The sequence below is a fragment of the Amblyomma maculatum genome, chromosome 11 (assembly GCF_055883805.1).
Source record: "Amblyomma maculatum isolate TAMU_Amacu chromosome 11, ASM5588380v1, whole genome shotgun sequence".
NCBI classification, from domain to species: Eukaryota; Metazoa; Arthropoda; class Arachnida; order Ixodida; family Ixodidae; genus Amblyomma; species Amblyomma maculatum.
Genome location: NC_139354.1, coordinates 147,457,562 through 147,529,650, shown reverse-complemented (window position 1 = coordinate 147,529,650; position 72,089 = coordinate 147,457,562). Strand labels below are relative to the sequence as shown.

At 47.4% G+C, this 72,089-nt stretch overlaps 1 protein-coding gene across 1 annotated transcript; it reads right to left on the bottom strand.

Moving 5' to 3' along the window:
* Positions 1-44,257: 44,257 nt before the first annotated feature.
* LOC146175140 (uncharacterized) lies at positions 44,258-59,704 on the bottom strand. The gene is made up of 4 exons (XM_084585532.1): positions 59,384-59,704; positions 57,720-57,935; positions 45,331-45,536; positions 44,258-44,282 (listed from the first exon to the last, which is right to left on the bottom strand). The coding sequence occupies exons 1-4, from the start codon at positions 59,702-59,704 to the stop codon at positions 44,258-44,260; spliced, it is 768 nt and encodes a 255-aa protein (XP_084441658.1).
* Positions 59,705-72,089: the final 12,385 nt, after the last annotated feature.

Genomic DNA, 72,089 nt, shown 5'->3' with positions numbered 1-72,089 from the left:
ACAGTACCACTTCGTTAGAGGCACTGCATGTCAAATGATCTCAAGCGCCGAAGTCCGCGATCGATGATGTCCTTATCCAAGCAGGACATGCTCGATACGGACAAGTATTTTTTTTAATGAAGCGTGGGGTTATAGACTGTTCATATTTATTTAGCAAGAGGCATATAGGTAAGCAAAAGCTCACAGAAACCGCGAAACAAACAAAAACACTCCTGTACACGCCGAATGCGCGCGCGAAAATCCCTGCGGGCTTGCACGCGACGCGAAAACGCTTCCACACTGAGTAGGTTTCGCCGCTGAGCCGCAAGGTGGCGACTCTGCTCGATCTCGAGGCCAATAGGGTAGGGAGCCTACATGTCCGACGGATATGCAGGCTCTCTAGCCTAGGACCCGTTTTTCACGCTGCCTTTGCGTTGCTTGCAGGTGGCGTAGTTTTGAGTGCACAAAGACAACGTAACAAATATACTCGTTTGAGGTGTTCCTTGATCATGCATGGGATCAAAACGTTATACGGTGATAACACAAATTTCTTGGGTTCTGTGTGTTAGGATTTAACTTCCAAAAGCGATTCCGTAGTGCAAGACTCAGGACATTTCCACCACCTGAGTGCTTTAACATGCACAGGAATCGCACAGTACAAGTGCACTTTGCTTTTCGCCTCAAGCGAATAGCGGCCGCCGAGGCCGGCACTCGATCACGCATCCTAAAGCACATTACTCGGTGGCTCTAATTACTGCGTCACGCCGGCGGGAGAAAACACAAATTTTGTTTCTGTATTCTTTCATGTACAGTTATAGCTCATAAGGTTTTTTTTAAGGCATCTTAGGTTTTTCATTGCTGTACACCCCGCTGCAAAAGGCGTAAGTTACAACATAAAATAGTTTTAAATGCAGTTTATGTTGCCTGCGCATATTCTGCTCTAATCTGATGAAATTTTTAAAAGACGTCGGCTCAGACATTTATTTCATTCGTATGGATAACTGATGAGAACATTGCTTATAGAAGCAGCGACACTATAAGGAGGAAAAAATACACCAGATATTGAAGTAGAGGAACACCAAAAATAAATTGACGCAGTTAGTGTATGTTGTCGTCGAGCTATCCAATTTCATTTTATACCACTACACACTGATCAAATTTTTGCGCTGTGAAGGTTGCAAATTAACAATAAAAGTAACATTCCACAAAAACAAAAGAACACGAGATCACCTATACACGTATAATTTTTTTTTCGGGTTGAGGAAGTATCAACCTCCTGGGGACAAAACAAAATGCGGGCTTGTTTATTTTTTCCCCTCTTACAAGCCTTTCATAAAAAAGTTTCTGAACGCAGCGGAAGATTTGTGAAATACGCTGGTCCTATACAATGCTGACTTACTTTCGGAAGCTTGCAGTTCCTGGTGCCTGGTGATAAAGTTGTCAAGATTGCAACGCAAAGAGTCAATAAACACTACAGGAACGACACCCAATAGGCTTGTACCTAATATCCGGACAAATTATGGTTACCAAATGCTGAGCTGCACTCTCCCGCATCAATTAAATAAACAGTCTGAACGAATGTATAGATGATGAAAACTCGGTTGTTTTATGTTTGTTCTTGTTTCTAAAAGTGATATTATGCTATGTACCACTGCAATGCCTTTGTAGAATGCGTCGGCCTCGTCAAGCCTTTCTACTGGCTTTTTGCCTGCGCACCCAAAAACGTCAAGATGTTAAATAAACATTATTCTTATTCTTATTCTATTCTTATTGCCTTTTTTCCGCATGTCTGAACAAAATGAAGGATTTCCCCTGTTTATGTTCCACACTTTGGAATATGTTGCATGTAGTTTGTTGTAGATATAAATTGAATAAATGCAGTCTTCGGATGAGTCATATCTAAAGTGAGGATACTGTCCTAATAAAAACCGACGGACAAACTTCACAAAAACCTGCAAAGTCTGTTCACTTAAAGGCACTTGCTTCAAAGCGCACGACTGGTTTGCGCGTGCGCGTTGACCTTCGTAAAGTTTGGAAGGTAGGTGCAGTTTCAGCATTTTTAGTGTCAGAGCTGCCTTCCTTTCGCTGAATCGGGCTGGAATCCCTTGAGATTTTTGCCGACTGTTTACGAAGGGATATCTTCTGCTTGTTCGCACTTGACCGAATTGGCGGCTGTTTCGAGGCTTTACCGGATCGTTCGTTATCAGGAGATTCAAAGCTCCTTCGCCGATTCATCGACCTGTAATTGAAAAAATGTGCAAAAAGTCAATTTACAGTTATCACAGCACATTTTCATCGCGTCATTCAAACATACTATATGTAGTGACAGTGAACACTTCATATTGTTATCAATTTCTTCTATCATTCAACCGCTATATACGGTGGGGCATATCGTGAAAGCGGCACAAAACAAATTTGCGGGCACTTTGGCAGCCTAAAGAGCACTAAGCGAAAGCCTTTGCAGCGCCACTTCGACTGCCAATGACTGCCAATTAGTCGCTGCTGACGCTTCCTTTCTGCCTCCACTGCTTTCGTCCCAAAGAAAGCATTGCGCCGTCGCAAGCGCTTTCGTTCTGCATCTCTCGCCTTAATCCGCGGAAAAACCTAGAGCCGCAGTTTACGCATTCGTTCGTTCATCTTCCATTGTTTGGCGTTGGGGGAGTCCGCCTTCCTGCACTTATCCGAACCGCTTGGTGCGGAACCACTGGGCCGCTTGGGAGCCTTCCGACTCGCTCGATTCCAACGACCCGTCTGGAGGAGGAGTGCCCTCGCAGCGCGTACTCGCTCGGCCTGCCGGTGCAAGTAACGTCACTGATACTATGCACAGTTGGCCATACTACTTCTGCGCCGCCACCTGCCAGCGAGGGGCGAGGATGGTGTGCACCGGTGCAGGGAAGCAACGTTACTAGAACAAACTACGTTTCACAGCTCCGCCCAGAAAGGTGTACCCCGGTGACGGTCGCGTGAACTAACGGCACTGCAGTTGACTCTTGCTCCTTGCCGGGCGCGTCGTCTGCTACACGCGGCGCGGAAGCTTGGAGCGTCCGGCATACACGTAGTTGTTACGTGCTGCCGTTGCACTCTACACGGCTTCACTGCAGTTATGACTACTTTACGACAGTTTTGGCTTCGAAGGCATGCATTAACTCAGGGAACTCGTTGGTGATACGAAATTTAATGCCGTGAAACAAGTGTAACATCTTTGCCGACTTGCTCGCCAAAACCTTCTAGTAACGTTGTCTGCTCATCGGTTTCATTTCCTTTTGTTATGCGATATCCTGACGCACAAGTCATTTCGTATTAAATTATGACGTAGCCGTTCATTGCACAACGTTCAGGGTGCTGTCATGCAATTTTTAGCTTCCTTTTTAGCATCCACCTTCTTTTCCAGTTTCAGTCCAATTTGTGACAGAGATTCAAGCCGCCGAAATGTGTGCCTCTAAAATAAAAATAAACGAAAAATATTTAGCTAGCGTTTATGGCCATTGATGAACTTGCGCGCACCCCTTGATTCAAAATAATTGTATGCCTCCAGGGCCTTGTATGCCTGGACAGTCTCTGCAAAGCTGCGAAGTGTGTGCGCGAATTCAGTCGCGTCACCGGTAGTGGAGTTAACTGGTCGAAATGCCTCGGACTTTGGCATGGAGAGGGCACGCTAAAGAGATAAAGGATAAAGCTGAAAAGTGGAGAGGGACCAACCTATCTATTTTTACAAGGGCCACAGTTTGCAATTTGTTCTTTATCAGTAAGCTCTGGTATGTTATTCAGGTGTTGCACTGTTATCGGCTAAATATTCAGAAACTGCACAGGAATTTCGCTGTATTTGTCTGGGCATCTCAATGGGATCGCTGCAGCCGGATTAACTTGTTCAGACGTGTAAAAGATGGTGGGCTAGGATTGGGCCACCTGTTTTTGCGACAGCTGGTCAGTCGTTTTTTGTTTTTTAGAGACACGACCGACCCTTTCTTACGCACCGTATGCCAAGTCAGGCTGAGGCAGCTGCTACCGGAGTACGTGGTTTCAACGGAAGATTTTTCCGCAGGGATTAAGGGCTTTTATAGAGAAGTCGTAGCAAGTGTTCGATTCCTTTTAGCGCGGTTCTCAAGGGATTATTTGTCTACTGTAAAATGAAAGAAATTATATCGTGCATTGTGTGACATTATGTTCCCTATGCCTTTGTACAGGGCCTTGTACGATGGATGCCCAGGGGCAGATGTTTTAAAAAGGGTAAAAAGAATGCAGGTGACGCCAGGAGCAAGAACCTCCTTTTATAAATTGCATACTGGAACCTTGCCGGTGAAAACATTTTTGGAGAAAAAGGGATTTTTTATCTCCTTGGGATCACACTGTTTAATATGCAGGAAGCCAGAAACCGTAAACCATGATTTTTTACACTGTTGGGAACGAGTATATTTTTGGGACGTATTGCAAAGAACGCTAATGAAACATTTTCCGCTAGACCCGCATGGCATTCTGTACTTATGCGTAGAAAGTGAGGATGGAGTACCATATGATTTAATTATGCTCATGGGCTTCCACTGTATATGGCGCTCAAGAATGGCGGGTTACCATTGCGACAAAGATGCACGGCCTGCCAGAATTTATTTTCGGGAAAGCGTGGACAGGTATTTGGCAATCCAGAAAGCTACAGCAGGACCTCCCGAGTGGCTCTCAAGGCTAGAGCCTTTGTTGTGTATGCGTGAAGTTTAGCGTGCCATATGTAAATAGCGTCTGTAAATAGCAGTTTAGTGATTTTTGCATATTTGGTTCTCGTGTCAAGACCAGGCAATAAAGAAAAATAAAGTGAAGCGACTCGGAGAAAAATTTACATAATCAATAATGTTTGCCATGCCCAATAGTGTAAGAGCACCCGCGTCAGCCTGGAGGACTTCCAAATGTGTTTCAGACGTAGCAAATGGGTCCGGGTGCACAACGTCATCAGTTTACAGCTTTTCATTGTAGCGCTGTTTATCCTATTCCGACGAGCTTTTCACGTAGTCCGACATAGCTGCATCATACACTACATTCCGTTGCAAGCACTGAAAGTCGGACGATTTACAGGCCTCTTCACAGAACGATAAACTGACAGCGGACACTTGCAGACGACCATGCACCACCGGCGCCGTCGCTAGCAGATGCTAGCAGACGGTCCGAACCTGGAGGCGGCCGCCGTCGTCTGCTAAAATAAATAAAGTTAAATTGGTTCACAGGAAGGGAAAGGCGCAGTAACTGTCACACTTGCTCTGTGGACACCCGAACCGCGCCGTAAGGAAAGGGAGGAAGGTGGGAATGAAAGTGGAAAGAGAGAAAGAGGAGCCGTAGTGGAGGGGTCGTCTGCTGCAGTGCGCGATTCTCGTTCGGTCTACGTTGTCGTATGGCGTTTGACAACTGCTTTTATTGCGAAAGCAATACTACTTTCACTTTTCAGCCCTTCGCGTAGCGAGGCGGTAGCTACCTTTGACCTTTAGCGCGATCTTTGGCGCGCTGCCAAACATAGCTGCGCAGAAACAGGGGCCCCAACTCGCGCCGTCTACTTGCGAGGAGGTAGCTACCAACCGCGGCCTAACTCCCGCTCCTTCCACGAGAGGCGCTACAGCCGGAGTGACGTCATCCCATCTGCCGCAAAAAACCAAAGCTAGATATATTATTAGCGACAGTAAAACTGCAATCCAAAATTTCAGTAGGGGGAGGGTAAACCCCCTCACCACCAAAATTTTAACACAAGGAGTGATTGATAGGACGATCAACATCATCTGGACCCCGGCGCACGAATCTGTCAGCGGTAACGAGGCGGCCCACAGTGCAGCTCGAGATCTCTACCTCCGAGCTGTACAGGATGGCTTGGCTCAGGCAGAACGTAATAGAGAAGGGCATTAATCTCGTATCAAGACATTACAGAACACTACAGGCAATGCCGGAGGCGTTTCCCCCCACCAAACACGGCGTTAAATAGAGGTCAGGCAATGGCGTGGAGACGCCTGCATACTGGAGTATACCCAAACCCAGTACTAAATAAACATATCCGATCGGACTGCGAGGACGATAAATGTAAAAAGTGTGGGGCGAGAGGAACCCTCGACCATATAATTTGGGAGTGCGCTTACTCCCCAGGCAGGGCGCAAAACGTTAGCAGCAGGGAAGCCTGGGAAACCTTATTGCGAAGCTCGGACCCTGAGCTCCAACTCACAGCCGTCCTACTGGCAGCAGAGGCCGCCGGCGAAACCAAACCGGCCAGCATCTAATGCGACCATCCCGTGCGGCTGGGCCGCTAAGTCCCCTCCCCCTCAAAGGGGGGTGAGACAGAGCGGCCCAGGCGGTGTGGTCCTTCTCTGTTGGACAATAAAAGTTTTCAACAACAAAAACAACAAAAACAGGGGCCCCAACTCGCGCCTTCGGCTCGCGAGGCGGTAGCTACCAACCGCGGCCTAACGCCCGCTCCCTCCGTGAGGGAGCACTACAGCCGGAGTGACGTCATCCCTGAGACGGTTGTGAGACCGTTTAGAACGAAGTTTGGGGTGCCGGTTCGGGTACGCCCTTATACACCGAGAGTTAAGCCCAACGTTGATATACGGCCGGCCGGAGATGCATTTGTGCCACATGCTCCTAAAGCTAAGAAGACTGGGGCTGCAGCCGCAGCTACCGCCGGGGGTGCAACGTTGGATACTATAGGAGGTGGCCTAGCGGCAGGTGGAACCAACGCAGTCTCCAGGGATACTTTCATTCCTGCTGGCATAAAGAATTCCGTTGCAGCCGGTGCCGGAGCGGAAGTTGTACGTCCTGCCTCAACCTTACCCACAAACAAGTATATTGTAGCAGCCACGGCACGCCTTGCCTCGCTACTAGTTATACATAGAATAACCAGGTAGCACCCCGCAATAAACAATAGTCGAACCATTTGCCGTGGCCAGAGTGAGTCACTGCATAACCATAAGCATAACCACAAGCACCACAACCAGCTACACCACCAGCTCCACCTAGGCGTAGCTATAGCTATTGTTTTCGCAATTACCAAGCTTATCCAAGCTAGGCCACTGCCAATTTTTTAAACGCAATCCTGACTAGGCTGTATCACTTGAGCGACAGTATTATTAAGCTAACTTAGCCATGCTGCAGCATATCAGACTATAAACAAAACTGTGCGATTCGCTACAGCCAGCTTTCTTTTTGGGGATTTCCGGATTCACAACCCAAATTATTGGGTGAGTTTTAAAGTATATTGCCTCCAAAATAACGCAGCACACTCTGCCATACATTTCTTCAAAGTGCTAGCCAACATTTAACGGCCGGCCACCACTTCTGGTGCTCTGCGAAACGAGAAAAACGTTGCGCTATGGTGTGTTTACAGCGTTTCTATGGGTCACCCTCCCAACTCGCACCGCAATACGTTTCGTGGTGTTTTAAAAATACTTCGCCGCGGTAATGAGATTTCATACTTTCGTGATCTGTTCTGCGATGTTCACAGTTGCTTTGTACCGAATAACCATATCATAGGTACCCAGTGAAATGATACAAATGCTTTGAAATCTTTCGGGTGCATGTATTCCTATCGGTGCTAACCCTACTGTTCACCTCCAGTCAGCTCTTTGGTTTTAAACACGGTGTTGGTCGATAGGCTTCGCCTTAATAAATGGTAATAATAATAAATATTAATAATTTGTTCACAGGAAGGGGATGGCGCAGTATCTGTCACACTTGTTTGTGTGGACATCTGTACCGCGTCATAAGAAAAGAGAGATTGATAGATTGATTTATAGGAAGGGAAAGGCGCGGTAACCGTCTCACTTGTTATCTGTGGACACCTCAACCACGCCGTAAGTAAAGGGAGGAAGGTGGGAGTGAAAGCAGAAAGAGAGAAAGAGAAGCCGTAGTGAAGGGCTACAGAGTAATTTCGACCATCTTTAACGTGTGTTGACATCGCACAGCACACGGACGCCTCTTCGTTTCGCCTACATCGAAACGCAGCCGCTGAGGTCGGGTTGGAACCTGGGTACTCAGGCACAGTAGTAGGGCGCCTTACCACTGAACCACCGCGGTGGGGCGTAATAAAAGGGAGAAAGGTGGGTGTGAAAGCCGAAATAGAGAAAGAGGAGCCGTAGTGGAGGGCTACGGAGTAATTTCGACCCCCTGGGGATCTTTAACGTGCGTTGACATCGCACAGCACACGGGTACGCTGACATCGCACAGCACACGGACGCCTCTTCATGTCGCCTCCATCGAAACGCAGCCTATATTGACCTGGTTGACACTGGCCTCGAATCGGTTCAATGAGTGCTTGCCAAGTCTTACACGACAGGCGGGCATCAGAATGCTCGCCAAGCAGGCGAGGCCCCAGATTGCCCTCATGGTATGTGTCCGTGATTTATTTCAATGGGAAGCTATGTTCCACAAGCTTGTAGACTCGCGCAGGGCATGTTATGTCTGCCAGCGACGAGTACAGGCAAGGGAACAATGCCCAGAATTGACTCGTGTGCATATTTCGACCATTTTTTTATTTTTGTAATACTACAGGCCAATACATTGGCCCAAGTAGGAGGGGCTATTCACAAATAAAACGAAGGCACGAAAAAGCGTATAAAATGTAACATGAAATGAGCGTAACGCAAAAAATAACTACAAATGAAACGTCAACATCGCTAACTTGCGCAAAGATGATTTTGCAATGCAACAATGAAATCGTTGGGCTGAAATACACATATGGGAATTGAATTCACTCGTTCACCGTTCGAGGAAAAAAAACTGTAGCTCTAAAGGGCCTGTCACACTAGCACGACATGACGCCGATTTGGTCTGCCAACAGCGCGTCTTCCTGATGTCTGCGTCTATGTCACACTGCGCCGACGGAAACAGTCGGCCGACAGTCGGTGTCGGCGGCGCGTCGCTCGCAAGACGGCTGTCGGCCGACGGTCGCCCAACTCCTATGTCACACTAGCCAGACAACGTGGGAAACCTCCCCACCGACCAGGCCCACTCATTCTCACTCTCTTCTCGTGTCATTATACGTTCATTTTCTTAATCCTTTTATTTTTTTTTTTACAATGCGAAATTCTCCTTTTTGTATAGCTACTCCCTATTTTATTTTTCATGGTTTATTCTCGTAACTACTTAAGGAACGCTTAATTTTAATTCCATTTCATATATTCGACCATATCAAAACATGCGCCTCAACAGTCGTGATTATGGGCCGAGACTGAATAGTGCCCTGTAATTTACGGCTCTGGTTGCCGGATCAGAACGACGTCAGTGTTTGAAAAACAAAAGCTGTCCACGGCGAATAAGAGACAGTGTATATTCAAAGCTAAAAAAAAAAAAAAAAACGCTACCCTTGGGATCGAACTCACGACCTCCTGTTTGATAGCCAGCTGCGCTAACCACTGCACCACAAAAGTTAGGCGTAACCGGCACTTTCAGAGGTTGGGATATGGTTCTAGCTAATACGCTGTCTTGCAGTGTGAAAGTTGCAAAGGTAGCAGGAGCGTTTACCGCTTAACTGACTGTCCAGCTTGCTGAGAGTAAACTGCAGATAGTTTGAATCATGCCACAGTAGCAGGTAAAACTTTCGGCAGATTTTCTAAAACCTTAGGCGGATTTCACAGGGCCGGCCGCGGGACCACGACTGCTGTTGGTTCTGTTGTAAAGTTTAAACGCAAGTTCTGCGCTTTTTGCGCACACAATTCTTGAAACACATTGAATTATGCAACAAAAAATTATTGCGTGATGCGTAAAATAGCGTTGAAATTGGGTTGCGAAGTAGCGACGCAGCGGCTAGACGTTAAACACAATGATCGAAGTGCGCAGGAGGATCGGCATCTCTGCTGGCTTCAGGAAAATAATCGCTTCTTTTCATCATTTCTTTGTCACGTGCTATGTTCATTTTGCACTATTCTGTGCAGTTCGGAAAAGCGGAAAGATTGCTCACGGTCCCGACCGGCGCCACAAATCTATGCGCCCCGAATTCACTCGCCCCGAAAAGAAAACGCTGCCGTTGATATTCCACACGCATTCGGCGGCCTTGAGTATTTTGGCGGCTCACGCTCGCGTTTCGGTCAGGGATTATGCATTGACTCTACTTTTTTACGTATATTAGTGCTGAAAGGTATTCGCTGTCGACGTGGTGTACTAGTCGGTTTTGCGTTTCGAGAAAGTTTTTGCTCGGCGGCCGATCTCTCGAAGACTCGGCCACCGACAGTCGGCAGACTGGTTTTGTCGGTGTCCCCGGCCTCAAAGCCTGTCACACTGGGAAGACATTTGGTTTTCGGTCGTGTTGGTGTCGTCGTCGGCCTAGTGTGACAGCTTGGTCGGCCGCAGACACGGTCGGCCGACGAGTTCGCCGACTGTCGGTGTCGTTGTCGGGTCTGTGTCGGTGTCGTGTCGCGCTAGTGTGACAGGCCCTTAAGCGTTTGTTTTCGCGAAGATCGGTGCAAACAGTTCTCCTGTTCTCATGCAGAGGAGCAGCGCAAGACAAGGACATAAGAACACACTGAGAAACAGGACTAGCTGGACTAACAAGACTGCGCTAGTTCTGTCCTTCAGAATGTTCATTTGTGCTTGTTTCTTGAGCTGCTCCTCTGCATGATGCCTCACCGACTGGCGCCCACATCGATGTGTTAGTCATATTCCGACCTTTTATTTTCATGAGATTAGAGGACAACTTCGTATGCACGGACAAAAGGGTGATTTTAGTCGCTTGTCTGCGGAGTTTTCCAGGGTGAAGTCTGTAATAAACTGAACAGGTAGATATTGTAAGACATATATAATTATATATATAATGTGATATAATTACTTCTTATGCGCGTACAAGAAGAGAGTGAGAAGTTTGGGCTTAAACTGAACATTAAAAAGACAAAGATCATGGCGTCTTGCGCTATCAAGTCCTGGAGCATCATTGGACAAGAAGTGGAAGCTGTGACAGATTTTCTCTTCTTAGGCTCCAAGATTACCTCGAAAGGAGACTGCAGCCATGAAATTAGGAGACGCCTGCTTCTGGGAAAGAGAGCAATGGTTAGCCTTGACCGCCTAGTAAAGAGCAGAGACATAGGAAAGAGAGCAATGGTTAGCCTTGACCGCCTAGTAAAGAGCAGAGACATTAGTCTGCGAACCAAGATCCGTATAACTCGTGCTATGGTCTTTCCAGTTTTGAAGTATGGATGCGAGAGTTTGACTGTGAAAAAGGCTGACCGCCAAAGAATTGACGCGTTTGAATTGCGGTGCTGGCGAAGACTCTTGAGAGTTCTTTGGACTGCCAGAAGATCAAATCAGTCGATATTGTCGACCATAAACCCTGACTGCTCATTGGAGGGTCAAATTCTGAAGTTAAAGCTCAGCTACTTTGGTCATCTGATGAGAAGAGAGGAGTCGGTGGAGAAAGATTTGATGTTTGGAAAGGTTGAGCGTCGCCGCAGAAGGGGTAGGCAGCGAACGCGATGGTTAGATGGCATCCTCGAGGCACTGCAGATGAAGTTATGTGATGCTAGGAAGATAGTGAGAGACCGGAAAGCGTGGCGTGACATGGTCCATAGGGTCACGAAGAGTCGGACACGACTTAACGACTGAACTGAACTGATTGAATGTTGTGCCTCGTATGAAATAGAGTGAGTGTTGTTTTCTGCAGAGGGTGAGATCAGTTACAGAGAGGGGCATGCAGTCTGTGGACACTTGGCATATATCTATGTTGAGAAGGTTCTAAGTTTTGCTTAACTTGATTCAACTGATCATAGGTTCTAGCGTGGATAGGACTGTGTGTTGTAGGAGTTAATGTTTAAATGTAGATCATCTGATAGAAGAACACTTTGTGCAATCTGGAAGGTTGATGATGGTCGTCGTGGGTACCTGCTTTCTTTGTGAAGGCGTGCAAAATTTCTGATTATTCAAGGTAGGTAGTCATGTTGCTGTCCTCGGATACGATATGAAAATGCCATTCACCGCCTTCTCGGGCGCTAAGCTTCGACTGAGTGTGGCCACGGTAGAGCAAGCCAGATCCGTAACCTGGTCATGTATATAGATTACTGATCTATAGATGGTTGGTTTGGTTTGTGGAATTTAACGTCCCAACGCAACTCAGGCTATGAGAGACGCTGTAGTAGAGAACTCCAGAACATTCTACCACCTGGAGGTCTATAGATCGTTTCTTGCGATATACATGTTCGAGCTTTTAGTTTTGGCCCTGCTAGAAACACGAGCATGATATGGGAGCGTCTATCCTTTAGATCTGTGATTGGAGTCCCACAAAATTACAGATCCCGCTGAGAGAAAGATGTTAATGCATAAAATTGCCGCGGTTTTTGTTTAATGCTGTTTTGATTAGATGCTTCTTTAGTAAATCGAATTCTCCACAGAGGATAGGTCAATGATATTGGAGGGCTTCTCAACGTGTCCTAGAAGTCCTGCGTTTTTCTTTAATCCTGGGCGATATTTTGATGAAGAAGCAGCCTTTGGACTCCATTTTGAAGCAATCGCAAAAATGCATAGTTGTTACATATCATTTTGAATGCTACACACATTTTCATGTGCAGAATTCAGTCAAGGACCGCATTCCGAACCAGATGTACTGTGCAACCGGTCACAAAGTAGTGTATTCAAGTATTTGGAGCACACAAATGTTTGTGAGGAAAACACATAAATTGTTCTCGATCGCGGTTAATAGTGGGTACTATTCTTCGTGTCGTAGATGGTGTTTCTCGTTGTGTAAGTACCGCTAGGCTAGACAAATTGTATTATCTTCAGCTGGTGTGCTTTTACATACGGATGCAAACCTGTAGTCGCAGGTTCTGTTAAAAGGTAATATTTGTCACTGCAGGCACATTATACTTGTCGCTGCGTCATACGTACGCCAAGTTAGGAATTCCGCGATGTACTATTTCCGGCAATAGGGCTCGGTGTCCTATATTTGGTAGCGATATCAACTTTGCGTCTGAAATCCGCATCCTGACACATATGACGTCATACTAAGCAGTATCTGCGCATGAAACCTGCCAAGTGTGACCTGCCAGAAGAACGATTGGCTGTGATATTGACGCGATAGCGTTAAGGCACGCATGTCGGAGAAACGCTGGTGTAGGCGTAGTGATTGTAACGCGAAAGTCAGAAGTAAAGACACAAAAAGTTTGAGACCACTGCAGAATCTGGACTACAGAAATGCGTAAGCCTAAGCGTTGTTGCGTTGTCCGCAAGCTGTGTGAGAGGGATTCCACGACTTATTGAAACTGTGCCTTTTAGAGCGCAGCTCTTTGGCGTCCGTTCCTGGGTTTCGCGTCGGCGTCGGCGTCGGCCTCGTAACCAGCTCCGCTCCCCTTTCATCCCCCCAGCGCTAGCAGCGACCGACTGATACCGCTGGATGCCGCTGACGCCGCTAGAGTGTCAATATAACGTGACTGCATAGAACACCGTCGCCGCCATGCATAAAGAGGAGGGGACGGTCCCCCCCCCCCCCCCTGTTCCTGTGTGACGGATAGGGTGCTCTTCATTTGCCGACGCGCCGGTCATTTCACGTAGGCCCCGGCACGTCGACGAACACGTGACCACCTTCCCACGGCTAGACCTAGTTCTTGGCGCTGCGGAAGCGAGGGTATCATATTGTTTGCGTCGGCATCGGCGGCGTTGTCCCTGAAACCAACTCCGCAGCTGGGGTTGACTCACTATCGGCGTCAGCAGCATCAGTCAGTCGCTGCTATCTCTTCCCTCCTCCCTTTATCGCGTTGTCCGCTTGCTGCGCGCGCTTCTGCCCCCATCGTTTGCCGCTGGGTGTACACGCCGCCCCCCTCCCCCCTCTTCCTGCGAGTCTCCGGTTGTCAAAGCGCCGGCTCGAACTTAATTCCTTTCTTCGCTCCTCCTCCAATGCAACCCCTGTGCGGTGGCAATCAGAGAGCCAGATCGGTGGCGGCGGATCTGTATATGTGCACCGCCCGAGCCGAAATTGCCGCTGCCGTTCGCCACTGCGAAATTATCTGCCAGTTCTTTCTGAGCCATGAGCGAGACGACCGGTCCCTGAGGACCTCGACCGTCTGAAATCCGCAATCTCACGGATCGAGGCAACGCGGAACTCCGTGAACGTCCGAATTCCCAAGCAGCGGAAGCCGCACGTACGACTGACTGGGGTTGACCCCGATATAAGGCCAGAGGAGCTCATCGCGGCACTCAATCATCGGAACCACTCTCTTCATCTGGACCCTTCTTCCTGTAAGGTCAGGCTCTCTTTTGCACAGCGCTCTGGACAGTTTGTTCATGTTATTGAAACTGACCCACCCGCTTTTTCCCGCCTCCGTGCGGCGCGTCGTGTAACCATCGGTTGGACTTCCGTCGAGGTCCGTGAGGACCTGCACGTTCCCCTGTGCACTTTTTGTGCGCAGTATGGCCACTCTTTGAAGAAGTGCAAGCTCAAGAATGACCCTTCGAAGGCGTGTTGTACCCGTTGTGCGGGGCCACATACTTTGGCGGCTTGCCCTCGCTCCGTCCGGAACCCCAACATTAAGTGTGCCCGCTGTGCTGCCGCCGGTCGCCCGTCGAATCATCATGCAGGACATGAGTCGTGCTCTATTTTGCACGAACGTTCGGACAGAATCCGCGCACGAACTCAGTATGGGCCCTAGCAGTCAGGTGGCCTCGCGTCCCTTGCCCGTTGGCACCCCACACCGTAGCACGAACATCGAACACATAGAAATCTGGCAGTCGAACTGTAGGGGCTTCAGGCGAAAACCGGGTTTGCTGAAACAATATCTCTGCACCACCCTCATCAGACCTGACATTATCTGTTTGCAAGAGGTAGGAGCAGACAGGTCACCGACGCTAGACGGCTACTACACGGTCCGCCAACCCCACATGCCGTCGGTTGCAATCCTCGTCGCAAACGCCATTACTGTAATCGAGCACTCCTTATCTGAACCGGAAGTTCAACACTTAGCGATAGAAATAGTGCCTAACAAACGAGGCCGAAAGAGTACATTCGTCATCAACATGTACAAGCCGCCACGACCCGCAAAGGCCGACTTCACCAACCTCCTTTCCGAAGCCACCCACCTGGCGCAAGCAAATCAGCTTGTCGTGGTCGGGGACTTCAACGCGCCTCACCGGGACTGGGGGTACCAGTCAAACTCAGCCAGAGGAGTGACCGTAGCGCGAGCAATAGAAGACCTCGGCTTGGAACTCCTCACCGACCCTCTATATCCGACAAGGGAAGGCAACAGTGTCTCCCGTGACTCCTGCCCGGACCTCACCCTGATCAAGAACGTTGCTGAGGCTACATGGACGAACCTAGAAGAAACCCTGGGAAGTGACCACTGAATACTAAGCGTATCCATATCATCTACCAAAATCCGGAGGGATCTGATCGCTGCCCACATCACCGATTGGCCCAAATTCCGCAACGCATACGTCCCATCAGGCCCAATTCAGTCCATACAGGACTGGAGCGAAGACATCAGACAAGCACACAAGCAAGCCACCGAAATAATACAACGCACACTGGAAGCCCCAGAGGTAGACCGCCATCTTCTCAAGCTATGGCAGAAGCGCAGCCGCCTTGTGAGGTGATGGAAAAGACAGCGCCTAAATAGACTTCTCCGTCTGCGGATTGCGCAGCTCATGGAGGAAGCCCAGATATACGCCACCAACCTAGCACAACAAAATTGGCAACAATTTTGCGAGTCATTGAGAGGAACGCTGGGAACGTCCCGTACTTGGACAATCCTGCGGAACCTGATTGACCACTCTAAATCAAAATCCGCATCTACACGGACCCTGAATCGTATTGCTCACCTTTTTCCTGGGGACGACGCCACGCTGCTTCAAGCTCTTAAGGACAAATATATCGGCACCAGCCCAGCTCCTCCTTGCTCTTCGACCTACCAGGGCGAGGAAAATCCGGCACTCGATGCTCCCATTTCTGAAGCCGAGGTGTATGCTGCAGTTCGATCATGCACCCGCAACACGGCGGCGGGAACGGACAAGATCAGCAACGCCATGATCCGCAACTTCAGCAAGGCACAAATCAGAGACCTCACCAAGTATTTGAACGACTCGCTGTGGGAGAAGAATGAAATTCCCTCTGAGTGGAAGCGCTCGGAGATAATCGTAATTCTAAAACCGGGCAAGAAGCCGGCGGTCGAAACGCTACGACCCATATCACTCACCTCGTGCCTGGGCAAGCTCTACGAGCGAGTCATCCAGACGCGACTTCAACACTACATAGAAGATAACGGCCTCTTCCATCCCTCCATGATCGGCTTCAGATCGGGCCTGTCTACTCAAGACGCTTTTCTTCTCCACAAGGAGGAGGTACTTTCTAACATTCCGAGAGGAGGCGAGCACCTCATTATGGCGCTAGATCTAAAAGGCGCGTTTGATAACATGTCTCACGAGGCAATCCTATCCGAGCTCAATAACCTAAACTGCGGAGAACGCACCTTCCGATACGTCAAGAATTTTTTGTCCAACCGAACGGCAACGATAGGAATGGGTGACATCAGATCGGATCATCACGACATGCCAAACAAGGGCACGCCACAGGGATCGGTCATCTTCCCGCTAATCTTCAACATCGCCATGATTAGAATCGCAAGGGCTCTGCAACAGGTTCCGAACATTGGATACACCCTGTATGCTGATGAAATTACGATCTGGACAACCACCGGCTCTCTAGGCCAGAAAGAAGAAACACTTCAAGCAGCCGCAACCTGCGTGGAAACAGAGGCCTTTCGATGCGGGCTCCAATGCTCCCCAGATAAATCTGAAGTCATCCGTATACGTGGGTACCACTATACATCACCAGGCAATCTTAGCATCCTCCTGCATGGGGTCCCAATCCGGGAAGTGCCACTCATACGAATCCTGGGTCTCTGGCTCCAAAGCGATAGAAAAGTAGACCACGTGCTCCACCTCCTCAAGAATACAACACAGCAGATCTCTAAAATGATCCGCCGGGTGGCCAGAAACAGAAAAGGCATGCGGGAAGAAGACACGATCCGTCTGGTGCAGGCGCTGGTCATCAGTCGCCTCTCCTATGGACTACCTTACCTCACCCTGCTCCGAAGAGATCTGAACAAAGTAAACGCAATGATACGTGCAGCTTACAGGAACGCGTTAGGCCTCCCACCATACACCTCCAACGTCAAATTGGAAGCTCTTGGACTGCACAACACATTTGAAGAAATTCAAGAGGCTGTCCTCCTGTCCCAAAGGGAACGCCTTCTGTCAACTGAGACTGGCCGGCTCATTCTCGAGCGCGTTGGCTATCCTTCGGACGTACCAGCTATACAGTCAACGACTAACATTCCTGTTCCATACCGGGCAAGAGTATATGTGTCCCTGCTCCCAAAGAACATATCTCCAGTCCACAACGAAGGCAGAAGACACGCCCGAGTGAATTATCTTAAACGTGCAGTGGAACTCAGTCCGAAAACTGTCTATGTGGATGCCACTATATACGAGCAGCCGTGGTGGTGGGCTCTTCATACACAGAAGTCTCCAGCATGTCCGTCCCGCACTGTACTATCAAAGGAGCGGAAGTGGCGGTGATCGTACTGGCCATTACCTACGGAGACGCGACCAATCGAGAGCTGCACGTAATCACCGACTCACAAGCGGCGTGTCGGCTCCTCCTTGCAGGCAGAATACCTAAAAAAATTATCTCGCTTCACAACTAACCCATTGGCTACAACCTCGCAGCTCAAACATCAGATCACTTGGGTTCCGGGGCACTCTGGATTGGAAGGTAATGAGGTCGCGGAGCTCGAGGCCACACAAACCGAACGGCCACTAATTCCGATATCACAGCCAGCATTCCTGTCCCAGCGACTTACGGCGCGCGACTTAAGTACCTACGGGAACAACGTAGGATTTATCCCCCTCCACACAAGGGTCTAAATGCACAAGAAATGCGGGAATAGAGACAGCTTCAAACCAACACTTACCCCAACCTACATCATTACAATAATGTTCCCAGAACACTACACAGACATATGCCCTTGGTGCAATGACCAGCCCACCGCCTACCATGTGACTGGGGGTGCACAGGCCCCAAACCTCCACACATAAACATGCACCATTCGGAGGCGCAGTGGGAGGCCACTCTGCAATGCTCTGATCTAGAGACCCAGCGTAGGCTGGTAACTCAGGCAAGAGCGGCAGCCCAGGCCACTGGGGTCTTGAAATGAAGACTCCGCTCACTGCCCCCCCCCCCCTTTTTTTTCTCTTTTTCTTTTCTTTTTCTTTTTGAAATAAAGTTTTCTCTCTCTCTCTTCCTCCGGCGGCGGCGGCGGCGGCGGCGGCGGCGGCGGCTGCTGCTGCTGCTGCTGCTGCTGCTGCTGCTGCTGCTGCTGCTGCTGCTGCTGCTGCTGCTGCTGCTGCTGCTGCTGCTGCTGCTGCTGCTGCTGCTGCTGCTGCTGCTGCTGCTGCTGCTGCTGCTGCTGCTGCTGCTGCTGCTGCTGCTGCTGCTGCTGCTGCTGCTGCTGCTGCTGCTGCTGCTGCTGCTGCTGCTGCTGCTGCTGCTGCTGCTGCTGCTGCTGCTGCTGCTGCTGCTGCTGCTGCTGCTGCTGCTGCTGCTGCTGCTGCTGCTGCTGCTGCTGCTGCTGCTGCTGCTGCTGCTGCTGCTGCTGCTGCTGCTGCTGCTGCTGCTGCTGCTGCTGCTGCTGCTGCTGCTGCTGCTGCTGCTGCTGCTGCTGCTGCTGCTGCTGCTGCTGCTGCTGCTGCTGCTGCTGCTGCTGCTGCTGCTGCTGCTGCTGCTGCTGCTGCTGCTGCTGCTGCTGCTGCTGCTGCTGCTGCTGCTGCTGCTGCTGCTGCTGCTGCTGCTGCTGCTGCTGCTGCTGCTGCTGCTGCTGCTGCTGCTGCTGCTGCTGCTGCTGCTGCTGCTGCTGCTGCTGCTGCTGCTGCTGCTGCTGCTGCTGCTGCTGCTGCTGCTGCTGCTGCTGCTGCTGCTGCTGCTGCTGCTGCTGCTGCTGCTGCTGCTGCTGCTGCTGCTGCTGCTGCTGCTGCTGCTGCTGCTGCTGCTGCTGCTGCTGCTGCTGCTGCTGCTGCTGCTGCTGCTGCTGCTGCTGCTGCTGCTGCTGCTGCTGCTGCTGCTGCTGCTGCTGCTGCTGCTGCTGCTGCTGCTGCTGCTGCTGCTGCTGCTGCTGCTGCTGCTGCTGCTGCTGCTGCTGCTGCTGCTGCTGCTGCTGCTGCTGCTGCTGCTGCTGCTGCTGCTGCTGCTGCTGCTGCTGCTGCTGCTGCTGCTGCTGCTGCTGCTGCTGCTGCTGCTGCTGCTGCTGCTGCTGCTGCTGCTGCTGCTGCTGCTGCTGCTGCTGCTGCTGCTGCTGCTGCTGCTGCTGCTGCTGCTGCTGCTGCTGCTGCTGCTGCTGCTGCTGCTGCTGCTGCTGCTGCTGCTGCTGCTGCTGCTGCTGCTGCTGCTGCTGCTGCTGCTGCTGCTGCTGCTGCTGCTGCTGCTGCTGCTGCTGCTGCTGCTGCTGCTGCTGCTGCTGCTGCTGCTGCTGCTGCTGCTGCTGCTGCTGCTGCTGCTGCTGCTGCTGCTGCTGCTGCTGCTGCTGCTGCTGCTGCTGCTGCTGCTGCTGCTGCTGCTGCTGCTGCTGCTGCTGCTGCTGCTGCTGCTGCTGCTGCTGCTGCTGCTGCTGCTGCTGCTGCTGCTGCTGCTGCTGCTGCTGCTGCTGCTGCTGCTGCTGCTGCTGCTGCTGCTGCTGCTGCTGCTGCTGCTGCTGCTGCTGCTGCTGCTGCTGCTGCTGCTGCTGCTGCTGCTGCTGCTGCTGCTGCTGCTGCTGCTGCTGCTGCTGCTGCTGCTGCTGCTGCTGCTGCTGCTGCTGCTGCTGCTGCTGCTGCTGCTGCTGCTGCTGCTGCTGCTGCTGCTGCTGCTGCTGCTGCTGCTGCTGCTGCTGCTGCTGCTGCTGCTGCTGCTGCTGCTGCTGCTGCTGCTGCTGCTGCTGCTGCTGCTGCTGCTGCTGCTGCTGCTGCTGCTGCTGCTGCTGCTGCTGCTGCTGCTGCTGCTGCTGCTGCTGCTGCTGCTGCTGCTGCTGCTGCTGCTGCTGCTGCTGCTGCTGCTGCTGCTGCTGCTGCTGCTGCTGCTGCTGCTGCTGCTGCTGCTGCTGCTGCTGCTGCTGCTGCTGCTGCTGCTGCTGCTGCTGCTGCTGCTGCTGCTGCTGCTGCTGCTGCTGCTGCTGCTGCTGCTGCTGCTGCTGCTGCTGCTGCTGCTGCTGCTGCTGCTGCTGCTGCTGCTGCTGCTGCTGCTGCTGCTGCTGCTGCTGCTGCTGCTGCTGCTGCTGCTGCTGCTGCTGCTGCTGCTGCTGCTGCTGCTGCTGCTGCTGCTGCTGCTGCTGCTGCTGCTGCTGCTGCTGCTGCTGCTGCTGCTGCTGCTGCTGCTGCTGCTGCTGCTGCTGCTGCTGCTGCTGCTGCTGCTGCTGCTGCTGCTGCTGCTAAACGAGCTGCCAGAGCAGAGGCCCAGCGCCGTCGCCGCCAGAATCCATAGCAGTAAGCGAGGCTGAAGCAGAAGCTCATCGCCGCCGTCGAGAAGACACTGCCGTTCGCACCGCCGAAGAGGAGGCTCATCGCCACCGTCGATAGCAACCAGGTGTAAGCGAGGCTGAAGCAGAAGCTCATCGCCGCCGCCGAGAAGACCCTGCCGTTCGCACCGCCGAAGCGAAGGCTCACCGCCGCCGTGCCTCAATCTATCGAAAAGGTGAAACAGCTTATTTGCTGCGCTCAGATTTCGCATTAGGAAGTAACGTAATCGTCGGTATTTTTTTTTCCTGTTTTCTCTAGGTATTTACCTAACCAACCAATACCAAACATATTCTACATCTTTCTTTGATGGCCTATCCGATGGTACTAGTCTTTTTTCAATTTCGGAAGTAGTTCCACTTCAACGAGCAACAGATACCGGGGTTCTCCTTTCCTGTAAACCACCAAACTGGCTCTGATTAAGCTTCAATATGTAGCAACACCTCGACTTTTACAAGGCCTGCTCACAGCCTCCTCTCCCCAGCCGTCTACGTCACGCTAGTTGTCCTTTTCGCCCAACACCGTTGGCGTTTCGACGGTACACCATCGCTCCTGTCGCGTGGCGTTCCTTGGTGCGCGTTCAAGTGTGGGATTGCAGATGGCAGGAACGCTAGACAAGATGAGAATTCAGGTTGGTCGCTTCAATTTTGGTGGCTGGTGATGTCACTTCTCTGCCAACCAATCAGGTGCGCCGCTCGCCCGGACAGCTTTCTTTGACGACAGTATGATCCAATAAAGGTTTTCTCCGAACGTTCGCGGAAACAGGTTCGAGCGAGAATATTTCAGCAACCGAATATCAGCGTTTTAGTCATCGCTGCCTACTCTCTTGGTTAGGTTTGGTGTTGCACAGCTCCGCGCTGACGTTATTTTTGGGTTGCTTTCCAACGCTCAAGTGTGCTTTCAATCGTGAGCGTGCATTTTTGCATGTATCAGTACGTGCAAAATATTGAAGTGTGACCAGCATCACCGGTACTTGAAACGAGGATATGACGTTGCGGAGAAGTCTGCACTTGACGTGGCGTAACATGGGGCGGTGTTGTGTTCCTGGGTGTCGCGGGAATTATGCCACTGGTCCCAAGGTGCGTATTCTCGCGTTTCCAAAGGATGCCAGTAGGAATGAAGCGTTGTGCTTGTGTTTGTGTGTGCTTCTTATGTTGTGTTTGTTACCTGCTCTGCTGCCTTCTTCCAAGAAATGAATCGTAGATTAGAGTCATCCCGCGGAAGTATGTCACACCCAGCGTGCATTCAGTGGTGAGAAACTGAAGTTTATGCCGTACTCCTCATGTCCCACGTGCTCGACCAGGTCAGGTAGCGCTTAAATAATGTTTGACGTGAAAAGACTGGCTGTCTTAGTGAACTTTGACCAGGGCAGGGACAATGAACAGACGTATGCAGTACTGTGCTGGACTGCTTAATAACACGCAAAGTATGTAATGGTGTGTCCATATACCGGCAATAAGTGACTACATATATTTCGTACATTACGCAAGTTTGTGAAGTTCACTTCCAAGAGAATGACCTAATGAAGCTATCCCACTTTAATGCAGCAACAAGATAGACTTTGACAGTTGACAGTGACAAGCTTCATCTGGTGTCCAATGCCGTACTACCTATTTACCCGAACTGCTCAGCTTACTTGAACCAGTCCCAGCCCCGTAGGGCCATGCCGTTGTCCATCACCGAAGCGGGGGGGGGGGGGGGAGGGGGGGATGACGGCCTACAGGATACAAATCAGGTGGCAGGCTAGCCCCATAGGCATTTAATTTCTGCAAGATGTCACCTTCGAAACCTGTAACAATGGTCCCATACCAGAAAGTCTAGGGCGGTATGTAGTGCAAACCGCAACAAACGTTACTTTGAACAGCTTTCGTAAAATGAGAAACGATCATATTGAAAGTACAGCGCAAAAAAAAAAAGAAAAAAGCGGCGGGCAGAAAAATGAAGACGTTAAGCAAAAAATGAAATTGGCCGCTTTGAACCCTTCCTGTCAATAAAACCATTTGTATAAAACCATCTGTGACTATTTCAGAACGCTGTTTACAAGTCTAAAAGCTGCCTTAGATATTGGCGGTGCATGTCTCGGTGGTGCGGAAAAAAATATACTCGAGTGTTAGTCAAGCTCCCTTAATAATTACCGAACGCGAAAAGTCTGCAACAAACGCGCACCTGGGTGTCATTATAACAAGCAGCCGCGACAGATTCAACGCGAACGCCAGGTGGCCGAAAGCAGCGTCCGGGGTGCCGGGGGCAACTGGCGTGACGTCACGGCCTCCGTGGAAGGGCCTTAGTCAAGAGGGTGTTGTATGGAGGCGAAACGAAGAGGCGTCCGCGTGCTGTGCGACGTGAGTGGACCTTAAAGATCCCCATGTTGTCAAAATTACTCCGGAGCCCTCCACTGCGGCACCCTTTTCACTCTTTCCGCTTTCGCTCTCCTCTTCCTCCCTTTCTTTAAGGAACCGATAAGGTTTCCACAGATAAAGTGTTACAGAAATTGGCCGTTCCCTTTCTGTGAACCATTTATTATTGTTATTGGTTTTAAATAAAAACCTCAATATACCACATACCATTTTGCCACTTGCACAGCTTTCTTTGACACTCTATCCTATGGCACCATTCTTTTTCCGATATACCAATCTCTTACAGCACCGACCTAATCATGCCCACACGAAATGCCTACATAGCCATAGAATGCTTGCCCATTAATGAATGTTTGAGGAAACCCGCGGAGTCGAACATGGTTCCTTCGTAGTGCGGAAAGGACGGCCGTGTGTTACATCGGCTCCGCCGAATTTATGCTCCTTTCCCGGACAAGGATTTCCAAAGCGCTTCAAAAGCAGCAGGACTTGTTCCCGGGCACTTCAGAACAACGAGGAGACCACCGTTTCTCAGGTGGGACCATTTTAAACGAGGATTTCAAGTTCAAGCGGATCGAGCGAGTAGCTAAGCCTAACAGATAGGCCTCGAGTCAGCTGCCCGCCGCGGCTCCGCGGGCAAACTCTGCCGCAAATCATGACAACCTTGACGGGGTACGACCCGGATGGAATGCGTATCGTCACCATTCCGCAGGCGAAAACGCCAGTTTTCGACAAAGTAACAGAAGCCAACATCCAACGCAAGATAGAAGAGTGGGAACGCGCATCAGCCCGTAACAACCGCTCGGCACGGCAGAAAGGACGAACGCCAGATGGCCACTTCACCGCCGCAGCTGATACGCCGCTGCAGGAGACGCCACGCACGCAAGTCAAGCGTTGGAAGCCTCCTCCGCAGCCGCGTCTCGACAAGCAAGATGCAGTCATCATAATCAAACCTAGAGGAACGCTGGATCTCAGCAAATTCAGGGGAAGCAACACTCTCGGAAGCTCCTTGCACATGGCAGCAGGCATTAATAACACATCAGCAGCGCTCAGCGTTTGGCCCATTTGGGAACAAAACATCATCGTCGTCGGCGTACGAGATGCCGAAATAATCAGAAAGATCCTCGCAATTCAAGAACTTAAACTAGGGGACACAGCACACGCAGTGTACTCCTACCTCCGGCCTTCTGACGACACATGTAAAGGAGTAATACAGGTGGACCCTAGGGTTTCCAACGAAGACATCACGGAAGCGCTTCGCTCCCCGGACGCACCAGTGGTGAGCGTGAGAAAACTAGGTTCCTCCAACAAAGCGGCCGTCACTTTCGAAGGAAGAAAGGTCCCTTTTCACGTCTTTTACTACGGAGAGGCGCTTCCCGTGCGCCTGTACAAGAAAACAACACCAGCCTGTTTGCTGTGCGGGAAACTTGGACACCGGGCGGATGTCTGCCCTTGCCCTGCGCAGTCACGATGTCCGCAGTGTGGCCAGGACGACATTCAAGAAGCCCATGACTGCCAACCCAAGTGCACAGTGTGCGAAGGCCCACATCCCATGGGGTCGAATCAATGCAAGTTCAAGTACCGAACATCACAACCAGCCAAATCCAAGACAGGTCAAGACAGTCACCAGTCCAGGGCCAAGTTTCGGGACCGGTCCAGCCGCAGAGGCACATCTAACAGCGGGGACCGACTGACCCAACGGGCCCAGTCCAACAGCAGCAACTCAGGACCACGCGGCTCCCGGTCATCAAGCAAAGGACGTGACACTAGCGACAAGGCGTCGCACCCCACCGGCAGTCGTCCAGCTGAGAAAACAACAGGACCCCATTACAAGGACCAGCGCAACGACGGCAAGGTGAGCTGGGCAGATGTAGCTGCCTCCTCCCCCGAAGCGTTGGCTTACAAACAACTTAAAGCAGAGATCGAGAAACTAAAGTCAGAAAATAGGAAATTAAAAGAGCAATTAGGCGTCGCAGCCAACCCGAAGAACACATTACCTCCATTGACACAACAGGCATGTCCGATGGAGGAGGACAAGGAAGAGGTACACCCTCCGTACCCACAGGAGCTAAATACTAGCACTATCGACAGGCAAACTGCACTAGAGACGCCACAGCAGGCGCCAATGCCGCAGGTACCACAACCGCAGGCAGCAGCACCGCAGGCACCCATGCCGCAATTTATTGAGAACACCGAAACACAGGACCGCATTACCCGCTTGGAAAACACAGTCCAAGATCTCATGGCCAATAAATTACAAATTATGATCGAGACGACAATCAAAAGCATGTTAGAATCAGTCATCAAGCCCATGATGGAAAAACTTGAACCAGTTCTAATCAGGATGCAAGCGCAGGAGATTAGAATTGACCGAAAAATTCAGGAATATTCGGATGTTTCTCACAACAAGGGCACAAAACTACAGGGCAAAATGGGAAATCGTCGCCTAGTCATCCCTGAACTTGATAAAGAACCTGAAGATCCACCACAGGATCCGACACACATTTCTAATCCTCAACATGGCGCCACAACCAAGACCTAAACTCACCATCCTACAATGGAACTGCAGGGGACTAAAGCGCAAGAGGGAAACATTACAACAATACATAGACTCTTATTCTCATGCGCCGCAAATAATAGCCCTGCAAGAAGTAAATATGGAGGCTAAGATCAGAGGATACTCAACACATCAAACAAACCCCTCGACATGTATTTTGGTCCACAAATCATGCACAGCAACCACTGTAGACCTTGACCTACACAGCGACATTGAATATACCTTCATAAAGTTGCTACCACAACACCGTAACAGCAAGGGCACCTATATACTCAATATATATAGTCGCCCCAAACAGCGCCGCGCAGCCTTTGACGCTATCTTTATCAAAGCACTAAGAGAAGCTCACACAGCTCCCCTAGCTATAGTCGGCGACTTTAACGCTTCTAGCCCATTATGGGGATATCCAAAGGAAGACACTAAAGGCAGGAAACTAGCTTCCGCCATCGCTGACATGGCACTCACCTTACTTACTGACCCGCAGCATCCGACTCGAGTCGGTACCAGCATAACTCGGGATACCTCCCCCGACCTGACGCTCGTCCGCAACGCCCGCAACTATGAGTGGCTCAATACGGGAGAGACCTTAGGCAGCGATCACTACATGCTGCAGACCATCTTTGAAAGCAACAAGCACAGCAAACCTCGTGGGCAAGCCAGAATGACAGACTGGGAGAAATTCAGGAAGGATACTAAACTAGTTACATCGGAACAAATAACTAGTTACGAAGAGTGGGCGGCATCTATTCTCGACCTTAAAGAAAACCTCACAAAAACCCTTGCCACCACGGAGGACCACCCAGCTGTTGACAACCATCTTCTACACCTTTGGGAAGCTAGGCGTAGTCTCATAAAACGGTGGAAGAAACAAAGGCACAATCGAAAACTCAGAATTCGAATAGCGAAGCTAACTACTCAAGCAGACCAATACGCATGGGACCTCGCTCGCACCAATTGGCTAAAAAGGTGCGAATCCCTCAAAGGTCGCCTAGACAGCAAGACTACGTGGAACCTTCTCCGATGCCTAATTGATCCACCGAAATCGAAGAGTGAACAACGTAGAAATTTGCATCGAGCCTTACACAACTTTCAAGGCACGGATGATGAACTCATGGATGAACTCACGCGTCGCTATATCTGCACTTCGAGAGACGCAGAACCCTCAAATCCAGAATACCGGGGGGAACCGAACGAAGACCTAGATAAAGACTTCACTTTAGAAGAAATCATAGCAGCACTAGCAGATATGCGCCGAGGTACAGCCCCGGGACAAGACAAAATTACGGTCGGACTTCTAACCAACCTCGGCACGGAGGCACTGCAGCAACTTACGGATTACGTTAACGAATGCTGGCGCATCGGCACCATTCCACAGGCATGGAAAACAGCCAATGTACACTTTATCCCCAAACCCGGCAAGAAAATCAGCATTGAAAACCTACGCCCCATATCCCTCACGTCGTGCGCAGGCAAACTCATGGAAAAGGCAGTCCACGCACGTCTCTCCAACTATCTAGAGAACAACGAGCTACTGCCACACACGATGTTTGGATTCAGAGCACATCTGTCCACCCATGATGTGCTTCTGCAACTCAAACGCGAAGTCATTGATCCAGCACGCAGAAACAGTGACCGAGCACTTCTATCCCTCGACCTCAAAGGAGCGTTTGACAATGTCAAACATTCCACAATCCTCCAAAATCTCCAGACCACCAACTGTGGCCAGCGAGTCTACTCATACATCTATGATTTCCTTAAAGACAGAACAGTCAACATCAGCATCGGCACTAAACAAACAACGCAAGTGAAGATGGGCACGAGAGGCACTCCGCAAGGGGCAGTATTATCCCCACTTCTGTTCAATATTGCACTCCGCAATCTTCCACCTCTTCTAAATCAGATACAGGGCATACGACACGCCCTGTACGCTGACGATATAACCATCTGGACAACTAGGGGTAGTATGGGAATGATGGAAGAACAACTACAAACAGCGGCAACAACAGTTCAGAATTATGCACGAGCGTGTGGACTAACCTGCTCTCCCGAAAAATGTGAACTCCTAGTCTTCCGCCAGCACAAAAATCAGGCCACGATCGACATCCACGTTGACAACTCACCCATAAAGGAAGTTCAGACCGTTAAGATACTGGGTCTATGCATCAATAACAAGGGCAACAACCACCTCGCCATCCAGAAACTCCGCCTCGTGAGCGAGCAAGTCGGCAGGATGATCGCCAGAATAACGACGCGGAAATCAGGGATGCGCGAAGAAGATACTCTCCGACTGGTGCAGGCCTTCGTCGTGAGCCGCATCGTCTATGCGGCACCCTACCTTCGTCTCAAGAAGTTTGACATCAAGAACCTCGACGTCATAATCAGAACAGCCTACAAGAAGGCCCTGGGCCTCCCTCTTACGACATCGACGGACCGGCTTTTACGACTGGGCGTCCACAACACGGTAGACGAGCTGATTGAGGCACACCTCACGGCGCAGGTGGTACGACTCTCCACGACTCTGACTGGCCGACAAGTCTTGAACGATTTGAACATCAATTGCCCCGAACAGCTAGACCCTAAAAGCGACATCCCAGCCTCATGGAGAGGACAATTCAAGGGAACTCCATTACCGAGGAATATGCACCCCGACTTTCACCAGCCAAGGAGACAAGCACGAGCGGAAGCTATAACAAGGCACTACGGCGGGCGCGAGGGCGTGTTCTATGTCGATGCTGCGGGTCCTGAACAGGGAATGGCGGCCGTTGCGGTAGTACACCAAGATAAAACAGTGGATGGACTAATATTACACAGCCATGACACACTGGCTGCGGAGGAAGTGGCAATTGCCCTAGCTGCGACACACACTACCTCAGAATACATTCTTACAGATTCACAGACAGCATATCGCAATTACCTCAGGGGCAGGATTGCACCGCTAGCAGCTAAAATCCTGCAAGATAGTTACACCCGTGGCTACCAACCCATGGATAAACACTTAGTATGGGTACCAGGTCACCAGGGCATCCCAGGGAACGAGAGCGCACACGCCTCAGCCCGAGCATTTCTCCCCCGGGCACCCAATACGGATCTCGTGGAACCTCCTATCCCATTGCTAACTTACACCGAAATACTTCAGCACTTAAGATTATCTCGCCGGGTCTACCCTCCACCGGCAAAGACACTAGACAAAGGGGAGGAGATACACCTCCGCAAGCTACAGACCAACACTTTTAACAATCCACGCAGACTACACGCAATAGATCCAGAGTCATTTGACTCACAATGCAAATTCTGCGGGGAGAAGGCGGACCTATACCATATGGTGTGGGCATGCCAGCGAAATCAGACTGTCACTATTAATAACCAGCCAACGCAGGAGGGGTGGGAGGCAGCTCTGACCAGCTCGGACGCAAGGGTTCAAAAAGAACTCATCGGAAGAGCGCGGACAGCAGCCTACGCCAATGGGGTTCCGGACTGAGGACTCCAACCGCCGCTACAACCTCCTAATCATTTTCATTAAAATATTTTTACCACCACCTTCGTAGTGCGAGACGAGCAGGCAACTACTCCGCCAAAGGGCCACATTCTCTCCGAGTAAATGTGGACCTAATATATTTTGCTTTACGTTTATTAGCTCAAAGAATTTAATTATGACAAAATAGTGAGCTGAGTAGCAAAGTACCTTCCCGCTTTGCTTCCCTGCGATGCAGCGCTACTGTAAAATGTCTTCGATTGTGTGGCGCTGCCACAACAGAACGCGCGAGCCTTCACCGGATTCAAAGCAACTTACATTCATCCTTAATATTTAAGCATTGGGGTTCAAAGCCAAAGCTTAAGCATCCTCCAATATTTGCGCTCGCAGAGCCGGCAGCAAACTTTGTAGAGGAAGGAACTTTTTAATGGCGTGGGGCTCGAACAGAACGTTCGTCCTTCAGCCCAAATAAATGGTCGATGTTACATTTTCTGTGGTAGGCTAAACATGTATTTATATGACAACAAAAAACCCAGTTACCAAAAACTACAGCCTCATTGGCATTATGAACAAAAAGTTTTCACGTGCCCTGGCAGGAGCTGTTTGGCAGGAGGCACAGCCGGGAACTAACTGGCCGGTAGTATGCATGACGTGCATAGAACGCATGAGAGCCATGAGACGCCGTAAAGGATAAGCCCGTTCGTGCCGGCTTGGCAAGAGCTCCCAGCTCGGGGAGCTTCTCTGAGACGGTGTGTAATATGGGAATCGAACACTACTTCGATACCAACTCTGGCATGCAACTCTAGGGTAATGCTGGCACTTTAATGTACAAAGGAGGGTTTTCACTTGTGTGCTTAGTTTTCAAAATATAAGGCAGTTTAAGACTATGTTAATTAGAAATGGACATAATATAAATTGAATTTAATACAAAAGAAATAAACAGCAATGAAGCAGATAGAAAACTGCATCTTTGCGGATAACAAGGAATCACTTATGAGTTTGTCGCGCCATCAGTGAGCGTTCTCGCTAAACATTGTGAGTCCAAGAATATCGCGCCATATTCTCCATCACTCTGCCTCTAATGAGGTGGATGCAATGTTTCTTCACACGGGAAATAATAGGGAAATTTTTTCCCTGCACCAGCTACAGAGGTGTAGAAAATCTCCAATACATCAATGGTGCGTGGTATATGTCAAAATTTGCCTTAATAGTTTATCACCACCGAGTATGCATGTTGTGTGAGGCACGGAGACCCTGCGTAAACGACGCTGCAATTACTAGTTTTATACGCGGCTTAACCAAATGGTGACGGAACTATATGCTTATGTGATGCGTACAGTTCGTAACGACTTCATGTCTAGTGGAGCTTGTTTTTGGTAGTTAAAGGACTACAAAAACTGCAGGGAACACCCTCAACGGCACTGATGAGGTGATGCACCTAATACACGGCTTTCTGAGGATTAAATGAACACGGATGATGCAAAGCACAGCGGATGTCTCACTGTCATAGAAAATTCTCAATAACAGTTGACGTCGGCAGAACATACCGACGGAGTTCCGCACGGACATCATTACACGTCACGAAAGTGTGCTCAGCGCATCGCCCGCCTTCTTACGCCCGCCCAGAAACAAAATGATGTCGACACTAGTCCCTATGGAAGCGGTGAGTAGGAGAGGGAGGTGAACACATGTGGAAGGCTATAATTAGCGCTGATGAGACCTTGGTATGATCGCGTGGCCCCAGCGATGAAGTGCCGAAGCACTCAGCGGGTTGAAAAGGGGAGCCTCGACCATTGGAGGCAAATGCGGAACTGTTTAAAAGGAATGCAGTGGTCTTCTTATTATTCGAATCTAATAAGGAATCGTATGAACTACGCAGTTCTAACAGACCAAGCGGTAAACTCAGAATACCGCTGAAGTGTTTTGGAAAAGCTGATTAAGGAAAACAGCTCAAGAAAGAGGCCCAAACTTGTGAAAAAGTGGAAACTGCACCATGGCAACTCCAAATCTTATGTTGCAAATATAATTTTTCAGTTTCTCACTCGGAAAAAAACTGGTACAGTCCCTCACCTAACTTATCGTGATGAAATATCCATTGCGACCCCTTCTGGTCTTTCACAGCAAAAAGAAGGAACAAAACGGACGCTGTTTTCATACGGCTGACCGCGCAGCTAATAATTTCAAAGCGGTCTTCAAGCAGGCGCCGAAACTTTGCTTCGTACTTGGTTTCCAGGCATGGTAAAATGGCGGCACAAGTGCATTTCTCTTAGCATAGTGCTGTTTATTTGTGATTAAAGTACTAATGCGTAATTTTCAAAAAATTACTGTTTCAGGGACTCAGTCTGTTTTATGAAACAACCCCTTTGCGATCCGCAAGAGGACCTGCATACGGAAACCATTACCTCAAGGTGTAATGCCATTAAAGGGGAAGCATGAATGGGTTTCTAAATATTTTCAGTGGATCGCAAATAGGTGCTCGTTTGCACTTGAGTGTAACCATGGTTGCGACATCGCATAAATATGCGCTGCTCATATTTTGGCAGGATGCACATGTTTCCTGTACATAAAAGAGGCTATTCGCGCCTGTACAAACGAATCAGCATATGTATAGTCAGTCCCCTTGTTCACGCAAGTGATTGAAACCCTAGTGCGTTAACCGCAGAAGCTTTCATGTTTCGGTTGTCCTGATCGATGGAAAACTTCTTTCCTAGGCTCATCATTCCCCATATGTCTAAATGCTGAAGGCTATAAACGTTTCTTGAAATGATTGGTATTTGTAATATTAATGCTTTTGTAAGCTTAATGCTTCGGAATGATTTGTTTTAAGGAATATTAAACAATATTTTAGAAACGCCTCCCACGTACGGCGATAACATTTCACTGTTTAAGGTTGTGCCTCATTAGTTAGCAAGGATGATGTTCATAGAACTTCTGGTGCCGTGTATGTTCCCACATTTATGAGAAGCAAGCTCATACACGAAACCCGCTGTTATAAACCAAAATACTGTCATGTATATATGGGTGATTTCATATTTGTGTTGAATTAAAACCCTAACCCATGTTTTTCTTGTTATTGAGATATTAAAATCATACTATACCGAAAAGAAATGTTAGAAATAACTCCAGGGGTATTATAAAAAGTTTTTCTGCCGATGGAAGACGCAGGCACAGACTTACGTCAAGCCGCTTGCGTCGTAGCGAACCACTGCTTTCAGAGAGCGTAGAGACCTTTTCCTTTCACACTGAATACCGTCACTTTCCTCAGTTGCACTTGAATGTTTAGGATTGATTTTTGTGCTGACAGTCGACCCGGCTTTCTTTAGATTGATGGTCTTATTTTGCTCAAGTTTTGCTACGTTGCCGGTCTTCCTCTTCAATTTGTCGACAATCATGGTGGTTTCCCGTGTGGCTTTAGCGTTTTCATGATGAACGCTTGACCATGTGGAGCAGAAAAACAAATAATTAGAACGATTTCGGAAATAAAGTTACTAAGGTATCTTAAAAATGCGGGCTTGATTCATTTTCAGCAATGAGGCAACAAATCTAAAACATCATGAACGCTAAACAATGATGCATGGAATGCACAACAGGCATTTTCGAACTAGTCAAACAAATTGCTAAGAAGAGGAACTCTCAAATCTAGTTTTAATGCTTGCAGGCTATACTGACATATGTTTCATTTTAAGTAAGGAACTAGCAGACATATTGTAATAGAGTTTTCATTAGGCACAAAGATCTATACACTTGATTGGTTGTCGCGCTTGCTAGCAAATGCCCTTTAAAATGCCTTTATGCAATTTGACTATGCATTGCTATTATAACATTCTTTTACGAACATTTGGGGTACATTGCGAATATGACGTCTTTGTGATTAGAATGCATAGGGTCTCTATTTGATGGAGGCGAAAAGCAAGGCGCCCATGTAGAGTGTGATGTCAGTGAACGTTAAAGAAGCCCATGTGGTCGAAATTTCCGGAGCCCTTATCAACGATGAATTATTTATCAAAAAACCACAGTCTTTGAATGAGGGGATTAGCATATATTATTCCTAAATGACGTATATATTATGCATTCCTGTAGTAAAGGATTGCCGCGCCAACGTTTCAACTTGTGAATGAAATGAATCAGTATATTTTGAATAAAATTATGGAACGTTACGGGAAGCGTGGAATTTCAATGTGTAATTATTTTATTGTTGCCCTTTCGTAGGAGAATGTCCCCCAAAGAACTTGTTGAAAATATATTTCCTCGGTCATTTTTTTTTTTTTGGTTCGCAAATGATTGCAGACAAATTTACACTAGTATAGGCTCAGCAGCAAATAAATGTTTTCCGGGGACAAACATAGAAAAAAAAATTCATTTGTGCACGTATGGTACTCTTCCTGGCTGCATGGCCGAAATATCAGGACCCTGTCTCCCATATAGGGACCTTGCGCTGCGGATGGATGGATGGATGGATGGAATATAGGAGCGCCCCCTTTGAAACGGGGTGGTAGCAGTAGCTATCATGCTCATTTTTCTCCCTATATCTTAATTATTGATTTAGAATGGTTAACTAAACCATCATTCTATTTATTAAATTTTGTTTCTACATTACTAACATTATGTCACTTCTCTGCTTTTAAGCCACCAATCTTCCAGTCGTTTTTTGCTAGTTTCCACCGCCGGTTTATTCACCCGGCCACTGTTATCTTTAAACCCCAGAGCTTCAGGAACAGTGATTCCGCCTGCACCAACTTCCGGATGGATATCATTACATTCGAGTATAATATGGGCAATTGTTTCACTGGAGTTTCCACATACAGCACATGCGCCATCTCCATTGTTAAAATTCTTTTTGTAGCTGCGTGTTATAAGGCACCCTGATCAAGCTTCAAAAAGTAGGGCACTGCCTCTTGAGTTATCATAAAATCTTCCTTCCTGATCTGCATTTTCCACGTTCGGTATAATTCCACACTCTGTTTCTTTTCCATCGAATTTATCCAATTTTTACCTTCTGTGTTTTCGACCTGTTGCTTAATGCTCTTTATTTCTCCGTACTTGTTACTAGCATACCTACTAGTAAGTTTCCTAGTTCTTTTCCTCCATTGTGAGTCAACGCTTTTTAGGTACAGGTATTTAAATACTTTAGCTGCCCATCTGTTACTGTCCAATTTCCTCAGGCGTTCCTCATATAATATTTTACTCTGAGCTTCCCGCACTTCGAAAGATGCCCAGCCCATATCTCCCTGTACCGCCTCATTTGTAGTTTTGCCATGTGCACCTAGTGCTAATCGTCCAACAGATCTCTGATTTGTTTCTAATGTCGACTGTACCTCTGATTTTAGGCACAAAACCGTATTTCCGAAAGTAAGTCCGGGCACCATAATTCCTTTCCAAATACCCCTCAAAACCTCATACCTATTGTATCCCCACAATGCCTTATGCTTCATTATCCCGGCATTCCTTCGCTCTTTGGCCTTAAGTGATTGCTCATGCTTTCCAATGTATGCCAATCCTTCGTTTACCCATACCCCCAGATATTTATATTCTGCTACTCTAGGTATTTCAAGGCCTTGTATTTTAAGACCCTGACCATCTGAGCCAATGAAAATCATCAGACCCGACTTAACTGCGCTGAAACTGAAGCCTAGAGCGTCCCCTTCGTCTCCGCAATACTTAACTAGAGTTTGCAATTCTTCCAGACTCTCAGCTAGCAGCACAATATCGTCTGCATACATCCAACCGAGGAGGCGCTGCTCTACCGCCTTTCCACCTAATCTATATGACAGGTTAAAACCTAGGTTACTGTCTTGTATCCTCCGCTCCAGGTTTATCATATAAAGCATGAACAGCACCGGTGATAGAGGACAGCCTTGTCTTAATCCTTTCCATACTTTGACATCCTCCGTACTTCTTATCCCTTCCCACGTAATTTCTACTTTGTTATCCCGGTATATTTCCTGTAGGAACTCTATTATCTCATAACCGACACCTTCTTCTTTTAATATGTTCCTCAGGAGTTGCCTGCTTACGTTGTCGTTTACGTCCAGGAAGGCCAAATACAAAGGTCTATTTTCCACTCTAGATATTTCGATGCATTGGGTAAACACGAACAGGCTATCATCTAAGCGCCTACCATTTCTAAAGACGTTCTGATGTTCTCCGAGTATCTTGTTACTTTCTACCCGTGCTTGCACCTTTAATTTCACCGCCTGCATGGCTTACCTGTACATAACAGATGTTATGGTAATCGGCCTGTAGGATTTTATGTGCATCCTGTCTCCTTTCCCTCTAAAAATAAAATTCATTTTACTCTGCCGCCAGCTGTCCGGAATTTGCTTATTCTTTATGACTGTTTCCAGAGCTTTTAACAACGCTTGCTTACTTTTTGGACCGAGTTCATTAATCAGCTTGATGGGAATTCCATCTATTTCTGTAGATGTGTTTTTAGGAGTATTATTTTTTTTTGCCTTTTTTTGAAAAAGAAGCTCCGCGGGCGATCTGACCGCAACCCCCGCCACTGTCACGGCCACACCCAGGTTTTTTTTTTTTTTTTCTCGCAAAGTCAGACAGGCCGGAAATCCGGACTTGCCATGGGACTGCAGTGATCTCTGAGAAGTGAACTTCATTAGTGACAGTGAACCTTTACGTCTTTCGACACGCTGGCTTAAAGCGTTGCGCACTTGAAACAAGGCTTTTCTGAGATTTCGCGTGTGCAGGACACGACTCGTTTTCAGTTTTGAACCCCGTGAAACACGGTAACTCGAACCACCTTTGCAGGCTGAAGTGTTCGAAACTATTTTGCCCCAGAAGGAGCGCAGCGGGGTTTGCGGAGCCTCTTCCAAGCGCACACCCCTGTGAGAGCCGGGCGCCAAGCCGGGGGACGCTTGTACCCATTTTTACCGGTGGGTGTCCGGCGGCGGGTTTCGAACGAACCACCTCCCGCAGCCGAGACGGACGCCCTAACCACTAGGCCACGACTGCGTTTTGAGTAGGGTCGCGCCACCTCGTGGCGGGCAAGAAAAGCCTGACTGTGTAGTACAACGGCGGCTCTGCCTATGCTGCAACGCGTATCTCGCCGGCTTTCTACGTCGATTTGTGCTTCATTTTGCTCCTTTATGAGCATGGAAAGAGTCGTCACGCATCATGGACATCATTGTGAACCAGCAGTAGTCTAACATTAAAAAATATACAAAGAAGCGCTGCGGCTGCCTTCAGCGAAATGTTCAAAGTATGCGGATTGATCTTGCCGTGTAATATCCGTCCCGAAACATCGCCACCGCTGCTATTTTCGCTTGCATCGTAGGGTGTCATGGACAAGTTAACAATTTCATTCTTCAACTCTACTGCTTTCTTTCAAGCTTCACGAAACGGGGCTACGATGTGACTGGTACGGGCGGTCATGTGCATGCATGCATTGGTTAGAGAAACGCCGTTCGCTCAAAGCTGCCCGCTCCGCCGGCTCAGAGCTGAAATGATATAGAGTATGTTTATCTGTGATCGAGAGCGAAACTGTCCGTTATGCTGTTTTCGGCAGCTGTGTAAGTAAGAACTGCACGAGTGTACGTCAAGCAACGAAAGGTTAGGATGATAAACTAGAGTTTACCTAAAACGCCGTTTGCTATCTCGATGAAAGCAGCCATTCACGTTCAAAAGAAAACAGTAATAGACGTCATTTAAGGCATATTTATAATTACTAAGTATCGACAATAGCATTTCGGTCATGCACCGCGCGTTCTTGATCTGATAGAGCGCTTAATTCTTATATGCAAAGTCCCCACTGCCCCCAACAGGCAAAAGCTTTGGCTCGAGAGCTGCAAGCATATAAATCAAAGCAGCTGCGAGCAGTGAAACGAGGTTAGCGTGCCTTCTGAATGACTAACATAAGCGCCTGCCGCGGTGTCATTCGAACGTTTCTGCAATCCCAGCTTCAGCTTTCTGTGGGACCTTCCACTGGAGTACGTGGACTGTACTTCTAAACATTACGAGTGTGTCTTATCAGCTAAACGATGCGTAAAAAGCAAAAACCAGCTTAGGATCAACTTACAAAATCACACGCATCTATTGAACGCAAACCCCAACGGAATATGCACGGCCGGCTCAAGGTGCCCATCGAAAGGACTTTTTGTGCCTCAGAGGGGTTGTTTACGCTGCCCATATCCGTGTTGCGGTTTCGTGTATTCACTTGCTACAGCGAAGCTGCGTATAACGCTTTCGTAACGCTCCACGAATTTACGCGACTCTCGCCTGGCTGTACGCGATGCGCAAAACGCCTACAACGCCGCCTGTCGCCAAAGCCGCGAAGCGCAGAAGGGCTCGGTCGGGCGCTGTTCATGTGAGCGGCTATGCGTGCGCGTCGTGTTTTCCTCTTTGGTGGCGGTTTAACGGCTATAACGCCACTGTCAACTTTTAGCAATGTCCGGGAAGAATTGCTGCGCCGTTCGGTTTTCGAACATATATAAAACCTTGCCAGGAACAAGTTTGTATAAGTTTCCAATTGTGCTTCACGAGAACCACGGCGACTGTGAATCGCGGCGTTCGACGCAGAAAGCAAGCAATCCCAGCGAATGACATTTGTGCAGGTTAATGTCATTTTTTCGACGCGCTGCTACACGACCAAATGCCATGCACACATTATGGTAACTGTGATTGATATGCAAATGTTGGTGCGCCTTCAATATGTTGCGAAGATGACTGCGCTGTAAACGAAAGCAGACCTTCAATTGACTTCATGTCTTGCATCCTTTTTAACCAACCTTTTGATTAGTACTATCAATTACGGAGTTGGCGGCTGTGTAGGCGACGTTTGTTTGCGAAAGGGCACGAAAGGTGCGCACGTCTGCGCTCGACTGCGAAACCCGCGTACGAGTTTCAACAACGTACACTTTCCGCACTAAAGCAAGTGTCAAGAGCAACACGTAAAATAGGCAGTATCTAGTGTACTGTCCGACGGCGCTTTTATAGAACCTTCGAGTATCGCCATACGCCGAAGCATACTACAGCCCCGTTGACTCCCGTACGTTTTCGCCAGATCGTTCGCTCGGTGTGTTAAGGCCCGTCGAAAAATGCCCGAGCTTGGCCTCATCAAGAAAGCATACGGCAAATTCGTAACGCTTGCCCCATCGGATACCGCGAGCTTAGCGCAACGACGCTGTCCGCGAAAGCGGCCGACCACGGCGTTCTGGCCGTGTGATGGTCCCTAGTCGTCGCTAGGTCTAACGCCTAAATGGTTTCGCATCAAAGCCGTAGCTGGAAGCACTTTGGAAATAGTAAATTTCATATTCATAAAACTGCCTTAGTATCAGCTCAATTGTCTCACAAATTGTCTTACAGTAAACGGAAGGTGTAAGTTCAGCGACGTCTTAGATGCGGAGCTAAAGAACGAAATCGGATGAGCTGAATCATACCGGCGGCAGCTGCTAATGTGAGCAGAAATTTGCTGTTATTGCTGTTATCACTTCTTCCCAAATCTGGTTACATAACAGCGATCTTCAATAAAGATAATATTTTTAAATTCCTTCATCAAATTAAGCGCGTATTATTTAGGATTAACAGGCAGATAAATGAAGGGGAAATGAGGGTACTCGTTATAATACATGAAATAAAGAAGCCAACAGTCGGCGAGCCAAAGAAAGCATTGGGGATTGTACTTTATGTCTTTTGTTTATTTTCACTTCGATGATCACATAAATTATTAATGCAATATATTTCGGGGAAAGATAAATAAACACAAATTAGAAGGAAAAACAACGTGCCGATGGCAAGAACCGAACCCACGACCTCCGAATATCGCGTCCGGTGCTCTTCCAACTGAGCTACGCCGGCTGCTGCCCCCCCCCCCCTCCCCCGGCTACTTTCTTGGGTATTAATGTTGTCTGTATACGGACCTTTAGTGTGTTCACCAGGGCAACCCTCAACCATAGCGGTGGACGTAGAACGTACTGTGTTACCGCCAGCTTCACGTAGAACGTGATCAAGAGCAGGGCGAAAGCTGTGATAGAACCCTTTTACCAGAGCCCTCTTAGAACCCTCTTAAAAGAGCATGCTTTTCTCAAGGTGGCGAAAGAAATCCGCTGTGTCGGCGACTCGGTGCCGACGGACCGCGGCAGCAAGAGCGACCTGTTCCGCCCGCACTAAGTGCGGTGGCTACGGGTTGGCTGGCAGCTATGGGTGCCAGTTCTTTTTTTATGACGCTATGTGGCATATTTCGCATAGATGACTAGCGCAAAATTATAGGAGCGCAGTAGTATTTAATGCAGGTGGCACTTTTCTAGTTTATTTTGGGAGTATCTTTCCACTGAGTCTCTGGGTAGAGATAACATTTTTCTCGTCATTCGGATGAGCAAACTCATTCGGTACCTAATGTCGTTTTCATCGACTGTCATTATATTTGATCGTGTAGCAGCAAATAAATATTTTGAGCGAATGCCATTCGATGAAGATGACATTAAATTTGCTGTGTGGCAGGGGTGAGTGATAACTATGTTTTCAGTGTTTTCTGCTTTTCATTGCGCCTTTCGTGCACACGTCTTGTTTAAACTTGGTCGCCTCCTCTAGTTGGGAAGATACAATATGCATTAGATTAGTGAAAATCTTAGCCAGACAATCTTAAGCGTGCAACATCGCCCAGCAAACGGTAGCATTTTGCGTTTCGCCTCCACCTAAACGCGGGCGGCACAGTCGACTTCGGTCCCGAAAACTCGATCCTCCTCAGTAGCCAGAGCCACTGTGGCGGGTTATTGAACAGACATTTGCCAATATGCGTTTTGAAACTCTGCATGCAATTACATTGAAGACCAGAGCCAGTGTTCCTGTTGTCTGGCAAGATTACGAAAACATAACATGTCGCTGCACTTGCTATTCAGACTAAGGGCTCTAGAACTGGTTATAAAGCGCGCTGTAATTCTGCCGTTCGGCGCGAGGGTAATACGAATGAAATGAAGATGAAACTACAATAATGAAATAGGATATAAAATTTAAATCTAATATGCCCTAGGCGAACATAATGCAGGTTTTCAGATAATTCCTCTGCTGATATCTCACTCCCCCATGAGAGTATCTACCCGCTCTGCCTTTTTGACGACTGAATACGCGAAATTTTGTGATTAGAGTTGTACTGACATGTTAGAATTCTGTAGGGCTTTATAAGTTTCATCGTGAATTGAGGCATAACGTAAATTTCTTATAATTTCCGTGAATAACTACTGTTTTATTAACTACTGTACTTTGAATTTTGGTTAGATTTTGTTTGAATTGATGTTAAATTGATGGGAGTCTACACTGTAATTTACTGTGGGACAACTGCTGCCATGTATGGGCCCTCAGGCACTTTTCAAGCTGTTCTAAAACAGCTTTTTTCGTCTGAGGGCCTTCAATCTCGAGTTGAAAATAAATTGAATTGAAAATTGAATTGAAATCTATGCTGTACAGGAAATGATAAAGAACAAGAATGAAAAATTTGAACTCTTGCTACAGGAGCTCTATATGCGCTACTTTTCTGTTGCTCAGAATGCTGGTTTGCAAGCTCGCTGGCTTTTCCTGCTGTCGCATCTGTACTAAAATGCTCGCAGTTTCGACGATGCTGCCTAGTTTACTGTAGCGATATATTGCACGTAAACGAAGCAAACGTGCTTCATTAGGCAAAGAAAGAACATTGGTTCATAGGTAAAGGAATGAACGAATTAGCGTGGCGTTGTAATGAAAGCGGGGAACTAAAAATGAGCTCCACTTCGTACGCAACCTTGCTGACGCTCGTCTTCAGCAGACATTTGACGCATATGGAATCAATGTAGCCCCAGACGGCCGTCGTATTGAAACACATGTGCACTATTATGCAGTGCGATTCCCTTGCGCACGCTGTCACAGCGGAAGTGCCCGCGAGACTCGCACGAATGGCAGATCGCACGCGCGCACCACGGCCACGCATGCCGCATGAGGCCCGCCTCGGGTTCCGACAGCCGCCGCTAAGCGGCTTTCAGTGGCGCCCCTATAGGCGCTGCGCATGGCGCATATCGACTAGCAGCGCGCCGAGACTTCGCCTCCAATTGCTGCATGTCATATAATCAGCATAATGTCTGACGCTAGATTATTTATTGCCTTTTGTTTTACGTAATGACAGCCCTATAGATGAATTTTCAGCGCCTGAAATTCGTTGTAATTCACACATAATAGAAATTAAAGCGGTGAATCTATATTGACTCCATGCATTCCAATGCAGACGCCGGTGGTTTGTACTACCCAGGGCCTATCTCGGCCTAGGGGGCGCTATTTAGCATCGTTTTCGCGGCGCCCCCTGGGCAGCGCAAGGCTCCTATAGCTCAGGGGAAACGCTACGTTTCCCGTTAAATTTGAAGTGATCTCGTTGATGATAAAGCCAAGTGCCTGCGGCAAACCTTCTGAAAATAAAAAATGGTAGCGGCGTATTTCGGCTAACCCCGGCTATGCTAGGTCTCTGTTACGCTTGGTTGTTGTGTTGCTAGGCCGGGTTACTCATTGAGTCTGAACCTAGTTTACAGAGCGCAAGCTTGATTACGCATGGTCAGACACGTTTGTTTTTTAACTCCTCCATAGCTGCCTATGAACCCTAATGTCATCACAGCTGAGTTGAGACGACATGAAGGTGTGCTCATTTTGAGGAGAAAGGTTCCAGGAGGCGAGACAGGTGGTTACCATTGATAGTACAGGGAAAATGTAACCGGGGAACTGGATGGCCGCGTGGCATTTCGCAAAAGAATGGAGTATAATTGTGAATATATTTACCGGTACAGATAATGTTTACCGGGTGTGTAAAGAAGAAAAAGCAGCAAGAGTGCGAGCTAGAAGAAGCAAGGGGGCATCAATAGAAGCAGCGATGGGCCGGCGGCCCCGCGCGCTGCACGCGCGTAGAAGCGAGTGGCGCCAGTTCCTCGCGCTATATCTGAGGTCAAATCTTCCTCGCCAATTGCTTTGTATAAATCACGTCAACGAATTTTCGCTTTATACATCCAACATGCTGCGCTTTCTGGTGTAGCCAATTGTGGAGATAACACACCCCCGATATAATGATGTTCTTTTTCTGAGTAATCTAGGTGAGAACATTGAGAACTTTGCTGTTTTCATAAGGTAAGCATATACCGTTATTTCACACAACTTCTAAGTGCAAGTATAAGCAGTTACTTTCAAATGCAACAAATAATACTCAAAGGCCGTTTGCGTGTTCAGGTAAGAAAACCCATGAAAAACCATGGCCTTTTTTTTGTCTAGCTCCTGGAGGCACAAAGGGAAGTAGTATAGTCGGCTTCTGGACTGAGGATAATTTCATTGGTCTGGTTGCTGGCCTCTTAGAAAGCAAACGTCGTTCGTACATTAGCTCGCTATTGTCTACGCATTTTAGAGAAACGCTTTTGCCACTTTCCTGAATTCGCTATTAACCTCGAAAATCTGTCGTCATCCGGAAGCACAGTTTTCAGAAAGGCATGCTGAGCAATTAACGTGCAGAGTTCACTGCTGGTATAAAATGGATCGAAAGCTTAGCATCTCGAAATGACTAACTGTGCAGTGATCAAAAAGTGTGTTTTGACCCGCTTTTTTGTTATCAGTGTCAAAATGAAGAGTCATCGCACCTTCAAATAAAGACCGAAAATGCAGAACAGCGACCTTACAGCTCTTGCACATATTGAGCGACAAGAAGCATGCGGCCGGTGGTGCTGTTCTGAGCAATATGGACTACTTGGGTGTTAATACAAGGGGAGAGAGATTGCAGGGACGGCTGCCATTCGGCGCCAATCACCCTCCTTTCATTTCAGCACGTTCGGACTCGCGTCGTTCTGGGTCTGTGCGAGTGACGTAGCAGACAATAATTTCGATGTCGTCCGAGCGGAAAGCGAACGGGTGATCCGATAGCAACCCTGCTATCGCGAGGTGCACGCTGCTTCTGTTCAAGTTCCCTGTTCTTTACCAGGCGACCACGACCGTGATTCGCACACGCGAGCACATTGTATGCTTATTCGAGCCCAGGACAGAAAGGTGTCCTGCGGCCGCCTGTCGCGTGCTGAGGCAGCACCTGAAAGCGCCGCGACCTTGCATTCGATTGATACGGCAGGCCAATGGTATTTACCGAGGTTTGGGGGATTAGTGAATTCTGTACAATGCAGCCTTCTGTGTTATAAACACTTGAGCTTTTTACTGTGGCATCTTGGATTCCAGCGAAAGCGCGACGCGCAGTTATTTCTGGCTGTGCCTTGAATTTGATCCGGCCCAAGCCCGCTGTATGTGGGTGAAATCCTATTTATTTACAGCGCTCACAAACAAAGCTAATCCCAAAAGCTTCAAAGTGAATGGCCATATCATCCCCTCTGCGCCTCAGGGATTTCAGTAATGCTTATTGATTTGGCGGTGCCGCCTCTCCGAGGTGCTACGTGGGTTCGTTCTGTAAGAAATATACGGGTAGCAGAGAGCGCTTTTATTTATTTCTGGAAACATTGGGGCAGCGGCGATGATGTACTGCACTATAATAATGCAGAACATATACTTTGTCACCAAAGTGTTTAATCGAGAAGAAAGGGGCTTAACGAATATTTTAACTTGATAGCTTTAAGAATTTAAAATCAGCAAAGCCGCTGTCGGCGTTGAGGTTGTAAGGCAAACATCAGAAGAAAGTAAAGGGGCATTAAAGTGTTGGGGAAACCTTGGCGTCGAACACGGCTCCTTCGCAGTCACAGGACAGCACACAACCACTCCGCAGCAGAACCGCATTGTTCTCTCCGAATAAATGTGAACATAATGCACTGATTTATGACTGTCAGCTATTGTCATAAGAATGAAACTAATTACGGAAGTGATAGTTAATCGAGTAGCAAAAACATTTCCGCTTTGATTATCTGCGATGTGGTATTACTGGAAAATTCCTTAGATAGTACGGCGCTGCCCCAACAGATGGCGCGAGCAACCGGCATATCCAAGCCATATACGTACAGCCGCCCTGATTTTTAACAATATAGCGCGAGCGTCGACCAAACTGCTGCTCAGCGCCTTATAACGGCGATAAGCGTGCAACACGGCGAGAGTTCGTGCACGAGCACGAAGAGAGAGCGTCTTCTGCTACGCTGTTCGGATCACAAAGACACACGCCCTGCCACAATATCTGTTTGCGACGTTCCGCATTCTTGCGCATGCACGAACTCTCGCCGTGTTGCACGCTTATCGCCGTTATAAGGCGCTGAGCAGCAGTTTGGTCGATGCTCGCGCTATATTGTTAAAAATCAGGGCGGCTGTACGTCCATCGTCTTCAAGGAACTTCGGTTTAAGAACAGCGTAGAAAAAATAGACCACATACTTCAAGCGTGAAGAAATAAACGAATTTTATGTGATTGGTGGTAAAATCAAAGCAAGAGTGAAAGCTCACCATCCACTGAATATAAAAAAATACAAACATTTCGTACCCTGGGAAGATAACGGAGTGGTGTTTCATGCGACGTATGACGTCTTGAGGCTGAAGGGCACGAGAAGGCGATGCGAACGGGGCCCCAAAACGCTATAGCTCTAGGCCTCTTGCTATGAAACGCTATGAACTCTTATAGGTGAACATTAAGCTTCCTCCAATTTTTTTATATCCGGCATGCCTCTATAAAAAACAATGCATTTGAAAACTTTGCTCTGTTTTCTATGCCACGACCAAGACACCAGTGCCCAGTTTATTTTAACACCTTTCTCCTCAATTTCAAAATTATGAAACGCTTGCTAGCTATATGAGGGTTTATGCCATATAAGCAAGTGTAGCTAGCACGCACAAAACTCAAGCTAAAAACACCCCAAAATACAAGCAAAATATGAAACCTCCCCTTCAATATATTTATCTCAAATGGCAGAATTATTATTAGAAAATATATTGTGAAAACGTATTTTAAACAATTCGAAATCATTTGAGCCCTTTCGAAGAGTTTTATTTCTTAGCAGAACATTCGAAAGCGAAGCTCCGTGCCTTTTAACTCTACAAGCATTATCGGGCAACTCCGAAACAAAAATCACACGTAACACAAAACACGAACCTCACATGCACACGAGCGGCGCAAGAGTTTCGCAGGACATAAAATGATAATAGAAGAACGATTTTAGTTTTATAGTTATAATTATAGCGTGTACTTTGTTATACCAATTTATATATTACTTGCGCACTCTATATCGCATTGCTAAAGCGTTAATATTGCTACACCGAATAAATTACCAAATATACATAGCGTTATCAGCAAAACCAGCTGAGAAATTATTAGGTGATAGAAATTGGGAAAAAGTCATCTTGGAACAGCTAGAAGAAAATGCATAGCAAAGAAGTAATAAGTATCTGCGTTTGACTGCCTAAAACATCTCTACATATATGGTGCTAGTTAATCAGTCACTGGCTGCGTGGCTCGCGGAAAACCATCTAGCAACTCGGCGGCCAAAACAGAATCTGTCAATAAAGTGTGTCTTCTGTCTACTTTTACTCTCGCGAGGAGTGCGGTGCCATAAAAGTGAAATTCAATTTATTGTAGAGAACATACCTGATTTGACCCTTCTCCGACTTCCTTAATGCAAACGCCGGAAGGACCAGAAGAACCACTGCCACACATATGTCGGCCATGTGACGAAACCAATCTGACGGGATGGTGTTGTATTCAACTATCTGGCCCAGCGACCTTGCCAAGGCCACTGAGCCCCTTGCGAATACAACAGCGGGACCACAGCGCCTGCTCTTTAGAAGGGACATCTGAAATAAAACGAGAAATCATTCTTTTTTTTCAGCAATGCATCTTTAATGCTGAAGAAAGTAATTATCAAAATGTTTGAGAATTGAATTTAAGGTTCCATTCATTCTGTCTTCAATTTCCTCATTATGTGATACTGTTTTTGCAAATATTGCAAAATTCGTCCGCGATTTACCTAGAATAATTCGTGGAAGTTGTAAAGTGCATTTCGCAAACTCAAGTGCGCTCATTTTGACATCATTTTAATGCTAGTTACTAATTTTAGTGCATTTTTCGACTATACAATGAAACCCTAAAGCTACGACTTCAAATTAACATGTGCACATTGGCTAGAATTCTAAATTTCCAGACTCCGGAGAAAACTTGTCGAAATGATATAAAAATAAGGCTTACCAATATATTCCGTTATATAATTTAGCCATTGGAAATGAAACAAAGTGGTCATTACAGGTGCTGTAAGATTTATGGTAGTTGTTTCTGCATGAATCTTCGAAAGAATGAAAAAGTGAAGTTCTAATTGAAACTGTTTTTTGTTATTATTTGTGAGTGCTTGCCCTGGTGGTTTGTTTTCTGTGATAGGCGATATATTCGAAATGCCGAAGCAGGTCTGTTTTTGACCTAATTCTAAAAGAAACCATGAAAACTCCAGTTTAACTTCGGTTTGAGGATGAGACGATTAGACGCTCTTTAGGAAATCACCAGGGTTATTGGTTTATTTGTGGATATGAGATATTGTCCCGGCCGTCCTTTGCACTTCGTATTGTTTACATATGTGTTCCTAAGGTTATGATAAATTGGCCGAGCACTTAAATAATATTATGTGAGAAAGGCGAGAAGATTCCGAGTTACCTGCTTTTACGGGTTCAGCGATTCTTTGCTTATTAACGTCGATTAGTGGCCGTTAATTTAAGCAAATTTGGACGAAGTAAAATTTTGGGGATTAAGAGAACCACCCAAATATGGAAGTCGCCATTTGGTTTGCCATACTGAATTAGGGTAGACAATGATCTAAAAACTTGGGATGAAATCGGGATGAAATCCTATTTCGAGGGTTTAGGAAGGCCAGATTTTAGTAGTAGCACACATACATTTGTGTGTGATAACTAAGGTAGTCAGTGCCCAATCAGGATAGACACCACTTTTTGTGCACGTAGGGCCAAGTCAAGTATCAGTGTCAGGAAGAACAAGCGTTGGAGTATGCGAACTACGTTTGGAGGCCGTATCAGAAGCATCTAGACATCGATCTTGATCAATTTTTGGCGAGCTCGGGTTTTGGAAATATAGGGGGTCAAATCTTAATGGCAGCTCACCAAAATTTGTATCAACCACTGAATTGGACATATTAGAGATTGAGTTTGATCAAATTCTGACAAGGTCAAATTTTAGAGTCTCACGGGAACAAGTGGTGGTGGTCTAGCACACTTTTGAGGTAACCGCTGAATCGGGCCTACTCAAAGTTTGTTAAGCAGAATTTTGATCCAATTCTGACGAGGTCCAATTTTAGGTGTCGAGGGGGCCAAATGTACGGGGGTGGCCCTTAAAAATTTGATGGCCAGTGCCTAGTTGGTTATACTCCCATTAGTTTTGATACCGAAGTGATTAAACTTAATACATTAGACTTGATATTCATTATCTATGCGGTTCGTGTGGAGACGATTTGATGACGGCCTCCGTCCACGCACTTTCCTTACACACAATGCGGACGTGCTTTATCGACGGCCTCTGAGGACGCCACTTTGGAGACAAGATGCTTTCGGATTAGAACGGGTTGCTCGTATCGTAGCCCTGGATAGAGATAAGGGATGGACTGTTGGTTAATAACTTTCTGCCACACGCTATTTGTCGAATCCGTCTTTTAAAAACGCCCCGCCGGGGTGGCGCATGACGACGCCACAACCCACCTGGCTGATTGTTGTATTAATGAATGCTCATTGTGCCCTGTAAGTGGTTTTGTGTATTGTGCCGAAGTCAGACAATAAAGAAAAAAAAATCCGGGGTGGCGCATTGGTTAAACGTTCGACTACTGAGCCCAAGGACGCGGGATCGAATCCCGGCCTCGGCGGCTGAGTTTCGATGGAGGCGAAACGGAGTGGCGTCCGTGTACTGTGCGATTTCAGTGCACGTTTAAGAACCTCAGGTGGCCGAAATTTCCGGAGTCCTCCACTACGGCGTCTCTCATAGCTGAGTCGCTTTGGGACGTTAAACCCCACAAACCAACCAACCATCTTTTAAAAAGCAGTCCTTTTACCACGTTCCTTTTTATGCTTGGTAATAAACATGATGCGTAGCACTGCGAACGGCATCAACCACCAATATCGACTACAGTGTTATACCCTGTGTTTTCGGTACCTCTGAAACCGTTGTGATGAGCGCGTTTCTTGCGCGCCGTTTGCAGTCGTGCCCCTCACGGCTGCACACTGTTTTGGCGTGGCAATCGTGGCGGATATTAAGAACTTCAGCATTCTAGAAAACAGAGCCCCACTTCAGCCTCAAGTTCTTGATTACACGTCGTCCGGAGACCGTTCACACACGCACGCTTTGAGGACGCCACTTGAGCGCCCGTATTAATGGTATATCCAGTAAAATTCCACAACTCCGCAAAAAGCCGCGAAGTGCACACGTGGTCTGCTACGTAGCTTTGAAAGGCTTTTAAATGCAGAAATCGAAGCAATTATCGAGGTTATCGAAGTAGAAATTGAAGCGTGCGAAGTAGCTACTCATTATTCATTAGCCTCAAATCAAGAGTAATCTGGGTCTACTGGGCAACTTTGGGACCCTCACGGAGCTAGTAGGTTTCTCAAACTAGGCTTGAAGTGAAAGACGATTTTAGTGGCGAAAGTACCCGGGTTCGATCCCGACCGCCGGCGGCTGCATTTCGATGGAGGCGAAACGAAGTGGCGTCCGTGTACTGTGCATTGGCAGTGCATTTTAAAGATCCTCAGGTGGTCGAAATTACCCCGGAGCCCTCTATTATGGCACCCATTTCTCTCTAACCGCTTTCATTCCAAATTTCCTCCCTTCCCTTACTGTGCGGTCCAGGTGTCCACAAAACAGGTGTGACACCATGTACCCTTCCTATCCTGTAAATCAATGATTATTAATATAGTTATTTTGGTGTCAAGAACAAATCAATGAATACCTTATTATTGACAGCTTTTCGTCCCCCGTTTCTACGGGGCTGAGAATGTCAAGCAGTGAGAACTATGTTTGCGTCCAGAATTCTATTAAAGACGGTTTTCTTCAAAGGAAAGCATCAAAATGCTTTAATATTTGACCTTATATACCTTGTAATAAAAGAAATGACCGCCTACAGAACTTCCTCTTACCATGACATTGGATAAAATTTAAGAAATCAACTGCTACACTACTCCAATTTGGTCCTGACAGGATAAATTTGCGGGTTATTGGGAAACACTTTCTACGTGTTCCCAGCGTACGTGCTTACCCAGGGCTGCATGTACAGCCGAGTCATAAATATACAGGCCACCGCAATGGGATGTGGATCGAGTGCCGGGCCGGGTGGTGGCGCGCCTGTCTTTAATGCGCGCTTGGTCAACACCCTCTAGACTAAGAGAAGGCCAGCGCAAGTCCCCCTTTCTACTAGTCCTACGTCACGACAGTGAGATCTGGGTATAGATCGGCGGCGCCGAGCGCAAGCGTACGCAAGCAAGGCGATCTGGAACGACTTTGCGTGTTTTCAGCCTGTGTTCGCTGTGTTCCTAATCCGCGTTGCAAAGGCGCTTGCGAGCAAGGTATCTTCAATGTTTGGGGGTTGTTGTGCGCAAAACTGTCGCTCTAATTATGCCAATGAATCCAAAGCGCGAGCGTACAAGTTTCCGTTGGACGCGGCTCAAAATGCAGCGTGGACGAAGGCTGTGCCGTGGAAAAACTTACCAATCTAGTGCACTGTGGTAAGAAAGCGTTCTTGCTTGCTTCCTAATACTCGTGCTGCTATTCACCACTATTTGGTTTAGCACAGTGTATTAAAGCGGAACAAAATTGTTTTCATATCTAAATTATTTTCTCATGGAAAAAATTTTATTCGCTAGTGGCCACGTGATTGTAGCGGCCATAATAAATGACTGGTTTAAAGCGAGTTAGCTGCTCGCTGCGTTAATACACTCATGGTAATCGCTGCTCCCAGCCTAAACAGCTTTTTTGCATATTTACGTTACAGCTTTGTGACCAGCACGTCCGTGAAAGCAACCTCGTATTCACGACAAACTACGCCGAGCGTCTTCAAGGTCACCGTTCTGAGTAACATCTCTGCCTACCATTCTTAGCTGTATCTATCCATCTAACAATAAATGTGCTCTCAGATGAATTTTGTGCATGTCTTAATGTTCATTCAAGCAACTCTGAATGAAGATGAAAATTTCCTCGCAACTTCATTTCTGCCATTGGAATAAGACTGTGTCAAACTTTTCATATACTTCAAAAGACTGGCAATATTAAATAACACAGGTAACACAAGTATAACCCTCCTCATTGCTAGCACTAAAAATTTCAAGAGGTAGCTCCAGAGCAGCGTTGAATAAAAAAAAAACGCAGCCGCGTAAGGTGAAGCCGACTTTCAGTATGATCTCACTACGATGATGTCACAAAAGCTTGCACAGGCCTTGTATTAGTCTAGGTGGTGTAGGCTTGTTGCGACGATATAGTTGGTGAGGGGTAGAGGGTCCCTTGCCCTCGGGCGAGGAAGGGAGATGTAGTCGCGCTGGCTTTGTGATAGTAAGTGCGGCGTTCGCATTATTCGTTTCTGGCCTCTACGCGAGAGTGCTTGCATCAATCTAGTGCGGCGAGTCGTCATCGTCACGCTCTCCCAAGCGCTCGCTGGATTCAAGCGGCATCGCTGTCACGGGCGCTGGAAGATAAAACATCGCGACTGCTTACCGCTATCGCCGGCTATTTGCGAAAAACGTTCTGTGGCTCAAAACGTTCCATGTATGCTCCGCCATGAAGAAAGAAAAGAGAAAAGGTGTCCAGCCCGCTTAGCTACTGTCAGCAAACTCTGCCCTGCACGCTTTTCTGTTTAGGCAATTTTTCGTCCCTTAAATCGTTGGAAGGCTTTTCACGATCTTATCGTTTTAAGTGAAAGCCTCATAGGCGCCATATTAAGGAATGCCAGCGCCGTCCAGAGACTAAAAAACGCTATCCAAAAAGAAAAGAACGGCGTGGCATTAACGCAACGGTGGTGCGGTCACTTCCGTCCATTAACTCAAGTTACCGACATTCTAGTGGAAATTAAGAAGAAGAAATGGACATGGGCAGGACATGTAGTGCGAAGAGAGGATAACCGATGGTCGCTGAGGGTAACAAATTGGATTCCAAGGGAAGGAAAGCGTAGCAGGGGGCGGCAGAAAGTTAGGTGGGCGGATGAGATTAAGAAGTTCGCAGGGTTCAAGTGGAGGCAGCTAGCACAGGACCGGGTTTATTGGAGAAATATGGGAGAGGCCTTCGCCCTGCAGTGGGTATAATCAGGCTGATGATGATGATGATGATGATGATGTCTGGGGTGTGAGAAACCCATCATGTTGGATTACTTCAAGTAAAGGATGTGTAAATTGAAATTCATGTTGGATTGCATTTAATTAGATGTGTATTTCGCAGAAAACGTGCATTAAAAGCGTTGGTTTGGGCTATGGTTCCTTAAGAGTGAAACCTGGCTAGTCGTGATTAATTATGTGTGGATTATAATAGATCAAGTTATAATATGGTAGAATAGATAAAATTTAGTCTATGGAACACAATTTGTGCGCTAGACGCCGCTTGCCATGGAATCCTCCCAATATAGAGACCGCAGATAACGAATCTTTGGCTTATTTTCTGCGCAGTTACGTTTTCTTGGTAGTGGTTTGCAGGGAGTTTACATCGTTGCAGAACACGCACACCGATTTTTTACCCTACTATTCGATGGGTTAATGTAACGTGTTGAATACTTGACCTTGATTTTATTAAGTAGGCGGCAGTAATTGTTGCGTTATTATTTGAAGTCCAGCAAGGCAGTTAGCAGAAGAGGTTTTCATGGATTGTGCATGAATTTAAGGAAAGTAAATTTGGCGCTTTTAGAACTACTGACGTACTTTGAAGGTATGAATATTGAGCACATTTAACAAAACAGATCACAACCTCAGTCCATCATAATAAAAGTAATCTAACTCATCAAAACGTAATTGAATCCTCTGCACCCACCATCCATCAGAGTACTCCGTAACCTGTCTCAGTCTAGCCAACCACAACCAAATACAACGAGGACACTCTTCCTCTATATATCCCCATAATCCACAGTACCCAAAATAATCCACCCAATTCAACGTTCTTAATTCTTAATCTTCGTACAATTACCCTTAATCTACTGTCATCTGCCTTAATGAATGCTAACCGTAACAATAACCCTTAATGAAAACGCGACTATCATAATTAAACCATTCTATTAGAATTCTCACCTTTTCCCCTCTAAGTCGATCCTAATTAATTTAATCAAATATATCCTTAATCCTTTTGATGTAGGCAAAAAGCAAACAGCACTGTGGGATGTCGGTGCAGGTCAAAGAACAAGTGCTCGAAATTGGCGTTATCCGATTTAATCAAAACGTGATCCATACCTTGTCCAACGTTATTCATCACAACTCACCCTCAATCCTAATCTGTCCACCCCATAAACTATCGCACCCCAATGTCATCGCTTCAATACACCCCAAACATTCGTTAACATTCTGATAGACTACTGTGACCACCTGACTGCCCCAATGGCGTCAGGGCGATTATTCAGAACCAAATTTTGCACGCCGAATGCTACTGGCTTTTGCTGCTACTAAGAGATGTGTTTCGCATTAAATTAAAAGTTCATCCCACGACTTGTTAGTAACAAATCACAGAAAAGGAGTCTGGAAAGAATCGCAGGGAACGCAACGCTTGCGGCAAGGCACTAAGCTCTCTTCGAGCCTTTTCTTGTTTCTTTTGTTTATTGCGAAGCACGTCTTAAATGTTATCGACCACTCCATGTGTAGCGAACACTCCGGAAAGCAGCTGCCGCGCTTTATTTTTCAGCGTCGGTGATAGCACATGCCCAAGGTGAGTTTGCACATTGCATCGATGCAAGCGCTTCCGCAAAGGCGACAGGAATGACGCGATAGCCTCACTCACTATAGCGCAGCCACAGCGATATTATTTCCCTTACCCTCCCAAGAGCAAGGCAGCTGTTCGCCCTCACCCTCTTTACCCTTGCTGCAGGCGCGCTAAGAAACCAGGGGCGCTACCTCCAGGCCCCGCGTCCGCTCCGTGTCCCTTCGCAGTGTGCTGTATATTTATGACGGGTGCTGTACATTATACAAGGAGCTCAGTGAGGGTCTTGAAAAGAAGGCTACTTAATAATTATGTTTTAAGACGAAAGCTTTTCATGTCTCCTCATTGTCGACAGAAGGTTGTCGACAGAAGGTTTTCAGCAGAAGGTTGTAAGCAGAGGTGTCACGCTGTCGAGAGCGAGAGTTAAACATACATTTATAAACCTTGTTTCCACCGGGAATCGAGCCTCCATCTCTGGGATCCCCAGCCGAGTCCATTACCAATTGCGCCACGCCCTGGTTTGTTTTATTGTGAAGCAATACTACTTTAGCTGCCGCCTCAGCACGTGCCATGCAGCGGCCGCATAGCCACGCTTGACCTTTCGCGTGACCTCGCTGCGTGACGTCATACCATCTGTGTAAAAACGGGGCCCCATCACACACCGTCGTCTGCGCGGCGCATAGCCACTGCCGCGGCCTGACTCCCGCCCCTCTCACCAGGGGCGCTGCGCGATATGTGACGTCATACCATCTGCTTAAAAACGGGGCCACATCTCACGCCTGTCGCCTTGCGCGGCGCCTAGCCACGGCCGCGGCCTGTGACCCGCTCTTCTCGTCAAGCCCATGAGATGCCACCTCCAGCCTATACGCTAGGCAGGTTGCAAGGATAAAGCATCAGCGAGCTACGGAGACAGAACAAGAACGAGAAGAACGGCTTTTCAAGCGACGAGCTCAAGATGCAGCCAGGCGAAAAAAAAAACGCTAAGCGTCTTCGGCCGCAAAATCAACGGCAGAAGCAAGTAAAGAAGTTATAAATTTGACAGACAGTGTGGAATGTGCATCTTGTTCCAGCACTACTAGTTCGGAACGCTGGAACGCAGCCAAACGGGAGCGACGTGCCCAAGAAACTCCGGAACAGCGGCAGCAGACTCGAGAAGGAACATGCGTATCGAGAGAGCAGAATGAAAAGTATATATTTCTCCTCACGCAGGAAACGACGATGCCGTCAACATCTTGGCTAATGGTTTACCTGAACGCACCGACAGAAGAATGCTCATCTTCACAGGAGACTTCAATAAAGATCCCAGAAGAGACCCATCGTTCATAGAAGCCCTCGAATCCAGATATTCCCTTGAACTATGCCAACTGCAACCAGTGTCAACAACTCAGTGGTGAAGCAGTTTAGACTTAATCATGTACAGACCTTCTGACGAATATGTGATAAGTCATGTGCAGAACAAGAGTCATTTATTCACAGACCACCGAAGCGCATTTATAGATTTGGATGAAAGATGAAAACGAGTAACATGAATGTGTCATAATTCTTGTCTGTGCGTGTTTACCCATGACAAAAATAGCACAGCCAAGAGTATCGCCATAGCCATACTAGCATAAGCATAATCACCACAGGCGGCACAATAGCAGAACCCACGTATTGCTTCGCAATTACCAGGCTTAACCAAGATAAGTCACAGCCAACTTTTTTTCTTTACTGACGGTCGACAAAGTACATTCAGGAATAGAACTCACTAGCCTACCTTTGACTTAAGCGAATAATAAAACGTTTTCATTTTGACTAATGCGTCAATCATATCCATCTACTGAGGTTTCTCAGGCTGACTGCAGGGATCATGTTTGGGAAATTTGACACTTTCAATTAAGTTGTCCCTGACCGATAGTACATTTTCTTCGGCGTGCCTAACAGCCATCCGCGTTTTCTGAATTCTGTGGAGGCCCAGCACCATAATCATGTCGTATAGAACCTCGTCATTTTGTATGGGTAGAAACCGGATGGCTTTAGGATTATTGAGTAGTTCTTTGTAATATATCCCAGTGAAAAACGGGATCCCAGCAGTCTATAAAACGTGATCGATGGTCTCTGCTTGTTTACAGATAGTGCATTTGAAAGTGCAAGATACAAATATATACGTTTATCATTAAGCCACGTTTTACGGGAAGGGTACCAGAGTGAAGCTTGAAGAAAAACAATTTGATGGTCGGTTTTACTGCCATCTTCCTAACTCTGACTAGGACATCTTGTCTTGGATCTCCACAATATATGGATCGTATAGAGAAACGTATCATTGTTAATAAGCAGTTATCAGAATGTGTACCTGTCTGTTCTTCAGTACGGCAAGGATGTCCGCTTTCACCTTTGCTTTTTGCTAACTATCTTCAGCCGTTTCTGTTATCATTGATACATAATGAACGTGTCTACGGGCTCACTCTCCAGTCTACGCAGGTAAAAATACTAGCTTACGCGGACGATATTGCAGTTTTTTGTGCAGATCGGGAAAGCGTTATAGAAGTCTTTCGAGTTGCGTGTGACTACTGAAAAGAAGACAGGGTATGAAATAAATTGGGAGAAGAGCAGTGGTTGCTGGCATGGTAAATGGGATAGTACACCGAAAATGTTTCCTAATATGCGGTGAACGAACGTTCCAGCGAAGAAAAGTATTCATGATTCATAAGTTATTGCGTTTAGCAAATCAACACCACTGTTACTTTTCTGGGTGATTAGATGAACTTCGAGCAAGCGGTCACACTGCAGCTTGTAAGGACTGCCTTTATTCCATTTCGGCAGCCGGGCAGGAAAGAGCGACGCAGCGCTCGGAAGAGGCGCTTATATTGTCCCCGATATCAGGGCTTTTTATACGCGTCCTCGTGAAGAGAAAGGAACAATACGTTCCTCGTGAAAGAGGGCGTTATCTACCGAAGAACGTAGGATCGCCCTCCTGCTATTCCTGAAGGCAATGCTATAGATGCCAACTGCCTGCTCTGCAGCTTGCTTCCTGCCTCGCCTATCAGTAGAGTATTCATTGTTTTTACCTTCCCCATGGTCGATTCTATATCTTCGCAAATCTTTTAAATTGCCCGGTAATTACGACTACATGCAGGCGCGTATACTTGTACAAACTTCAGTTTATATCACTCAGTATGCTTAATTACGATGCCTGCCACCCTCTTATTAATGCTATAGAATTAACCTACATTACCAGCTCTGTACGTGTTGACAAGTAAACCTACCCATAGTTCTCATCTCTATGGTAAACCGTGATAACACACTACATACCCACCCTTTAGTACAGTATATGCCTCAGTATAACCTTACTAATTCCCTATGATATCCCTTTCAATACCCTATAGTTGCTCTAATACCACTGCTAAATTAGCCTCAGTGGCTAGGGTTTCAACATTATTAAACGTTACCAGGGGCATTTTCCAATGACAGCTTGTCCGGAGTTATAAATTCTTAGCACCCTCCACTGCATCAAAGGTCTGGCCGCCACCGTGGTAAGTTGCTTCACAGCTGCCGGGGATTGATAGCCGAGGGCTTATTGCCCTCTTCATTTGAGATTGCGGTCAATTACAGCACCAGGGCGGCCAACTCCTGTTCTGCTGAGGAAGTGCGTTGCCAGAATCGTTCACCGGCATCAGGTCGGTCCTCAAACCTGTTTATGCAATTCCATGGAAACGGCGATTCAACGCTGCTCAACACATAGATTGCTAGCACGGGGGGAGCGTTGTACCTTCTAGGGTGTAGAACGTTCGAATGCATCTTAGCAAGGAAAGTGGGATTGGCTATAAAAAGGCGTCCCACAAAATAGCCTTTGCAAGGACATCAACAACCCATAGACTTCTATATGCAGTACGTGTCGAAGGCCGCCGCATAAAACCGCCTTCAAAAAAGGCGAGCGGAGAGGCCCACATAACTGTGCATCGAAGGTTAGGTAGATCGGAGGTTTGATGGTTAGATTTCCTCCGGTGACGGATTTTTCTCCTAATTGTCAGCTTGTGGGAGCAATTCCTAAATACATTACCGCCGACCAGGAGCCTAGAAAAGCAGCGGACAGGATTAACTCATAAATTTTTCGCTGAAAGTGATTACGCAACATGGTAGCTACCGTCGTAGCTAGTAGCTGAGCTGCCAGATGGTGACAGTCATGAAAACAGCAATGATTGGTTTGTCTTAAAACTAGCGTTTCTTGCGATAAGGTGTTTCACACTTTCACTTCTCTCTTCACCCGTAAATCCAGTTTACATACTCACATCACGTCGACGTAAATGTTTCTATTCCTACCCAGCCGCTATGGTTAAGTAGTTGGGTCTTTCGGCTGTTCTACTTAAGGGCGCTAAATAAATCGCATACGTGCGGTGGCTTTCGGTGCAAGACGAAAACTGCATGTGTGCTGTGCGATGTTATTGCGCGTTATAAATCATCAGTTAGTCGACATTTCTCAAGCCCTCCTCTACACTGTTGCCGGCAGTTTGAGTCATTCAGGAATCTTAAATACTGAAAGGGTAAGCAAAATGATTTCCACCTGTACGTTAAAGCACCTGATGCTTTTCTTGTGTGGTGCTTTGTTTTGTGCCATACTCTATACACTTCAAATTTACACAGCCTTGCCAAGACTAATCAAATAAATCAAATCACCCTTTAGGCAACGCTTGTAAGTACTTTATGAACTAAATATAAATAGTTTGCATACAGGTTGTCAACTTCTTTAGTGCTTCATAGGTTTGTCCGATTAAGCGCATTATGCATGTTCAGGGCTGATTTCGCTTCATATGCTCGCCAATTTGTCTTTAGTTAAGCATGTTGGTATAATAAGTGAGGAAAATATAACTGTTTCTCTTGTAGTATTGCTGACTTCACCTTAGAATAAGCCATTGCTGTAAACATAATGCCTTGGTCTTTCCTTCACTTTACCCACGTTTAACAGAAAGCAGACAATAAGCTAATGTTACGGAACGAGCAATAGTAACCCATTTCACTTTGTCTAGGCGTCGGCACAAATTGATGCAAAGATTTAGTTATGAAAAAAAGTGGACTAGACAAAACCTTGCTCTGTAATGATTAAAGAATACTCAGAGTAGGCAGCGGCGTGTTATGCGTCTTACCGCGCACATCAACTCGAAAATTCTGAAGGCCGTGGCAATTCCAAGACTCCGTGCTCCCAGTGTGCTTTGTGGTGGGAAGATGGAGAGGCCAGCTATGATCCAGAGCTTTTGAAGAACAGAACTGTTCAAAACTGATGGAAATTCCAACACGAAAGCGCTGATGTCCGAAGTCGCTGCAGTTACGAGGCTGCTGACCGTGAAATAGGTCCTGAGAACCTGGATATAAGAAAAGCAAATGACTATTTGGCGTGACCAATCAAATATATGTACTCAGTGATCTTAGCTACACCTCAAGACGTCCGCGGAGAAGCCTCAGCCGCTGCAAATTATCTGTGAGCGAGGTTTCTGTGCACAGCAACAAATCCGCATAGTCAATGATAAACACGCCATCAACATTTTAAACTTCATCCCACCTAGAAATGCACTGTGCGATCACTTTTGAAAAGGCACTGTAGTTTTTGTATGTAAACCATTATCTGCCAGTCCTCCGCCCGCTTTTTGTTTCTACGAGCCGCAGAGTATACGGGGCGCGAAACACCGACAATGTGTGCTCTGTAGCGCACTCTGGTGTCCTTCATTTGCCTAGAGATGTCGTTGGTAGAATAGGATCTGCGTTCGGCACGCGCAACGCTTTTAACTATAAAAAGCACCATAGCTGTCAAGCATAATGCTACTGTTGGCGTACGGATAAAAAGAAGTTGACATTTCCCGAAATAATATATGGCAACAATGTCGCAAGTCTTTTCTTATCAAATCAAATCAAATTGTTTATTTTCACCAGGTGCTTGCTGGTTTGAGCACCTGGGCTAGAAGCTGCTCGAGGCAGCTTGACGAGACCCAGGTGACTATTAAAGAAAAAAAAATAATAAAAACAATCAAGGTAGGGCGCGGTGAGCATGAAAAGAATTCGTTAAAAATACAACCGGAACAATGAAAACCGACGTGTTCACACGTGCGATGTACAGGCGTTCAAACAACCAAGGTATACAATATATAAAACAGATTACAAATAAACAATTCCAGATACATAATCGCTGATGCCACATGAAGTGTCAAACACTCGTAAGGTATACAGTAATTAAAACTCTATAGCACATGTGCATGTTGAGAAAAAACCATCAAGGTATAAAATACAAGAGCATTAGATTGTAAAATGGGCTACGTAAGAGACAAAGTGACAAATAGCGTACTCCAGAATCTTGAAACTTCATGTGTGATTTAAGATTTGTTACCTTAAGCATCCCTTATATGTGAAATAAAGGAGTACCTGTAGATTATGTTGATTTATTGTGAAAAGCAACTAGAGCCTATTTGACAATAGTGGAATGAAAGTTTGCTTAGTAGAAATAAAGATCTCGCCCATCTCTTTCAAAAAATTTACGCGATATATATGTCGAAAGCAAGCCTTAAGCCGCCCATAAGCCAACGAAACTCCGAAACCAGAAAAAAACGTATAATGGAGATGTTTTGAAAAGGAAAGGTTCCCTTCAATGTATAGGCATTTTCTACAAATATTTATTTTCCTTATCTAAGATTACGATGCTTTAAGCATAAGCAGTAAATTAGGATCGCATTACATCTTTGTAAACGTCGTTTAAAGAGAAGCTCCTTGCGGTCGGCCGAGTTACTTTAAAAGGTACGGTAATAAAAATCCATTGACCTACCTGTGTTAGAGAGACCTCTTGAATCCAGAAGGGACGGTCCTGCGGCTCGCATTGGGGAGGATGACGGATGCACTGTCGAATGAAGCTCCGATTGCTTTGGCTTGTAGATTCTGAAGTATTTGATCCAAATGGGAGCCCTAAGTTCCACCACTTGATGACGTCCAGACCTTCCGAAGCCAGGATGGAGAGCTCTTGAGTTTTACCATGCAGCAAGGACAGCAGAAGAAATTCTAGAACACCTTCTAAAACAGCGGCTCCTGCTCTGCCTATGTGGTAACCACGGCGCCCTCCGTTGATACGGCTCCTTCTCTCGTCGCACATGCTGCACGGTCGCGAAACCATGAGAAAAAAACATCGACAATACTGGCAGTAAATAGAAGCTTACCCTTTTTTAGCTTTTTGCACTCGCAGAGTAATATTTGATCACCCTGCGAGAGGAATCATTGGAGTGCGCCTTCGTTTTTGTTGTCTCTTCGTCTTCTATCTCATCTCCATGATTCCAAAATGAAAAAAATGAAATTGTCCTTGGCAGTGTTTGAGTCTGTTGATATAACACAAAAAGGCGAGGGAGGAATGGCGAGGTTTGGGTCGGGAAAATAAGAAAGGATGTTTCAAAAGGATAGAAAGTGTGAGGGAACAAATAATTTGAGAATAAGAAGTAAAAAGAATTACGTTTTTTAAAATGTACATATCGTACTGATTCTTACTTCAGAATAAGTAAGAGTGTGTACATTGAAAATTTGAAACATGCCAGTGTATAGCTAGTAGGAGTACCTGAATATTGCCGTCAAATGGGAACAGGAGGAAAAACGCGGGTAGTGTTTAAAGCAGATAAATAGAGTAGAATAGAGAAGGCATGTTGGCCCTCTTGGAAGACGCTGACACGTACGCTCGTCTCACGCGGGATCCGACAGCAAAAGTACAAAGAGAGCTGCAAAAGCTGCTGGCTGACGTCTTCAGAATGGTTCCACCACAACACCAGTCGTTGTATTACCGCCTATTATGCCACAATGGTTCAGCCCCTGCGATATATGGCCTACCAAAGATCCACGAGCCTGATGTCCCGTTGCGTCCTATTGTGGACTTCACGCGTTCCCCCCTTCAAAACCTGTCGAAGTTATTGCACAGAGTTATCCCGCCACTTGTCGGCAGGAGCCCCACGTACATACGAAACACCGACGACTTCATAGAGAAGGTCCGAGACCTTGAAATCGACACGGGGGAGATCATGGTCTCGTTTGATGTAAGGTCCCTGTTTACAAGCGCGCCGATAGACCTTGCTGTGGATGTCTGCACCTCCGCCCTCGAAACTGACCGCACGCTACCAGAAAGGTCTTCCTTCGAAGTACAAGATTTGGCTAGACGTCTTCGCTTGTGCCTCTCAAACACTCACTTCACTTTTGAGCAAGTACCGTACAAGCAGGTTCACGGAGCCTCAATGGGGGCATCGATTTCGGCCAGTTTGACAATATAAAACCTCGAGACTCGGGCACTAGCATCGTTCACGCGTCCCCCCAAATTTTTTCTGAGATACGTAGACGATTGCTTTTGTGTCTTGAAGAAAGAAATGCTGGACGCTTTTAGCCTACACCTTAACAGTATGGAACCCGCAATACAGTATTCCGTTGAAAAAGAAGTCAATGGCCGCCTCCCATTCCTGGATGTACTGGTCTCCCGTGAACCGTCAGGACTAACCTTCAACGCATACCGAAAACCAACGCACACAGGCCACTACCTTCATTTCACTTCTGTTCACCCTGTTTCCAAAAAGCGTTCCGTGGTTGCCTCGCTCCTTCGTCGAAACGAAAGAATATGCACAAAAAGAGAAGATAAGTGTGCTGACACCTTGCGCATACGCTATGATTTGTTTGTTTGCGGTTACCCTGGACATTTTATTGACTCAGTGGAACGACAGCTTGCACGCCCTGCGCTGCATGGGACCCCAGGCACCAGAAAGCGGGCATCAATACCATATGTCCGAGGCGTTAGTGAAACGCTGGCACGTATACTGCGTCGCTACGACGTGCAGACCGCGCATGTGCCAGCCCAGAAGCTCAGGGGAGAATTGGTGCAAGTGAAGGACCCACTCAGAAAGGAAAAGTTCCCAGGCGTCGTATACGCAATCCCAGGCGCCGACTGCGCAGCTGTGTACATTGGCGAGTCAGGGGATTTTGAAAGAAGATTGCGCGATCATCAAAACGACGTGAGGAAACAGCGGGTGGCTTCGAACGCGCTGGCCGAACATTCGGTATCTGCCAAACACAACATTGACTGGGCACAGGCACTTGTGATAGCGAAAGAAAGGAACAGAGCATCACGGCTCTATCTTGAGTCGCTGATTATTCAGACGACAGCAAATACGCTAAACCGTAATCATGGTAATCTGCCCCCTGTATACGCAAGATGTCTGGGTTCTGTGATGCGCCGTATTTAAGGCAACGGTTCCCCGTTTCGCCTCAATGTGAACAAGGCTCCCGTGTGGGAGCCGAAACGTCATTCCATCTTTCTTCTTTTGGTCGGTGTCGTTTATATTTCTTCATCGCGTATTCGGGAGTCAGATGTCAATAGGTTCAATGTCAATAGAGAGTCAGATGTCATTCAGAGAGTCAGATGTCAATAGGCCTTCCAGATAACCGAACAACTCTGGTTGTGCATGCTGAACAGTCTGCTGAAAAGAACGAGAAAGGGCAAGAAGAAAGGTGTGAGTAAGGGGCCATGGCGTCGCGAGAGGGGTGCGGTCCGCACCGGGTGCAAAGCTAAGGGGGGGTGCAGCAGTTAGATGGAGGAAGAGGGGGGAGGGGAGATAAATTATGTGTGAAGACGCGAAAGGGCGAACATTGCTGGAGACATTGTATGACAAGTCTGATCTCCTCGTAGAACGAATTCTTCTGCTGTGAGGAGTGCTTCAAAACACATGCCTTACTTTATGCCAGAGAATCCACGCCATTTTAACATTGAACCTGGCTTGTGTTCGTGCGTGTACCCTGGAACGACTAGAATTAACCGCCACGCATTTCCCATCGCACCGGCCACCCACTTCAAGTCGCTCGTCCACGCGCCCGTACCGTAACCTTTTCGTCTTCCTTCTTTCCACGAGCCGCGTCAGACTGGAACGGCCTATCCCACTCCGTCGTTACCATCACCTGTCCATCATCCTTCAGTGCCAACATTGAAATGTGTTTATCACGTGAAAATCTGTAAAAAAAAAAAAAAAAAGTGCAATATTTTATGATTGTCTACCCCACCCCTTATGTAATACCCCGAAAGGGGCCTTTAAGGTTAATAAATGAAATGAAATGAAATGAAATACCCATCAGAAACCCGGTGCGTGTTAGATGACACCCGTCGGCGGCTGCGCCGCCGCATCGCGTCTTCATGTTTATGTGCACATCACTCTCCTTTCCCAAGCTAGGACCGCTGGTAGCATCTCTCCAGCACTTTTGTCTTTTGTCTTGTTCATTTATCTCCAGTACCTTTCTCGCTCTTCGGCCCAGTTACACATCCGCCTCACACTTTCAAAACGCCGAAAAGAACGTAATCTTGTTGCTCAGGGGATGGAAATTCTGATCACCACGCGCTGACTAGAAAAAAGATGAGAAGCAGGGCAGCTGTGTTATTTACGCCTGTGGTGTTCAGTACTCGACGAAGCAATTGCTGCGCAACTGTATTTGCAGACAAAAGGACTATCCCTTGACAAAGTAGTAGCAAAGTTGGAGGCCCTAAAGCTTTTTCTCGAAGAGGTACATGGTCGCCTAGTGGGAAATGCTGCTGAGCATGCGCTCATAAAATGCAATGAACTTGGAATTGCCCAGTCGAAAAAACTACAGAACTGTGTCAAAAATACGACAAAATATCCTGTAGTTCTGTCGTAACCATCAGACTTTTCTGTAGTTCTGTAGTACTTTTCTGTAGTTCTGTAGTTTTTCTGTAGTATATTTCTGTTGTCTGTAGTTTTGTAGCACATTTCTGTTGTGACTACACAAATTTCTGATGTTACGACAGAATGTTCTGTTGTCACAACAGGTTTCCCGTCAAAACCCGCACAGAAATTCTGTCGTACCATCAGAAAATTTTCTGTAGTTTTTTCCGACTGGGTGCAGTTGAGATGCGTGTCAGGTTAAGGAAGAGGATGACAGGTGAACAAGCCAAAGATTCAAGACTTTCATTGCAGGAAGGAAATAAGAGGGCGATGCTGACGTGCATTGATAGAGTTTATGCCGAGCTCTGCACAAGATCCAAAAGCGATTCGGGATGTGGCAACTCTGTTTGGACCTGTTCAAGCAAATAGCCTTCTTTATTCAACTGAGGAAGAGCTCAAAGTTGCTATTCCGAAATGCACCGAATTTTATGACGGAGTGTCTGACACTGCTCTCCTTAATTCCTACGATGAGGAGACACGTCAAAGCAGCGCGAATTGCCGTCGAAGTCGCCAACAGTTGGACAGCATTGGACTTGACATTCATCACGGAGTGGGATTTTGTAGACTCCCTTCCCATCCTGTCATTAGGGCTGCAGCTATTTCTCAAGATATGTGTGTCTATGGCATCGTGTGAGAGACGATCTGTCTAAGCTGAAACTAATAAAAACTGCTTGACCTTTGCAATGGGTCACTCTAGGCTATAAGATTTGGCATTATTATCGATTGAAAGTGAGCTGGCAAAAAGCACCGATTTTGGCCAAGTGATCAGCAGCTCTGCAGTTCTGAAAGCCAGAAAAGCAAAATTTTGATTTCAGTTTTGATGTTTCTTTACACTCGTGAATATCTGCTTTTAATGTAACTGTGATTTTTTCTTTGTTACAACTTACATGAATAAAAGTGGTTTTTAAGTTCTCAAAAATTACGTAAAAGTAGAACCTCGTTTATTCGAATCTCACTGGGTCTCGAAGGAATTTGTATCACTCGAACATTGGTATCATCAAAATGAAAGAGAATAAGTTTGCAGAATTATGGGAAAGGCAGTTGTGCAGACCTATTTACGTCCGAGAAGGTTTATTACCGTCGCGCGGTCACAGCCTGCCCCTCACGGCGCCCGCAGCGCGACAGGCTATCGCGACTTCGGCGTCATGCACGCCACGTGCCTCCGCGGACTTCTCGCGGTGCGTACGGCCTGATTAGAATTGCTATATAGGCTTAGTACGACAAAACATGGCATCGCGCCGACCGAGCGGCGTCGCAGACAGCTCGCGAAGCGATGTCTACGATGTGCGGACCGCGCATCACCGCAAACTGCTCGTGATGCGTACATACAGCGCGGCGGGTGATCGCGTATTGCTCAAGGTTGCGGTCGCAGTTCGCGCGTTCGAGTTCGCAAAGGCGCGGGAGATTGACCGGAACATTTGAAAATTTGCGCATTGTACACAATGCACTCCGGTCGGAAAATTTCGCGAATTCGTATCACCCCAAACTTCGTATCAACTGGATTTGTATCACCGAAATTTCTTTATATCAATCAGGTCTTCATTGCACGTTTGCTTTGCACTCTTTGAGTGAGTGCCCGCTTTTAAAATCACCGTGATAATTTTGTAATAATTTACATGAACAAAACTGGCCTTAAGAGCAAAACTTTTTGGTATATCGGTCGGTTCTTGATTGTTTAACGAATGCGTTCGAAGGATACGTGTAAGCCTTATACATTTTGTATATGCGACAGACATAATTCTTTGCTCCTTGAGACTTTTGCAAGTGTCGTGTTTTCTGGCATGTCCATTAAATTAAGGTCCTGAAAAACGGCTTGTCTGTTTCATGACTTTAGTTATTTGTTGTGTGTTGCAGTTGTCCTTGAGTTATAGATTTCCCTCTCTATAGTTCTCACTTGTGATTCCTATGCATATTCCTGCGCGCGTGATAACGTGCACAGTCTGACGTTTGTGTTCGCCATTTCTTTACTCTGAGCCATTATTACCGGCATAAGTGCAGCTATTTATTGCACGTTAGAAACTTACTCTAACGCTGAATTCGTGTAACCAGAGTAATAAGCACTAACCCAAGAAGGATACAAGAAGGCGCTTCTACAGGGGTAATCACTTTTCTTCGCTGATTCGTTTTGGTGGTCTTTACGGTGGTCTCTACGAGTAGCGTTGCTACTCCATTATAGTTGTAGCTGTAAGATGGGGGTAGCACATAGCATTTACCACTTCACGTCCTTGTTATATTGTCACAGAAGCCAGTGGGACTGGTTCAGCAGGTTTACTCACAACTAAGTAAAAGCCCCGGCAAGATAAGGCACGGAACCGACTGGCGGGCGAGCACCAGTGCTCTCGGGAGGGTTCTCGTTGGCCAGCGAAAGGGCGCATGGGCGGATGGCGCACTGACTTCATCCAAATAAGCGATAGCTGTACCTAGCGGTAAATGGGGGTATTCGGCACTAAAGTTCGTTAAAATCTGTTCAGTTCGTTTATTTCTCAAGGCAAAGACCCCCTGAGCGACTCAGACTTGTAGGCTTAACAATAAATTCACGTTCGTTTCCGCGAGGTCTTGAAAGGCGGGGGGATTGTCGCACTGCACTGTAGCAAACAAGCTGGTGCGTGGAGGTAGAGTGGCATGGTTGTCGCACACTCGGAAAACTGGCCTGCCTGTGTAGTCGTCGCTGTGCTGTGTGTACTCGTCGGAAATTGCTCGGAGAGTGGAAACGTCACCATGAAGTCACGGAGGTCAATGATAGCGTCGTTTTCTCTAAGAAAATCAAGGCCGAGAATCAGGTTCTTGGAGCACTCTGCTAGCACAACGAAGCAACACGAGTAAATAACGTGGTGAATCTCTAACGGCGCACACTCCGAGCGGCGTTACCACATGCCCTCCGGCTGTCCTTATCTGGGCTCCATGCCAAGGAGTCAGGACATTTTGCAGAATGGTAGCAAGACCATGACTCATAACGCAAAAATCAGCGCCGGTATTTACAAGGGAAGTCGTATTGTGGTTATCAACGACGATCTGTATCTCGGCGGAATGTAGCTCACCGTCGACAAAGTGCGGTGTGTCAGGGATCGTCGGGCTGACGGGTCGTTCGTTGCGTCGAATTACGGCGTCGAAGGTAAGCATCTGTGATCGTCGGGAGGTCGTCGGAGTCGTTGGTCGTGCGGTGCGTTGATTGGGGGCGTCGGAGGAAAGCTTCGGCGATCGTCGAGAAGTGGTCGGACTGTTGGTCGAAGCGAAGGGTCGGAGGTCTGTCTGTGTGATCAAATCGGTGAGCGGAGGATGTTGGTCGTAGTGTTCATCGACGGTGGCCCTACCCCCGAGGGTCGCCGTCTTCAGTTTTCCCGGTGCGGACTTGGAGACTGCTTGAAGGAAGAACGGCGGCTGGTGGAAAGCTGTCGCGGCGATGGTGACCTGGACTGGCGTCGCTGGAGGGACGCAGGTGGGACGTGGTTGCCGAGGTATTGGTCGATGTCCCGAGGTCGTTCGCCATAGCGCGGCCGAGGGGCATCCGGGGAAAATTCGCGAAATCCCATCCGACGGTACGGGCAGTGGCGCAGAATTTGAGAGGGTTCGCCGCAGTGAAAGCACAAAGGCAGATTGTTCGGCGTGCGCCACGCATGTGCTTTGCGAATGGGTGGTCGAGCTTCAGGCACACCAGTCGAAACTGGGTATTGGGGTGGAGGACGAGCGGGAGGAGCAGGGTTGCAGGGTGCCGATGGTTCAGGCGCAGGGGTACGCAACACGTCGCTGTACGTCATGACCTGTGGCGCAGGCGGCTGGGGTGATGGTACTGATGGCACTGCTTGGCGGAGCTCTTCGCGCACAATATCCGAGATGTCCCCAACACGTGGATGTTGTTCGAGAGAGGGCAGCTTTTGCAGCTTTTCGCGCACGATGCTTCGGATAAGTTCGCGAAGGGCTTCCCTGTCGTTTCCGGCCATTGACAAGCGGACGTCTATGGCAGCGATGTTCGCAGAGCGATCAAAATGTGCAAATCGCTGCTTTAAGGCACGCTCGATGCTTGTTGCTTCTTTCGTAAAATCAGCCACAGTACGTGGAGGGTCACGTACAAGGCCAACGAACAGCTGCTTTACCTCTGACGTGGACGGATCCGCCTGGTTGAAAAACGAGACGAGCGCGTGCCAGTCTCTCGAGCTCGCGACATGGCGGCGCCAGTAAGATAACATTGCGACAATATTTGTGCGCTTACGGCTACAGTGATTCACAGGCTCAATGTTTACACATTGCGTAGTTCAGAGGCCACTTTGTTCTTATGGTCTGATACTGGGCAATCACCTGCCTTAAGCCTATTTGCTAAGTGAATTTTCTCGCAATTTACATGTACTAATGCTTCTGTCTTTTTGGGATATATGTGCTTTTGATGTGATGGTCTACTGATTTATCAGTCGTGGAGCACGATCACTGCGATTAAGTGTTAAAAAGAAAAACAAAATGCAACTCGCACTGTGTGACTGGGTGCGAAGCGAACTTCAACGCAAACCATGAGCACAGATGTGGTGGAAAGGAAGTTACGATTCGGTGCTTAAACCGCGGGAACATAGGGGGACAGAGAGGGGGGGGGGTGCAGCGCCGTGCCTCCGCGCCGGGTGCGGGTGACCTTAGCGACGCCACTGTGTAGAAGACATTGTTTTGCCTGAGAAAGTGACTTCCGTTCTTCAAAGGGGACACAAGTTCACAAGTTTGGCATTGAGTCAAAAGTGCCCCCGCATGGTCTAGTTGCAGCAGACCATCGAATAGCTAAAAAAGCTGATTCAGAGCAGCAAGAAAATGCCTTCAGGAGGGAGTTGACTACCTTCTAAAATCTGGCTACCCAAAACCTACTCTACGCATTTAAATGTTCAGCGGATCCATTGTGTCATCCTTTCTCAAGAATTCTTTACCTCTCCTTCAAGCAGATAAGATAGGGGGTTTTGTTGTTATGACGAATGATTACTTTTCTATGAAAGAAGCCGAAGCGATTAAGAAATATTTTTCACTCATTCCTGTTAAACCTACTAAAGTTAATAACTGTGCAGTATCTGTGTGCGAGCGCCTGGGCTTATTCACCCTTGCCAAAGAAATTAGGAAAACCAAAAATAATGCGCTGAAAGTGTTCCCGATGAAAACGCACAAGCTAGGCTTACCTTTCAGAGCAATTGTGACAGAAAAGGGGTCGTGGCAGGAGCAGATTAGTGTGTTCTTATTGAAGCAGTTGACTAAGCTAGATGCAAGTGAACTGTTTTTTACAAAAAAAAATCTGAAGGTGTATGTGAATTCTTGGAAACTGAGAATTAGATTGGGCTAGCCTTATCTGTGAATGTTGTTGATTTATTTTATTCTGTGCCCCATGATGCCCTTTTTACTTCTGTTCGTGACTGTATTGAAAGAAATGATCGTGTTTCTTTTCAGAACTCCGCCGGTATTTCTATTGATAATTTTTTAAGTATGGTAAAGCTTTACTTACAATCTACTGTTATTTCTTTTAACTAGCGGCTCTTTCTGCAGCATGCCGGTATTTGCATTGGCTCTTGTGTCGCTCCGATTTCATGTAACATTTTTCTTTCACAATCGAACCACGTGCTTCAGCATGTTCTATTCACTAACAAAGATCACAAAATGTTTATATACGTTGATGGTTTTTTTTATTTGAATTTCACTAAGGACGGCAGGATTAACTTCGCTGATACTGTAGACAGTGTTTTATCTCTTTTTCGACAACATGGAAAAGGCTTGGAGTTTACCTGTGCATGGCCTGAAAATAATCTTTTGCAGTTTTTAGATTTAAACATTGAGTTCTGTGAGGATCAGGTGTGCTGGTCTTATGCTGCATGCGCAAAAAAGGGGCCTCTGCCATTTGAATCCTCGTATTCAAAACTAGTTAAAAGAGGTATTGCTTCGCTTTGTCTTGAGTCTGCACTAAGGATGTCATGTGCTCACAAGATGCGTCGGAGTTTTGAAAACCAATTGGTTAGGCTGGCTTCAGTCGGGTTCCCTGGTTCGGTCGTAGCACAGGTCGCAGAGAGCCTCCTAGCGAAGTTGAAGAAGAAGGCAAAGGGAGTAAAGGAGGCGGTCCCTCGAGAAGATATGAGACTGGTGGCCGTGCCCTATGTGCAAAAGTTGGCCCATCACTTAAAAGCTGCGAGCAGGCATAAGGTGCCACTTGTCGTTTCAGCTCCCCTGAAACTTGGAAGCCTTTGCACTCGAATAACGAAAAGGAATGAAAAAGAAAAGAGGCTGTGGTATGAGGCATGGGCGACAATTCCTAAAATGTACCGAAGGGGTTGTTTATGAAATTCCCCTCTCTTGCGGTTGCTCCTAGATCGGTGAAACCGGGCGATGTGTTAATGAGCGAATCCGCGGGAACATGAACGTAACGTAGAGCAAAATAAAGATGGCGCCAATATTCTGGAGCATATCAAATCCTGCCCTTCAGGCACTTGTGAACCATGTTTTTCTGATGCGTGGATTCTAGCAAGGAGTGGCAATACGATGGCCAGAGAGCTAAACGAAGCATTTTATATCGGAAATAAAGGTAATTTTTGCCTCAGTGACAAGGCGATCAATCTGTCTTATGCAGAGAAAGCGTTTCTTGAACATATCTTATCTAAAACTACATAATGCTGCATATGTTCCTTGCGCATGCGCCGGAAGTGATATATATATGTACTTTTGTCTGCACAATAAATCAGTTGTGAGTGGCGCTCTGTCCCTTTCGCCTTTTCTTGTGAGTGTGCGCGTTGTTTTGGCGCTCTTACTTTAAAATGAAGATATCAGCTAACTCAAAAAAGAAGTCCTCTTAACACACATGTAGAAACCGGTGAGCTGAGAGTTAACGAATCTGCCGGAGCTACAGCGAGTAAGGACTATCTCCGACAGTGTTGAGCCTTGCTACAGAAGCCACAGGATCTGCCCAGCCGGCTTATTTGGATGAGACTGCACAGAGAAGTGGCTTGGCCTGAGCGAGAGTGAATATCGGAGCCATGGGCCAAGACGCGTCCATTTAGACAGATTTGAGCCTGCTAGCACACACGACGTCTTCACGACAGTTGATATCGAGAGTGAAGGTTTCGGAGCAAGCTGGAGCACGCGAAATGATCCGTCATAAGCGTTTGTTGTAGAAGGACGTGGTTTCGATGGACCAAATAATGGCTGCAGGAGTCCAGATCCTGGCTGAAAAATACCGATTAGGGATGACTAATGTAATACTTCTAAATTGGTTGCGCAGGTCCCCTGGGTAGGGGACAGCATCATGAGTGAGCGTTGGTAACGAAGGAGAGAATTCCCCAGGTAGGCGCAAGGGAACGCCATAGTCTTGGTCAACGCTGAAGAATTCTAGGTCACCCTTCAGTGCCGAGCGAACGCCAATAAGAATGTGGGGATGGTGGTCAGTTCAGCGTTTCCTTGGCTGATAGGTGGTAAGGGCAGCCTTCAGTTTACGGTGGAGACGTTTCACTATGCCATTTCCAGAAGGGTAGTATGCGGTCGTTTTGATGTGACAGCCGCCCAGTATGTTAGCAAGGGCTACGAATAGGGTCGATTGAAACTGCAAACAACGGTCGGTGGCGACCAAATAGCTGCAACCTGATATAGACACACTGTCGACCATAAAGGCAGTACCAACTGTTTCCGCCGTAGTGTCAACCATGGGCAACGCCTCTGGCAGAGGGTGAAACGGTCCACACATCTTAGCAGCTAAGGGGCCCACGTGATGTCAGGAGCATTCCAATATACTGTATGTGAAAATGGGAAAACCTGGTGTCGGGATGCCGAAAAGAAATAGTGGTCATGACGGTATGCTGGTTAACTTTGAAGCGGTGGCATTGTAGGCAGGTGCGGTCCCAGTGACGTGCATTAGCATTGATGCTTGGCTTCCCCAAGAAACAAGGTGCGGCCAGCTTCTGTGCCGCACGAATACCAGGCTCGCGCTCATGTAAAATGGAGTGACCGAAAAGTAAAGGTAAGAAGGGGCGCGGAACACCAGTGAATGTCTAGCACGTAATAAATGTGGAGGAAAAGGGTAGAGAATATTTAGAGAAGGACAGCGGTGCGGAGAAAGTGCGAAGAAGTTGCAGCTCTGTGTAGTTGAGCTGTGCGGCTGCTAACTCCTTCATGTACACTTATGGGTCGGCCACAATTTAACCAACACAGGAAAGCGATTCAGCAGCAGAATTTTCAGGCCCATAGACGTTTACGGAGATCCACTGTAAACTCGGAGAAACACACAGCTGGCGAATATCGCGGGCAGTTAGGCGCTGTGATTCTGTTTGAAGGTAAACGTCAATGGCTTATGATCTGTGACGAAATCAAAGTGCCGGCCCTCCAAGAAAAGGCAAAAATGCTTGATGGTTAAGTACACTGCGAGAGTTTGTCCACAAAAGGTGCTGTACTTAGACTCACGGTACTTCAGCTTCTGCCAGAAAAAACCAAGAGGCTGCCAACTGAGATATGCGACTCGAGAACAGCATCGATTGCAATGTTCGATTCATCGGTGACGAGATGCATTTTAGCGTCAGAAACTTGATATATGCACAACGTTGCGTTTGCAAGTGCCTTCTTGGCAGAGGCGAATGCAGCGGCAGCATCATCAGTCCACTCAAGGGGCGCAATCGGATCTTTTTTGGTAGCAAAAAGGAATATCAAAAGTTTCAGGCAGTGGGCACACTTGGGCATCAAGCAGCGACGAAACTTCAGAAGTCTCAGAATTCTCTTTGCTTCATACGTGATGTACTGGGAGTGGGAAATACTGAATGACCTTGACTTTAATGTCGAGAGCTCGGATACCTTGTGGAG

Excerpts from the sequence above, each read along its gene's own strand:
- LOC146175140 (XM_084585532.1), bottom strand. The coding sequence starts at position 59,704 with ATGTGCGACGAGAGAAGGAGCCGTATCAACGGAGGGCGCCGTGGTTAC. Across the intron at positions 57,936-59,383 it reads AAGAGGTCTCTCTAACACAG|GTTCTCAGGACCTATTTCAC; the intron begins GTAGGTCAATGG and ends TCTTATATCCAG. Across the intron at positions 44,283-45,330 it reads TCGGAGAAGGGTCAAATCAG|CCTCAAGACGTCATACGTCG; the intron begins GTATGTTCTCTA and ends CGTGCCCTTCAG.